The sequence below is a fragment of the Pistacia vera genome, unplaced genomic scaffold (assembly GCF_008641045.1).
Source record: "Pistacia vera cultivar Batoury unplaced genomic scaffold, PisVer_v2 Contig250, whole genome shotgun sequence".
NCBI classification, from domain to species: Eukaryota; Viridiplantae; Streptophyta; class Magnoliopsida; order Sapindales; family Anacardiaceae; genus Pistacia; species Pistacia vera.
Window position 1 is genome coordinate 694302 of NW_022196058.1, and position 71683 is coordinate 765984.

The 71683-nt window shown below is 35.8% G+C and overlaps 7 protein-coding genes and 1 pseudogene across 8 annotated transcripts in view; 3 read left to right on the forward strand and 5 right to left on the reverse strand.

The window, feature by feature from the left end:
• Nucleotides 1-11776: 11776 nt before the first annotated feature.
• On the forward strand, nt 11777-15190 carry LOC116132394. The gene is made up of 3 exons (XM_031418044.1): nt 11777-11809; nt 12533-12591; nt 13153-15190. Exon 3 carries the CDS (start codon nt 13163-13165, stop codon nt 15119-15121), a length of 1959 nt encoding a protein of 652 aa, XP_031273904.1. The 5' UTR covers nt 11777-11809; nt 12533-12591; nt 13153-13162; the 3' UTR covers nt 15122-15190.
• A 753-nt stretch (nt 15191-15943) lies between these two features.
• LOC116132387 (endo-1,3;1,4-beta-D-glucanase-like) lies at nt 15944-19270 on the reverse strand. The gene is made up of 7 exons (XM_031418040.1): nt 19071-19270; nt 18886-18907; nt 17443-17569; nt 16789-16879; nt 16592-16681; nt 16426-16526; nt 15944-16099 (listed from the first exon to the last, which is right to left on the reverse strand). Exons 1-7 carry the CDS (start codon nt 19216-19218, stop codon nt 15959-15961), a joined length of 720 nt encoding a protein of 239 aa, XP_031273900.1. The 5' UTR covers nt 19219-19270; the 3' UTR covers nt 15944-15958.
• A 2649-nt stretch (nt 19271-21919) lies between these two features.
• Nucleotides 21920-34149, reverse strand: LOC116132330 (annotated as a pseudogene).
• A 6404-nt stretch (nt 34150-40553) lies between these two features.
• LOC116132306 (endo-1,3;1,4-beta-D-glucanase-like) lies at nt 40554-43566 on the reverse strand. Its single transcript, XM_031417962.1, has 7 exons — nt 43419-43566; nt 43227-43248; nt 42126-42264; nt 41367-41457; nt 41140-41229; nt 40973-41073; nt 40554-40694 (listed from the first exon to the last, which is right to left on the reverse strand). Exons 1-7 carry the CDS (start codon nt 43564-43566, stop codon nt 40554-40556), a joined length of 732 nt encoding a protein of 243 aa, XP_031273822.1.
• A 3958-nt stretch (nt 43567-47524) lies between these two features.
• Nucleotides 47525-53146, forward strand: LOC116132358 (ribonucleoside-diphosphate reductase small chain A). Of its 2 annotated transcripts, none has more exons than XM_031417999.1 (9): nt 47525-47847; nt 49788-49948; nt 50306-50354; nt 50444-50570; nt 51205-51270; nt 51413-51529; nt 51728-51890; nt 51978-52048; nt 52705-53146. In XM_031417999.1, the coding sequence occupies exons 1-9, from the start codon at nt 47688-47690 to the stop codon at nt 52817-52819; spliced, it is 1029 nt and encodes a 342-aa protein (XP_031273859.1). In that variant the 5' UTR covers nt 47525-47687; the 3' UTR covers nt 52820-53146. The 2 variants fall into 2 exon arrangements, with proteins under 2 accessions (XP_031273859.1, XP_031273860.1); XM_031418000.1 differs by lacking the exon at nt 47525-47847 and adding an exon at nt 49612-49671 and having other exon boundaries at nt 52705-53145.
• A 2939-nt stretch (nt 53147-56085) lies between these two features.
• On the forward strand, nt 56086-65409 carry LOC116132332 (mediator of RNA polymerase II transcription subunit 33A). The gene is made up of 12 exons (XM_031417981.1): nt 56086-56402; nt 56983-57093; nt 57712-58059; nt 58406-58725; nt 58840-58931; nt 59419-59779; nt 60529-60739; nt 61313-61427; nt 61610-61771; nt 62439-63099; nt 63465-63671; nt 63976-65409. Exons 1-12 carry the CDS (start codon nt 56086-56088, stop codon nt 65085-65087), a joined length of 4017 nt encoding a protein of 1338 aa, XP_031273841.1. The 3' UTR covers nt 65088-65409.
• Nucleotides 65410-65615: 206 nt separating this feature from the next.
• On the reverse strand, nt 65616-67872 carry LOC116132378 (pentatricopeptide repeat-containing protein At5g19020, mitochondrial). The gene has a single exon (XM_031418031.1). It carries the CDS (start codon nt 67787-67789, stop codon nt 65705-65707), a length of 2085 nt encoding a protein of 694 aa, XP_031273891.1. The 5' UTR covers nt 67790-67872; the 3' UTR covers nt 65616-65704.
• A 2309-nt stretch (nt 67873-70181) lies between these two features.
• Nucleotides 70182-71683, reverse strand: part of LOC116132367 (uncharacterized protein At5g19025-like) — a 3722-nt gene continuing 2220 nt past the window's right edge. Inside the window, exon 2 of the mRNA XM_031418009.1 lies at nt 70182-70614. Coding sequence (XP_031273869.1) covers nt 70575-70614 — 40 coding nt within the window. The 3' untranslated portion in view covers nt 70182-70574. The remainder of the gene's footprint in view (nt 70615-71683) is intronic.

Consider the following 71683-nt stretch of genomic DNA (forward strand, 5'->3'; position numbering starts at 1 on the left):
AAACCGAAAACCGGACCGGTTTCGGTTAAAAACCGAATATAAACCGAACCGAATTTTCGGTTCGGTTTCCGGTTAACCGGTTTTCAAATTAACTTTTAATCCATAAAATTCTTCAATGTTTTATTCAAGCCCCTAAATTTAAATATTTATTATTTTATATATAATGTCATATTATGTTTCTCTTTTATTTTGTATTCTTTGTATGAAAAATACATTAACATATTAAATTACTTATTTGCAGATACTAAATCCAGAATATGAAATAAAAACATAAAGAATTCAATTACACATCATTGAATAGTCAATATTCATTAATAAACTCAAATACATAACATAAAATTACAAAGTAAAAAAACTTAATATAACATAAATAGCTGCATCCCACAATGTTGGTGTTAATGAAGTTTCTTGATTCCGCACTCCCCGGATTTGTTAATGGCACACGAAGAAGATCATCATCTGCAATTAACAGCTATAAATGAAATAATAAAACATATGAACATTTAACCATCCAAAATGTTCCACCGAAAGTCTAAAATCATAACACTCATAACACTCCAATACTCCACAAACAAAACCAAACAAACGCTTTCATGCACTCCATCCAAATACACTTAACACTCCATACTCCACAAACAAAACCAAAATAAATAAAGAAATCACCAACAATGATTCTAATAAACCCATAAACTACCTTAAAGCAACGGAAACAAAGAAACACAAAATTTCACATACAAAAATAAAATTTAAAGATAAAAACTAAAAATAGCAACTAATGTATAATTCAATTACTCAATAGCAAAATTCATAATAAGCTTATAGTTAGCAACTCTCCAAAAATTTAAAATAAAACATGTGTGATAACTTTAATGATAATATACCTCATAATTGGAAATTTGGAATACCCTTCAATCATCAAGAGGGTTATACTACTTTCCACCCCGAAGAGAATACCTTGCACAAAGTTGGACAAACAAATTGCTAGAATCATAATAATGAATAAAATATATAATTATAATTGAAAATTAAAAAAATGTCACCTGACTCAAGTCGAGATAATTCTCCATGCTTTCCTCAATGGTAATGGACCACGTGTATTCCTAATCCAATCCTGTGTACAGATAAGAGTCCTTACCGCTTAGTAGTAAGGGAGCTACGAAATGGATCTAATACACGACCTGTACTAAAAGCCGATTCAGATGCAACCGTTGAAACAGGCATAGCCAACACATCTGTGCTATCATAGAGAGTACAACATATTTGTTGAATTCGTCTTCCACCAATTCAAGATATCAAAAGTGTTGCCGTTGTCATCCTACAATCATTGCTAAATACTTATCCAACTCCGTTCTAGAAAGCTTTCTTGAGCCTTTTCTCCTTATACAAACCTTATGAAGTCTTCATAGCAACATTTACATTTGCACACCATGTAATGGGACTTGAGATTTCTCTTTTGACTGCTCATGTCATCCACTATAAGCAAACTATATTGCTCAAATAAGACAACAAAGTTTCTTTCACTTTTTTCACAACTTGTCAGCTACAACAACATCATAGGCCTCATTAATAATCCAGTCACATATCCAATTTGTGCCTAGGATCCAGTACCTCGCAATGAAAACATAATGTTGATATTATCAACATTTGACCAATACTTATAAATTTCATTTCATCCGTGTAGCCATATTGTAAGCCAAGATCAGAACTTTTACACCATGATGAAATCTTCAACCCAACGCCAAAAATCTCTCGCATATATGCATTACGTAATAAAGAGACCCAGAGACACGTAGAGTAGCATCGTAAAATACTTGCAAGAACGGTAACAATAATGAGCATACTCCCAATCAGTACTGTAGGCAAACCTCGAGACCTATCACCACTAGTAAGTTCATCTGCAATACTTGCTATCTTCCAATGCCAACAACTCAAAAGCTTTCTGAAATTTTAATGCCGCTTCCAACATCAAGTATGTAGAGTTCCACCGGGTTTCTACATCAAGAACCAAATGACTTTACTTGCAATTTTTTCTTTCTCCCACACGCCTTAAATCTCTGTAACCTTGCTGGAGAAGACCTTACATAACTTCAATGCTGAACGTATTCTAAATATGGAGTCATCCATTTCCTTTATCCTCTTTCACAATTAAACTCAAATATGTGCACAACATCTCATGTGTAGAAAATCACCGCCCAATACACTTCCCTTCCAACTTGCTAGTCTAGTCTTCAGATAGCTTACCCAACAATTCGAACTAGCATTATCTACTGTGATTGTGAATACCTTATAAATACCCCATCAAGCAAACATCTCTCAACTGCCTTGCAATCATTATACCTTTATGACTAGTGATTGGACAGAAATTTAAAATTCTTTGTAGTTGCCAGTGATCATCAATGAAATGCGCAGTAAGGCACATATAATTAAGGTTCTGAATGCTTGTCCATGTATCAGTTGTCAGACAAACTCTGTGCGAAAACTTGTGAAAAACTTCTTCAACTTTTGGCACTCTGCAATAATATTTCAAGCAATCTTTAGTCACAGTTCTCCGACAAGGTACTTGAAATCTAGGTTGTTTACCTTCATAAAGTTGCGGAACCCTCACGCTCCACAAAACTAAAAGGTAGTCATCACAATGATCATTTTTGTATAGCTTCTCTAATCAAATCTGGATCATATTTCCATGACACCAATGAAGATTGTGTGGAGGGAGCAATGCGCTTGAGAGATCACGTAATCCACTCCTTGCTGAAAAATTGGGTCTTCTGTTTCTGTCTACCACTTTGGAGGATACTTTTTGCATCTATTAAGTGGTTACGTAGACAACTCGTACCACTCTTAGTCGGACATGCTAGAACACTCCCACTAACTACATGTCGCAGTTAAATATCCTTATGCCACAATCACTCTTAACAAAGTGATCCCACACTTGAGAACTATTCTTCCTAGAACTTGTTGCCCTTGCACGTTTGGGGGCTAAAGGAGCTGGGGGTGCCATGGAATTTGGAGGTGGAGTTGGAGTTGGAGCTGGAGTTGGAGTTATACTTGTCGGGTCTCACCAGTATTGTCCGCGGCCGATGACATCTACAATTCATTAAGTAAATATACAGTAAGTAATAAGACATCCATATAAATCAATCTTTTATTTATGTACAGTAACTAAAAAGTAAAAATAAAAGAGAAAATTTAGGCAATTTCATATACATCATATTCTTTGTAAGTGTAATATACTTATATAAAATGTGGGCAAAAAATCACTTCTCATATTTGTTATGTCAGTAATCCAACCTTCCATATTGTGATCATATTTTTTCAATATTTCAATTCAAAAAAATAAAATAAAAATTACCCTTAATTTTTCCTTCATTTTTGAATCCTACACTTGCTCTTTTTATTTATTTATTATTATGTATAATATATTTGTTGTATTCTTCTTATGTTTAAAATTTGATTGTTTTGGGAGGAAGGGCCAACGGTGGATTACCCTTAACCACAAGTCCACAAGCCCATAAATCTTGAAAGTTCAAACAAAGCTAATCTCTACATCATTTTGCAATTCCGGTTATATAATTAAGGAACAAGGAGAATAAATTCATTTCCAATTTCTATAAATAATGTATTTTTACAACAGCATTTCTCATAAACCACATCATGTGCAAGACCAAACCACAATGGTAATTTTTAGCTTCAATCAAAATTAAAATTAGACTTTTCGCTTGAAACTTGAATGTTATGTCGTTCTCTAATGTAAACGAACCAAATAAGCTTCAAGGCAGCTTTCAAGGCGAGTGCAGTCCAAATAAACTAAATTGCAGAAGTAAACGAACAAAAAGCTTTCAAGGCAGCATTCAATTTTTTGTTTAAAAAGCAAGAATTAGAGATAATAATTGTGTAAAATCAAAGACATCATAATTCATATGAAGGAAGAAAGAGACTGTATACATATACTAAAACTTGCATCTTCTGTAGAATTTATTGTAGTCTTAATATTACATTATATTATGTTGAAAAGATACTATTTATATATAAATTATAGTTGACTTGCTATTAATTTTCATTTGTATGACGTACACAAGTCTAAGGAGTCAATTCTGACTTAGAAAAACCAAATGGAAGTATATATTAAAGCAAATAAAATGAAATAATTCAATAATTAATTAGACTAATTTTTAGTAAAAGCAGTTTCACTTTGAGAGGCCAGTGAAAACCGAGAAGAAAGATGCTCACAGTGGGTCTGCTCAGTGGCTCAGTGCTCACGTGGCGTCTCTTCAGGGGGGTCTGCAGCGTCTGCTCAGCTCACGATGGAGTTGCACGCCTCACGATGGCTTGACTGGAGAGTGATCTGTTCACGGTGGCGTCTCTTCAGGGTGGGTCTGCAGCGTCTGCTCAAGCCTGACGATGGAGTCTGCTCACGCCTCACGGTGGCTTGACTGGAGAGTGAGCTGTTCACGGGGCGTCTCTTCAGGTGGGTCTGCAGCGTCTGCTCAAGCCTCACGATGGAGTCTGCTCACGCCTCACGGTGGCTTGACGGAGAGTGATCTGTTCACGGGGGCTTGAGGCTTGACTGACTGAAGCTCGACAGATCGAAGCTTGGAGAGAAGACTCTGTTCACGGTGGGACAATGGCGTGACTCTGTGGAGTGCTGGGTGCTGGCGAACGAGAAAGAGCTCACAGTGTGGATGGTGATGGCGAACGACGATCGACGCAGACGAAGTGCAGAGATAAGCGATTTGAATCTGGAAAATTTCAGATTTGGTGATGGAGGTGAGAGAGTGAAAGTTGTAGCGTGACTGCGTGAGCGTGAGTGTCTGAGTGAAAAAAAAAATTTTTGCTTTTATATGTAGGGTAAAACCGGTTTTTAAACCGGTTTTCGGTTAACCGGTTTGCAATTTTTCAAACCGAACCGGTTTTTCGGTTTTTTGAATTTTACTAACCGAAAACCGAACCGGTTTGTAAAAAAACCTAATTTTCAGTTCGGTTTCGGTTCGGTTACCGGTTCGGTTCGGTTTTCGGATTTTTTATCCCACCCCTAAGGTATATCCCAATGCTATGTCATTGAATTAGGATTAAATGTTAGTTCAAATAATTCATCCTGGATACTAGATTCAACTACTGCTTCATACATTTGTGTTTGTTGGCAGGATCTACAGAATAGTTTTGCTCTAGCAAAAGATCAAGTCATGTTAAGAATGACGAATGGAGCAAATGTTGTTGGCAAAGCCATGGGAACATGCAGTTTGATGCTTCCATCATGACACTTTTTGTATTTGTACAATGTCCTATATTTTGCTAAAGCTACTAAAAATATAATTTCTGTTTCTGTATTATGTAAATATGGTTACAATGTACAGTTCAATAAAAATGAATGTCTAGTTTATTTTGGAAATAAACTTGTTGGCAAAGCTATCACTACAAATGGTTTGTATGTGCTAGAATTAAATGACCATAGCATAATGAATTCCAGAACTAATAAACGAACTCGAAATGAAATTAATCATAAATTACTTTGGCATCATAGATTAGGTCATATAGGAGATAGAAGAGTAATCCAGTTAGAAGAAAGTGGACTTTTAAGTTCATTGGGTTCAGAACCTTATCCGACCTATGAATCTTGTCTTCAAGGAAAAATGACCAAGTCACCCTTTAAGAGTAAAAGGGAAAGGGCCAAAGAATTGATGGAATTAATACATACAAATGTATGTGGACCATTTAATGAAATTGCCAGAGGAGGTTTTCACTACTTTATTATCTTTATTGATGATTATTCAAGGTATGGGTATTTGTATTTAATGAAATACAAATCAGAATCTTTTGAAAAGTTCAAAGAATTCAAGAATGAAGTAGAGAAACAAACTAGAAAGAGTATTAAAATTCTACGATCAGATCATGGAGGTGAATACTTAAGTACCGAATTTCAAGATTTTCTAAAAGAAAATGGGATTATATCACAATTAACTCCTCCATTTACACCACAACACAATGGTGTATCTGAAAGGAGAAATCATACTTTATTGGATATGGTACGATCGATGATGACTTTTATGGACATGTCAATTTACTTGTGGGGTTATGCCCTATAGACAGCAGTGCATATTTTAAATAGAGCACCATCTAAATCAGTCCAGAAAACACCATATGAAGTATATATGGTATGGCAAACCACCTAGTCTTAACTATTTAAAGGTCTGGGGTTGTCCAGCTTATGTCAAGACTGTCAAAACAGACAAGTTGGACAAAAGATCTAAAAAACGTCGGTTTATAGGGTATCCTAAAGAAAGTTTAGGATATTATTGTTACTTCCCTACTGATCAAAGAATCTCAATTAGTAGAAACACACATTTCCTTGAGAAAGAATTTTTAGAAGAAGGAGGTGCAGGAAGAAAAATTGAACTCAAGGAATATTTCGAAGAGTCTCAAATCGATAATACTTAGATAGGTGAACCAGATCAAGAACCTTCAACGCATGACACAACGGCTCTAGCTCATAAATCTTCTAAAATATCTCGACCTCCAGAGAGATATTATGGTTGTCTACATGAAAAAGTTTTTGAATCTTTTTTAGTGGGAGAAGTTGATCATGGAGATGATCCTAAAACTTATGAAGAAGCGATATTAGATATCGATTCTGGAAGATGGCTAGAAGCAATGAATTCTGAAATAGAATCCATGCACGCTAATCAAGTTTGGACACTTGTTAATCCTCTAGAAGGAAGAGTTCCTATTGGTTGTAAATGGGTCTTCAAGAGAAAGTTTGACAAAGATAGAAAGGTAGAGACCTATAAAGCTAGACTGGTAGCGAAAGGTTATACTAAAAAACAAGGGTTGGATTATGAGAAAACTTTTTCACCAGTTGCAATGCTTAAATCCATTAGAATCATGCTAGCCATAACAACATACTATGATTATGAAACTTGGCAGATGGATGTCAAGACCGAGTTCCTCAATGGATTTATTGAAGAAAACATATATATGCAACAACCTGAAGGTTTTGTATCCAATACTGAGAGACATAAAGTGTGCAAATTACGTAGATCCATTTATAGATTGAAGCAAGCTTCCAGAAGCTGGAATATTTTGTTTATTGAAACGATCAAAACTTTTGGTTTCATAAAGAATCTGGATGAACTGTATGTATACAAGTGGGTAAAAGATCATGTCATGATTTTCCTCATACTATATGTAGATGACATATTATTAATGGGAAATGATATTAGCATGATGATCAAAATTAAGATATGGTTGTCAAAGGCTTTCTCAATGAAAGATTTGGGAGAAGCAAATTACATCCTAGGAATTCGCATCTATAGAAATAGAGCGAAAGGACTGATTGGGTTATCTCAAAGCATGTATATAGAGAAAATGTTGAAAAAGTTCAACATGCAAGACTCAAAAAGAGGTTTTTTGCCTTGCGGTCATGGACTACATCTTTCTATGGATATGAGTCCTAAGACTAATCAGGAGCGAAAGCGGATGCGTAATATACCTAATGCTTCAGCCATAGGTAGTCTTATGTACGCAATACTATGTACAAGGCTTGATATAGCCCATGCTATAAGTGTTGCGAGCAGATATCAATCAAATTCAGGAGAGAAATATTGGTCAACAGTTAAAATAATCTTTAAGTACTTGAGAAGGACTAAAGATTTAATACTGAGTTATGGAGTTTAGAATTGAAAATCCAAGGATACTCAGATTCTGATTTTCAATCAGATGTGGATGAGAGAAAGTCTACATCCGGATTCATCTTTACATGTAATGGAGAAGCAGTTAGTTGGAAAATTTCTAAGCAGTCGACCATTGCCGACTCCACTACAGAAACTGAATATATTGCCGCTTCAGAAGCAACAAAAGAAGGTGTGTGAATATGCAAATTTGTAGCTGAACTTGATGTGGTTCCGAACATGAGTTATCCGATAACCTTGTTATGTGACAATAATGGTGCTATTGCACAAGCAAAGGAACCAAGAGCACACCAAAAATCAAAACATATTTAGCGTAAATATCATATTTTGAGAGAGCTTGTTGAAGCTGGAGAAATTTTGGTGCAAAAACACCTTCAGCGGATAACGTAGCTAACCCACCTACTATAGCAATGACACAGAAGCAATTAGATCATCATCTTGAGAAGATGTGTATTAGATACCACAACGATTGGCTCTAGTGCAAGTGGGAGTTTTGTTAGTGTATGCCCTAGGAACCAATCGTGTTGTCAGTTCCAAGGTATTATGTTTTGTATATATATGTTAATGTATATATTTTTGTATATACATTTTTATCTTATTAATAAAGAAAGTGTTCTTATTTCACATATGATTTACTGCTTCATTTATATATATGTATTACATGTAAAATGTCCAGATGATACAAATCTTTAGAAGACCAAAATCATCAAAGTATTCTTTACATAGGTAATATTAATTAGGCAATAATATTACATAGTAGGCATGTTGAATGCCTCAATTGAATATCATGTGATGGTATTAGTGTGGGTGATTATAGAAGTTATATCACTAGGGCATTAGTATGGATAAGCGTTTAGTGAACTGTTTATCGAATATGACCATTTATGATAAATTACATGGACATTTAGAATGCAATCAGTGATAAATCATAAGATCGTACTAGTATACTATTAATCTGTACATCTGAGATATCACAGTTGGATTCTGCATAAACACATATGGTTCATATGGTGTATAAACACGAGACTAATCATGTCATATGTAAAAAGCTGATTTGGCCATGTGTTATTTATGTCTAAAGACAAGTGATAGTCAAGATGGGATTCATTGACTTGATTTAGGATGATATCAAGTTCCTAGACAAATGTCAAGATAAATTAGAAGAGGGAAATCTTCGGCCAGGGTATATAAAATGTTACCTGAAAGGTTGTTTCATGGTGACATGTTCCGTATATAGTGATTGTCAATTTGATATAAGATTAAGACAAGGATTTTGACATACCATGAATCCATTATTCTTAATTGGGATTAGACAACGAAAGAATTTAATTACACAACGCATATGATTATAAAAGGGTTCATTGGAGTATATGATCTTCATTATGACCTAGGGGTTATGGAGCATTACTAGATGCCTACCATAATCGGTGGGAGTTTTGGTCATAAAAAGTTATGACGAAATATATCGGAATAGACTACAATATTAGGCCCACGGCTAGGCCACAGTGAACATAAGAGGTCACAAATAAAAACAAAGGAAAATGGAGAAATAGCCAAAGAGAGTTGATTATCCAAGGTTGGCTAGCATCTACTAAGGGTAATAAAGTTATTTATATTATTATCATTGAATTAGATTCAATGGAGAGTTATGTTAGTAATTATGAATAATTTAAGGGTTAAATTTCTAATTGGAATTAAATGGAATTCCAATTCATAATTAATCATTTTCTTTATATTAAATTGCATTTAATAATGGGTTGTAATTGTAAACATATAAACAATTTAAGGGTTTAATTGTTATGTAAACAATTTAAGAGTTAAATTGTCAATTATGATTAAATGTTAATTCACTGTTATTATCTAAAGAAGTTTAATAACTTCATAATAATTATGGAATTATTTACAACTCCAAAACAATTATGGAATTGTTTAAGGAAGTCCAAAACAATTATTGAATTGTTTACAAGGCTACATATATAAAGAAAATGAAATATCAAATTTAGTGTAGAGATCAAAAAAATTTCTAAGAACCTTAAATATCTCTCTTGGCCTTATTCTACTTTTACCTTAGTGTGGATACTCTTTTGTTTAATTTCTCTTAAAATTAAAAGTCTCCAAGGTTGCTAAGGACTTAAGGTAACAAGCTACACCTTGTTTTAAATTTGATTGAAAATTTTTGCAAAATACTAATATGTATTTTATAGTATTATATGCATCATTCTCCATGCATTCCAACCTTCAATTGTAGCTCGAAATCATGTTCACAACCATAAAATAGGAGTTGGACACTTTGTTTTGATAAGGTTGTTGTGTTGTCTACCTCCGTGGGGGTGATGAAGCTCGAATCACTAAAATTAATGGGGATTTTAAGGCAAAGACACTTGTGCATATTGTATGCATTGGACTGGACCAAGTGAAGTTTGTAATTCTGTGTAACTGTCGTAACAGAAAAACATAAACTTCATACCTTAGCACTTAGGCATATTTACCTTAATCCTTAGTGGGTAGTGTACATTTGATTTGTAGACTGCATTCTTTGATTAGAGTAGAAGGTGATATTTTGTTGTTTAACAGATCAATACCCTAGCTGATTGGGATTGTAGCTCTATGGGTCCGAGACACTATTCCATAGATACAGAATTCATAACTTTGAAAAGTTTAAGGGATACCGCCTTGTGGGTTTTACAGGGTCTTGAATGATGAGACTTGGCCAAACATTTGATGAAGTTTTCATTAAACATTTATCATTTAGTGGGAGTAAAATTAGTTGCAAGGAAAAGATGTAACTGGAAGGGCATATTGGTATAGTGACCTAGTTCTAGTTCTAGTTCTAGTTATCGATATTCCATGAGGGTATAGATGTAATTGTCACTAAATGGAAAGGTTTTAATGAGATAATTTAATCGGATTATATTATCAAAGTTTCTAGTATATAGAATGTTTAATTCAGGAGTGCAGCTTTGTCCCTATAGTGGAGTCGAACAACGCTAACGCATTTGGTACCTTACCTTTATGAGATAAAGGGCTACGAAACCAAATACGTTGAAGCCTATTATTAAACATTTCCTTATGGGTCCCCTAGGTAGCCGATAAAAGTTATCCTGGATGATATGTGTGAAAAAAATAATTTATTCTAATTTATTTGAACTATTTAAAATAGTTCGGAAAATTAAATTAGACAAGTTACGAAATGCATTCAGAGACATGATCAAATATATTAAATATATTTGTGGAGAAAGACTTATATGATTGTCATGTCAAGTATGAGATAATAGTGTGCCAAAAATAATATGATTGGTGGAGGAATACTTGCGTGAGTCTAATGTAAAGTTTTGGATTAAAATGATATTGTCCAAATTCCACTTTCTGAATAAATGTGTCCGGATCACTATTACATGCAAGAATTCATTTTGATAAAAATTGTGATCTCGAACTCTCTCCTCACATGGCCGAACCTTCCTCCTCCAATTCCTTTTGAATTTTTATGTTAAAATATAGTTTTAAACACAAATTAGTAAAGGGTTCACACATACAAGCTTAAAAAGTGTTCCGAAAGTGTCGACACCCACTCGTTCCGTCTAGAAAAATTCGGAACCTTAGGAAGGTCCATTGGTGTTGAAACTTCAATTAGAAGGTAATAAATATTCTCACAACTCGTTTTAGTTGATCCTGGGGTATAGGTTTGAGCTCGCTGGACTTTTGCATGTTGGAGGTTTTTCAGCGACTCCTCGTTTTCGACCCCATCATATATGAAAAGATGTCGTGTGAAATGGTATGTTCAACTGGGCAATTTTTATGACACCGAACAGTTGTGCCTTGCATGAGCACGGTCATACCACCTGAAAAATCTGTATTTGCATTTTGATTTGGTTATGACTTATATCATACCTTAGCATGTTTTGGTTAGTGATCAATCAACTTTTTGATTAGTTTTGATACATCAAAACACATGAGAGGCCAACAAAAAGTTACATATTCTTTACTTAAGAATAATTCATGCTACACTTTTTGTTAACTTCTCTTGGAGCTTTCTCTCTGCCTTTGTATATAAGTAAGATGGCCTCAAAGGTTAGAATTTAAAACAATCGACTTGACATCAAGTCCTTGACTGCATTTTCTTCTTCCAGGTTAGTGAGTTATTTTGTTATGAACATGATGCAAATAAAATTTATGATGCATTAACAAATGGCTTTCTATCTATATATATACATTTTCACGTGTGCATCAGACTATCATTTCTACGAACGTTCTGATTTGACCCCTTACAAGTACGTTTGCAAGCGAAAGTTTGTTTAGCTAATGTCTTTTAGCTCAGGTATGTAGAAATCAAATGGCAATTGTTAAAAGATAAAAACTTATTATTATCTTATTTTTTTACTCACTGGTTTACTTATAAACTTGCCCACTATTTCATTGTGTTTTATATTCTTTACTCAACTTTATAATCAAAATCTTTTATCTTTCATTTGTTATGTTTACTCCTTTTTTTTTTTTTTTTTTTCAAACACAAAACTTTTTAATTTACTACTATTTTTTTACTTTTGCTTTCACATGTCTTCTCCATTTCTCTGTTTTGGCATTTCAAAATAGAAAAAGAAAATGGAAGTAAATGCAGCTAGGGCAGAGCCGGAAAGACCCAAGTATTAACATGAATGAGTTAAATAGCATTTAAGGGAGTTAAATTGTAAGATTCATTGTATAAGGGGGTTGAAGGATAAATGAAATTTTAAGGGTGAAATTTTATATTTTTTTATTTGTATATAAATTTTATATTTGTTATTAAAAATGGTGTAGTTTTATCTGTTTCATTATTCTTATATTTTTAATTTTATTTTCATTGGCCTTTGTAGTTTTACTCCATTTGGAATTTATCAAGCCACAATCACTTGGCTGAAGAACTCGGTGACAGGTAACTATAAAGATTATCTCTTACACTAATTTATGGTGTATTTAAATTCATCAAATCTCTAAGATAGATGAAAATTAATTAAATAAAAATAGATGTCGAAACTTTAAACTTCTCTTAGTCTGCAAAAATAATATTGGAATACGAGAGTTATGTGATATATTATGATTAATATTTTTTTCCTTTTAAAATTAAACGTAAAAAATCACATTTCTATATGGTATGAGCAAAAGATTTTTAAACAATCATAAGGGATATCATCAAAATATGTTTAGTAGTATTGAAAGAACATAAAATTTTATCTATAGTCACATCATGTAGAAAAAAATATTTTCTACAACATTATTCAAATCAACACATGTATTTTTCGTTATTAGCAAAATTAGTTCCTCACTGTAAACGTATATATCTCATATCTCATATTCATCATTCATCTCATAACTATTAACTTAGTTTTATTTATCAAGTTCCAATTTACATTTATTCTCAAAAATGTTCTTTTGGTAAACACGTTTTAGTTGGTTGATACAGTTTCAAACTATGATTTGGTTGATCTGTGAAAAGGAGTACAACCATGCACATTTCTCTAGAAAAAGTACAACAGCTTTGGAATGGATGGGAAATTCGATTATTGGTTTTACTTAGTCTTCTTTTCCAAATGATCCTCATCCTATTTGGTTCTCGAAGAAAATACATAGTAAGAGGATGGATGTTAGTCCTCATTTGGTCATCATATCTAGCAGCAGATTGGATAGCAACTGTTGCTCTAGGCCACCTTGCCACCAGCCAAGAGGATATCGAAGAAAATAATTGTACAAAATCAAGTTACCAACTCCAGGCATTTTGGGCGCCATTCCTTCTTTTACACCTTGGTGGCCCAGACACTATCACGGCGTACTCTTTAGAAGATAATGAGTTGTGGCCAAGGCATTTTCTCGGACTTCTTGTGCAAGTTGGAGTAGCGTTTTATGTCTTGTTACGTTCGAGGAGCAATACGGGCCTCACATATTTGGCTATTCCAATGTTTATTTCTGGAATCATCAAATATGGAGAGCGAACTTTGGTACTTTGGTCTTCGAGTACCGAGAAATTTAGAGATAACTTGCTATTAACTCATGATCCTAGTCCAGATCTTGTTCAATTGACAAAAGAAGAAGAAATCAATGAAGAAGTTCGGAAGGATCCGCTGGTTGTAGCTTACTTTTTGTTCAAGAGATTTACACATTTATTTGCAGGTCTACCTCTCAACGAGGATGAATGGAAGCTAAGCGATAACATCTTTGAGAAAAAGACAGCAGAAGTGGCTTTTGATCTGGTGGCTATTGAGCTTGGATTCATGTATGATTTTCTCTACACAAAGGCAACCATCATTTATTCTCGGTTCGGAATCGTTCTTCGTATTACTAGTTTCCTTTCATCTGTTTGTGCGCTAGTTTTCTTCTCAATCATTGTTGACGTTCATGCTTACTCACCAATTGACTTATCCATAACTTATGTATTGCTCTTTGGAGCTGTTGTGCTAGAGGTTTATGCTTTTATCCTACATTTTTTCTCTGACTGGACAAAACTGATCAATTTGATCATGTTTAAAAAAGCAAACCATAATGTTTGTACATGTCCATCTCCATCAGTCGTGACCAGTCGGAAGAGGTGGTCGGGATACATGGGACAGTTCAACCTTCTGAGTTTTTGCCTCAGAGAAATTTCGACCAGTTATGTCGGAATTCATAAGCTCCTTGCCTTCAACGAATTGTTAGAGAAGTACCAGTATTTGAGCTGGGCAGAAATAGATTTGGTTTGGCACGAAAACATCTTCCAACATCTTTTAAAGAAAATGAATGAATTTGAATTGCTGGGCAAAAAAGCACGTAGTAGTTTGTTGGCTAAGAAAGGTGAGTATGTGTTTAAAAATTGGCCAGAACTGGAGGGTCTTGCAAATCTAGATCTTACTCTTGGATTCGGGGACAGCCTTATTGCGTGGCACTTTGTTACTGATATCTGCTACTGTGAAGATTTAGATAAAGATGAAGATTGGAAAATTAGCAGACGCTTAGCAGATTACATGCTGTATCTTCTAGTGTTTTGTCCATCTGTGATGCCCGAAGAGACTGGTGAAGTGATGTTCACAGCTACTTGTGCCAGGGCTATGCGTTTATTCAGGAATATGAACTCAAGTAGTAAAAATCTTAAAGTTGATGCTTGCAAGTTGCTTCGAGAAGTTCGAGAAAAGGTTAGTAGTAGTTCATCTTCATCATCTCCTGATGATGCATCTGTTGATTCTGCATCTCGTGATGATGCAATTATTAAACTTGCAATAATGATTGTTGAGAAGTTGGATGAGGTTGAAGAAAAGTGGAAGGTGATGAGCGAATATTGGCTGCAAACTTTAATATATGTTGCAGCTAATTCAGAATGGAAAGACCATGGGCAACAACTCAAGAATGGTGGAGAGCTACTTACTCATGTCAAACTTCTTATGGTACATCTTGGCTTGAGTAAAGATTATCTAGATCCTGAACCAAGCCTTCCCTAAATTATTTTTATTTTTCTTGCAAAATATGAATAGCATTTAATAGTTGTGTGACAGCTAGTCTGAAACTTAATTTATTATTTTTTTACATATATCTCTAAATAAAGTTTCATTGTCCTTGCAATTTGAGTATAACATTTTCCTTTTTTTAAGAGTTTGCAAAAGTTGAAACTTTAGTAATTCGAAGGTATTTGTCACGAAAAATTCATTCCAATTTAATTTCTAGATTCTTTCTTTTGGCATATATCTCTTCACAATTCCTATTTTTACTGTACTTTCTTACTTTGCTTCAATTAATTATATTTGCTTTATTCCGTCCAACTCGCTTTCACTTCTCAGAGTCAGAACACCCAAACTTTCACTAAATTCTCAATTCCTTTCACTGTTTACTCACCCTTTTACTGTTCAGAGGTTCAGATTTTCTGATTAACTTATTTTTTTGTCAATCCACCGGCATACTTCAATCATCTCGAATCTTAAATAAAGCTATGAGAATGTTCTCGTTATATTGCTACACAGTTAAAATTTTTATTTTTAGGTGGTAAATTAACGTCATAAATCCAACAGACAACCAAAAGAAGTCAGAACTGGTCAGGGATTATCCAGCAATTCCAACTCTTGCTTAAAAGAGTTTTTGCTCAAATATTTATACATATGAACTTATGCATTGTGACTGATTTCAGCAAGTTTTGATACAAAATGAAAAGGATGATATTCTGAATAGCCCAATATCCAGCAATGATTACACTAACACAGGAAAATTACAAGGATAATCAAAATAGTACTGAGCCAGTTACTTGACTCCTAGTGCAAGTACCCCACCAAGGCTAGCTGATTCTGTCACTTGACATGCTTAGTAAACCAGTTTAACATGTCCTCATGCGCCTCTTCTGCGCTCTTCACAGCAGATTCATCTTCAACTTTGTACTTAACTGTCCATCCATGTGAGACACCAGGGAATATTTTAACCAAGGAATCAATCTGCAATTAGCAATCATACATATAGAATGTAAGTTTGTATACACGAGCTTATGTTGGAAAACACACAACCACTGTTGCTAGAGAGAAAATAATCTTTCGTCTTTCAAACTCTTACAGAAAATTGGATTTTCTGTTTACTGTTGAAACATGATTCTTTCCACATTAAAGGCAAGCTCAAGTTTCACCAAATGCTCACAGATGCAAGAGGAAACCAATTAAATTTTGCAATAGTTTGTATTTGAAGCAGCATATTTTCATGGCCTAAATTTTGGATTTTGATGGAATGCATAATAATAAACAAATTTTCTCATTTGAGGATCTCTTACCTCAGATTTTGATGACAGTATTTCTCCAAAATGTTTCACTTGCTCTGCTGGGGTAATATGATCAATTTCAGCTCCCAAAATAGCAACTGGAATCTTTACCTCTGAAAAAAGTTATGATTCTTCAGTAACAAATACGTTCAGTGAGCTAGGGAAGTGGAAAACTTACCATTGATATCATCAACTGTGATCCGGCTAGGATGCAACAGAACGGCAGCCTGAATATAGTCAGTACTTGCCAATTTCACAGCCACCCTCCCTGATTCAGATGCAAGTAATGAAATTTCAGTGTCTAATGTTCAATATTATCAAGCTATGGGGCCATATTACTCCTTAAAATGACAAAAGAGAACGAAAAAAGCTCACCTCCCCAGCAAAAACCTGCAGCCCCTATGGCAGACACACCTTTACTTTTGAGAGCAGCAATCACTGGTTTGGCATCTTCGTATCCTTTGTCCTACCAAGGAATTATTTAAGTTAAGCAGTGCAGTTCAACAAAAGGCTATTAGATCAATTGTTGATTTGCAAAGTCTAATTCACCATATATTGGCATTAATAGGAGATTAGCCAGAGAGGACTTTACTGTTGTACAAGTTCAAGATGATGACAACTCTATCCAAAGAAGGTTAGCACAGCGGTTGATGCGGATTGTTTCAAATAATCCAAGGTAACAAAATGAAATTGAAATGGATCTATTTCACATTTTTTACATGGCCTTTTAAATGATTTCAACTCTTATGTTGAAAATGAAAACTATATCAAGTCTTTTCTAAGTATATCGAATATATCTGTTTCTCTAAATTATTTGTTACAATGAATTCAATATGAGGATATGACTATATCTATCATCATCTCGTTGACCTCCCAAAAGAGATGGTGGCTAAATTGTTATATAATGCGTATAACTGTAACAATATTCAAAAGAAATTTTGAAATCATTAAATTGGTAAGCAGTATACTTATGATTTGTCAATTTCAGCAGTGCATCCTACAAACACTTTAATGAAGCAATAAACTGACCGTGGTATGAACTTTTCTCCATGCATCTCGATCAAATTGTGGGTTGCTCAGATCAACAGGATCACCGTAAAAGAAATCAGGAGCCATGACTAAGAATCCAGCTGCTGCAACTTTGTCTGCTAGTTTCCTGTACAGTAAGACAATACAAATATCCAATCAACTGAAAAATATACATTAAATTTACTACCGAAAGAAATTAAAGGATAAAGAGGGGTTAACATATCAAATGCATTGTTCTAAGATCTCTATTTGTTTACCCAGGAAACTGTGTTATGCAGTGGATAGACTACCTCTGATGGCAATGATAGTAAAAGGAATAGTATTCTAAGTGCTAATTGTACATCAGACTGCTTCTTACAGTCTCCAGGACATGATTCAATGGCATTTGGCTCTTTACTTCCATTGTTGAACTTGAAAACAAGTTCAAAACATGAGAGAAAAATTCATCCTTTTTTAAATATTCAAAATGAATATATTATTTTGTCACAAAGTTAAACAATGACCATTACATCTCATAATCATTCTCTTCAATTTACATCACCAATTAGAAGTGAAAAAGATAAGGTGGGCTTGGGTAAAAGCCAAGCCCAAAATTAGTGAAGGGAGGAGGGTCCCTCTCAACCACATATAGCGCTATACCATGATAAAGTGGGCATGGATAGAACTCACTCCCAAAAAGTAACTCAAGGGAAGAGAGAGTTCAATCACATATATACACTATAACAGCTCACAAATTTAGCGATGTGGGACAAATCTAACATAATAGACCATGAAGATTGAACTTTTCATGTCCTTAGGCAACATTATGGGAAAAATCTCAACATGATACAACCAACCATTCAGCATCACCATAGAACAATCTCTTCGTTGCAGATGAGAGCTGGGCACACCTTAACTATATTACACATAATACAAGCGTGTTTATTTCTTTTCCCTTTCTCACAGGCATGCTTAAAACTTATTATGCTAAATATGAAATAGTAAAGGCATCAAATACATTATAGTGTACCATTCAACAAAGATATGGGGTTCATGGATGGGATACATTTTTCTATCTCCGGGCCACATGATACAAATTGGGCTAATTAGCTACTCTGATTAAGCTCAGTTGTACCAATTAATGCTATAACATAGGTACTTCCGGATCTTATAAATTGCAAAATTTGTAGCAAAAGAAACATGGAAAGCCTATTTCCAATAAGGTGTATTGCTAGTCTGAATGTAAGTCGTCTAATGTAACAAATGTTTATATAAGAACCCACCAAGTTAACATGCTATACCATATAAAAGAAAATTCTGCGTTTCTTCTTCACAAGATAAATAACATATTCAAATTAACATCAATAATTGTAACAAATAGTTACTGTATTCTTAACTTATTGACAACGTTAAAGCTTAAGAATCAATTAATGCAAAAGCTAAATCAATAATCAGTAACCATACCTAAAGAGGGGCGCTTCATAGCCTGCAAAATTTTCAAGAAGAAAAGCATATATCAGATAATATTAACTCAAAGAAAGCGTAACATTTACCAAAAAATGGGAACCCCACATCAAAATAAACCATATATGATCAATAAAGCTTATATAAATTAATGGAAATGAAAGAATGTGAAGATGGGTTGTTACCAAAAATATCAGAAACGAGAAGAATAGCGAGCTTAGAATCAGAAGGTCCAGTGACATAAGTGTTGAGGCCAGCAATTTCTTGGACAGTCCCTGCTCCACAAGTGGAGCTGAGGGTTGGTGGGTTTTCGAGGCACTGAGAGCTTGCCATATTTCTTCTTCAGACTTCACTCACTCTTTCAGGAGTAGAAAAGAAAAGTGGAGGGAATCAAAATCATTTTAATGCTTTATAGGGACAGGGAGACATATAAAATGATTTAAACCACGTCACTGCTTTCGTCAAGTAATCCAACGTTGTCGGTCGCCGTGTCACTTCTTCCCTTCTTGGGCAATCAATTTGCAGCTTTGACGGACTGACTCTCAACCACTTTTCAAAATGCCATTATACATGCCTTTCGCACTGCATTATGCATGCCTTCGTCGTTGTCGATTCTGTATGAATTTATCCAACATTTATAGTTGATGCTAATAAGTTTTATATTTATCCACAAACAGTTTTCAGAAAGTAAATTTAGTTGGAATGAAGGTGGCAGTGGGCCAGTGGCACTACTCTTTGGGTGTTTGGTTCAAGAATGTTAGATTACTGGGAATGTTGGATTACTAGAAAGATAGATTACCTTAGAAGATTACTGGGAATATTTAAGAAAATATCTTTGGTTAGTTGGTGGGTATGTTATATTAATATGTTTGGTTATGGGAATAAATTGGTGGGTATGTTATTTAAATTACTAAATTGACCCTCTTTTAAATATTATTTTTATTATTAATTTTTGAATAATTTCTTTTAACCCCCAATATTTCAGATTTAGCTAAAATACCCCCGCTTATAAAAAACTTTAATTTATGACGAAATCACCCCCACCTCCTGCTGCCACCGCGAACCACCGTCGAAAAATCCCCGGAGCCCCTAAAAAGAAGAAAATTCTGTGGGAGGCTCCGGAAGGCTTCCTTATGGCCATTTTCGGCCATATTGATGGCCTAAAACGGCCATATCAGGCCAGATCTGGCCGTTAACGGCCAGATCCCTGGCCATTATCGGTCAGGTCTGGACCAGATCTGGCCGTTAACGACCACAGATTTGGCCCAGACCTGGCCGATAATGGCCAGATTTTCCGGCCAGATCTGGCCTGATATGGCCGGAAACGGCCATAACGAAGCTCCCCGGAGCTTCCCACGGAATTTTCTTCTTCATTAGGGACTCCGGCGATTTTTCGGCGGTGGTCCGTGGTGGTTGGCCTGCTGTCGACGGTGGTGGCTGGGTGGCAGTGGTGGTGGTAGCTGGGTGGCTGTGGTGGTCCGTAAATAATTTTAAATATAAGGGTATTATTGTCTAAAATTTTAATTAAACAAGGGTAAAATTAAAATAGGATATTAATGTAAATTCGTTTTAAAGTAGGGGTATTATTGTCTAAAATTTTTATTAATAAGGGATAAAATTGTGACAAAAAAAGATAACCCTGGTAATCTCAGAATACTTAAGAAAATGGAGGTAATCAGATTACCTCTGATATTACCAATAGTAACCACTATTGGTATTTGAAGATTACCGGTATCTGATATTACTTGACAACCAAACAGGGTAATCAAGTAATATAAGATGACATTACCCTAGTAATCCTACTTAACCCCCAACCAAACGCCCCCTTTGTAGTTTGTCCGATGACCGATAAGATATTTTTGTTTTGGGTTGTGCTCCTGAGTCTCGGAAAGCCCAACTCAAAACAAGCCCATAACAAAATTGATGGTTATATAAAGCGGAAACAAACGAACTAACAAACAAAGGGCGAGGAAGAAAAAAGACAAAAAACCAAAAACCTGCCACATACTATTCGATATCCATCCGCAATTCACGGTCTGTCTGTTTCTCTCAGTGTGAGGGTTTTTCTTTGTTTATCACCACAGATAACAAAACCAAAACCTCAAACAGACTCAGAGAGAGAAGATAAATGGGGTCTCCGGTGAATGAAACAGAGCATAAAAGAGACCAACATAATGAAGAAGAAGAGCCAATACTAAAGGAACAAAACCAGAGAATTTTGTATGTCTCCCATTGCCATTAGGTACTCTTTACCGTGACTGTAGTTACTTTTTGTTTAATTGTTTATTTTTGTCTGTTTTATTGCTTGTTCTTTTCTTCTTCTTTTAAAATTGTTTAATGAAATGGAATTGTTAAATTCATATTTGAACTTTACACACAAAAATTGGTTTGCATTGTTCGGTATAATCTGTACAATGGATTAATGTGGTAGCCTTTCAAATAAAAATTTTTTTTTTTTCTTTTTTTTAATCACCAGGGCATCCGTCACAGCTTGCGTGCACTTGAATTAATCTCTGGGCTCTGGAATTGCTGGCTGAGTAATTGTTGGGTATACTCTAGATTAATGTGTTAGCCTTTCAAATATATATATTTTTTTATCATAGGGGTATCCATACCAGCTTGTGTGTACCTTAACTAATTTTTTTGTGGCCTTGGAATTATCAATCGGACAAGAACCCTAATAACCACTCCTATTAGTATCTAGAGGGACTTAAACTATGAACTCATAAAATCTCTTTTTATTCTTTTACCACTAGGTCATCCGTTAGTAGTTCCTTTCAAATATTGTTATTTCGTCTTGTGCTATGAAATGTTACTTTGGGATAAATTTTTTAAATCTTTCTCTCTTTTTATTTTTTATTTATTTTTAACTTAATATTTTTGTTGGATATTCTAGTCATTGGATCACTAAGCTTTGTATATGGGTAATAATCAGTAATAAAACTCTAGAACTAGGAAAACTTCAATTATTGATAAATAGAGACCTCGATGTCACACATTTGTTGAATAGAACTATCATGTCGCAGGCTTCTTCTCACTTGACATGCTTGGCAAACCAGTCCAGCATGTTCTGATGAGCTTCATGTGCACACTTCACAGCTTCTGCATCTTCTACATCGTATCGCACCGTCCATCCGTGTGAAACTTTAGGAAATATTTTCACTAAGGCATCAACCTGATAAAAATCATTGACCATAAGAACAAACATTCAATCAATGTCCTATATCAAATGGCTCACTGTCTTTTGTCTCTACAAACAAACATTATAGCCATGAAAGACAAGGGTATATGAACCACATTATGAAAATAGAAACATAACAGAGAAAGCCTAAGAGAATGATACAACATCACCAAAAATCTTATATGGTTAAGCTTACTCCCATTACCTAAATAAAAGAAAAGGTGCTTGCTTGCCGGTAATTAATTCACACATAAATTTTAGGTCAAAGCATCTTCCTACCTCAGATTTAGCAGTTAGGATCTCTTCAAACTGTTTTACGAGAGAGGGTGGAGAAAATTGATCAATTTCAGCTCCGAGTATAGCAATGGGGACCTCAACCCCTGAATCAGTATCATTAATTAAACCAAAAACAATTAACAGATTGTTTCCGGTGAAACTCACGACTAACACAAGAATATAGCTCTAGAAATCGAAGAACTCATACCGTTGATGTCGTCAGGAGTGAAAAATGAAGGATGACACATCACAGCAACTTGGATAAATTCACACCTTGCAAGTTGAATTACGACTTTAGCTGAGAAGAAAAGTAGACATTAGTCAGCCGAATCAATAAATGCACTAAATTTGATTTGTATCTAACGAAATATGGAATGCACAAATTCTTTGATTCCTGCTGGCTGTGATCAAGGAGCAATTCTGTCATTTAATCAATCCATAATTTATGTGATTGATTGAATAATTACATTTATTTGTATTCATTATTTTCCATTTTTACATTTACAAAAAGTGTATAAATTAGCATTGTATAGGTTTATACATAATAAGATATACAAAAATCTTTTTCCCTTCTCTCTTCTCTTAGCATACTTTGGCAGTATCAATATCCTGAACTGCTATTCTTTGCCTCTTCATATCAATTCCTGACATGGTATCAAAGCATAGTCTTTAAGCTTCCGCTCAAACAAGCCTCTCATTTCTGTCCCTAAAATCAAACAGAAAACTCGTTTTAGTGTGTTTTTTTCTCTTGCAAATGGCAGATAATCCAAACCCAACTCAAACTCAATCAAATATAGCAAACCAAACAAATGCAAACCCAATCAGCCCAGATCAAAACCAAACCAGTCCACTCATCTTATGTAGATACTTCTTAGTTCTTACTGCTTCAATTTAATTACTGCTGAAATGTGGATTATTGATTCTGGGGCTAGTGATCACATCATTTGTAACCCTAAATTTTTCAACACTATTTGCACTACCTCATCCACCTCTGTTCGCATGCCAAACGAAAACATAACCCCGGCCACTCACATAGGGACCTTCCAATTATCGGAAAATTTATTCCTTAAAAATGTACTATGTGTCCCTACTTTTCATTTTAACCTCATATCAGTATCCAAACTATGTGAAGACAATAATTGCACTGTAAAATTTTGTCCTAACACATGTGAATTTCAGGACCCTTCGACTGGGAAACTGATGGGCTTGGGTAAGGTTCATAGAGGTTTATACTACTGAGCACCTGCTAAGTCTTCTAGAATTTTTCATCCTTGTATTACAACCAATAAAATTACCAATTGTAATACAATAATTAATAAAGACTCTTTTATTCTTCATCAAAGACTAGGGCACAGTGCTATTATTCCTCAACCCCATTGTCCCATATGTCCATTAGCTAAGCAAGCCCGAATTACTTTTCCACATAGCACTTCCAGTATAACACAACCTTTTGCCCTAATCCATCTTGATATTTGGGGCCCTTATCACACTCCAAATCATGATGAATCGCAATTTTTCCTCACCATTGTTGATGACTTTTCCCAAGGTACATGGACTTTTCTCATGCAATCCAAAACCCAAACACTTACCCACATCAAATACTTTCTAGCTATGGTCAACACAAATTTCATACTTCTGTCCAAAGGATTAGAACAGACAATGTTAGAGAATTCTTTAATCATAATTGTTCCTCCCTTTTTTCATCCCTCGACATACTGCATGAAAGCTCTTGCACATATACTCCACAACAAAATGGGGTTGTCGAAAGAAAACACCGTCATCTCCTAGAAGTAGCCTGTGCCCTTAAACACTAAGCCCACTTACCTATCTCTTTTTGGGGTGAATGTGTGATCACTGCTACCTACCTGATCAGCCGCATGCCCACCAGAGTTCTTCATGGAAAGACCCCTTATGAGGTATTATTCAAGAAGCAACCATCTCTTGATCATCTTCAAGTATTTGGCTGCCTTTGTTATGCTGCTACTCTTGGATCACATGATAAGTTTGGTACTCGGGCTACCCGTTGTGTTTTTATGGGATATCCTATGCTTCAGAAAGGATACAAGCTATATGATCCAGTTACAAACAAGTTTTTGATCTCCCGAGATGTTGTATTTTATGAAGACATTTTTCCATTTGCCACAGAAGACACTGTTCCATCACCATCACCCCAAGTGCTCCCTGACAATGATACTTTTCAAGATCCTTTGTTCACTATGGTTCCTAATCAACCAGTTTCTCAGCCTCGTACTCCTACTATTGACTCTGACATAACAACCACTGATAACACTACAGCAGATTCACCGGATCAACTCCCTATTCCTCCACCCAGATCTATAGTTTAGGCTCCTAATGTTCCTACATGCCGCAACACTCGTCAGACAAAACCACCAATCTGGGCAGCAGATTATGAGTGTCCCACCATTTCAGATCCTTCAACTTCACTGTATCCCACATCAAATTATGTGACTTATGATCGTCTCTCTCCTATATATAGAGCTTGCACCAGTAACATCTCCGCCGAAAGAGAACCCACTAGTTACTCAGAGGCTGTTAAACACTCTCACTAGCGTCAAGCCATGGCTGCTGAGCTTACTGTTCTCTCTTAGAATCATACTTGGGATCTCGTGCCTCACCCCTCTCATAGAAAACCTATTGGCTATAAATGGGTCTACAAAATCAAGCATCGTGCTGATGGTTCCATTGAAAGGTACAAAGCTTGATCAGTGGCCAAAGGATACATTCAGCGGGAAGGTTTTGATTATCAGGACACTTTTTCACCCGTAGCCAAACATGTCACAGTTCGTACTTTTCTTACCGTAGCTTCTGTTTGTGACTGGCCTCTCCATCAAATGGACGTTCATAATGCCTTTCTTCATGGGGATCTTCATGAAGAAATATACATGGATCTTCCGCAGGGATTACGCAGACAGGGGGAGAACACATTATGTCGTCTGCAAAAATCCCTCTATGACCTAAAACAAGCATCCCGACAATGGAATGAGAAATTCAGTAAAGCTCTCACTGGCATAGGATTTATTCAGTCCAAACATGACTATGCATTATTTACCTGGAACAAAGGTCAAACTTTTATTGCTCTCATCATCTATGTCGATGACATTCTTATTACAGGAAATGATGAAACAGGCATCAAATCCTTAAAAGAGCATCTTAACAAACAATTTCGAATAAAAGATTTAGGAGAGCCAAAGTATTTCCTAGGCATTGAAATTGCAAGATCCCTAGCAGGAATATCTCTCTTAGCCAACATAAATATGTCTTGGAACTTATCTCTGATTCAGGATTATCATGATGCAAGCCAAGTATCATTCCAGTAGAACAGAATACAAAGCTGACTACTCAGGAATATGACAGTGGGATATCACCCTCCAAAAATGATCCACCTCTGGAAGATCCTACAAAGTATCAAAGACTTGTTGGGCGATTGATCTATCTCACCATGACTCGCCTAGACATTAGTTATGCAGTCCACATTCTTAGCCAGTTCATGTGTGGGCCTAAACAATCTCACATGGATGCAGTAATAAAAGTTCTAAAGTACTTAAAAGGATGTCCTAGATTAGGACTTCTCCTTCCTCGAGACAAAGAATTAGTTGTCATAGCTCATTATGACTCAGATTGGGCCACATGTCCAATGACAAGAAAATCACTTACAAGTTTCTGTATCAAGCTAGGGGGAGCTCTTATTTCTTGGAAGACCAAGAAACAATCAACAGTATATCTATCTTCAGCAGAAGCCGAATACAGAGCGATGGCCAAAACGACATGTGAGGTCATCTGGATTTTGGGGTTATTGGAAGTTCTAAAGGTACAAGTAAGAAAGCTTGTCCTTTTATGCTGTGACAACAAAGCTGCAAATGACATCGCAACAAATTCAGTATTCCATGAAAGAACGAAACATATAGAGATTGATTGCCACTTCGTCAGAAACAAGATACAAGAAGGGTCAAGACTTTGCACATTCGTACTTCAGAACAACCAGCAGACATTTTCACAAAGTCGTTGTGCAGCAGACAACATTCATATTTACTTAGCAAACTTGGAGTTTTTGACATTTACAAACCACAAGCTTGAGGAGGAGTGACGAAATATGGAATGCACAAATTCCTTGATTCCTACTGGCTGTGATCAAGGAGCAATTATGTCATTCAATCAATCCATAATTTATGTGATTGATTGAATAATTACATTTATTTGTATTCATTATTTTCCATTTTTACATTTACAAAAAGTGTATAAATTAGCATTGTATAGGTTTATACATAATAAGATATACATAAATCTTTTTCCCTTCTCTCTTCTCTTAGCATACTTTGGCAGTATCAATATCCTGAACTGCTACTCTTTGCCTCTTCATATCAATTCCTGATAGTATCGAGTCGAAAATGTATTATAGTGTTACAATGTTTTCTAATATGAAAGACTATGATATAAAGTTATCAAAGAAACTAAATAAGAATAGAACAGCAAGGCAAAATATCTATCTTACCGCCTTAATTGCAGATATGGCTTTACTCTTAAGGTCTTGAATTACTGGCTTTGCATCATCAAACCCCTTATCCTATTAAAAACAATAAATGGCTCAGCCACTTAAAAGCTGACATTGGTGTATTATTAACAACTCCACAGAGACGTCAGAACTACGAATTTAGGAATGATAGTGACCGGTGGAGTATAGCTAGGCAGTTTGAAGGCTTGGTACAAAAATAACAATTAATACAAATAAGGCAGCTGAATCCAATCTAGAGAGCTACATGTGAAATTCTAGACTAGACCTAAAAAATTAATCCCAAATTAGATAAATGAAGTCAAAACGACCCTTTGTGATAATAATTGATTAAATAAAAAAATTAACTCATGTATCAAAATTTCAAAACCAATCGTTCCATAATCTTTTATCCATGCTTGTAAAAGGTCTTTTAGGATTAACTACATATGGATCTCCATAAAAGAAGTCAGGAACTGCCACATAGAATATGGAGAGTTTTATTAATGGCACTACCACCTAACCACCCATCAACGACCACCTTCACCGCCATTGGAACAAATGTAATATGCTCGTCCGTGCTTGGATCGGCAATTGCATCTCATCAGAGGTGGCAACCCATTGATTTAGCAAGTGAAGTCTAGGCATACATCAAAGAGATGAATGCCCAAACTAGATCTCGCCCAAACCTTCACTCTTCGACGAAATCTCTCAGAGACCACACAAAATAATATGTCGATCATGACATCTTTCAACAAATTGAGTTCTCTTTGGAACGCCTTGGGTGATGTTGAAGAAACCCTCCTTAGGCCGCTAGAAACTCTCCGGCAAATCACTGGATCCGAGACCAAGAATGCCTAAGCAAATTCTTACTCGACCTCAACGATAGCTACTTGTCGTTTCACACTCAAATTCTTGCCTCTAAGCCACCACCATCTCTTCGTCGGACTTTCCAGTTAGTCGTCAAAAAGGAAAGCCAATGGCAAGTCACCGATGTTTCCTGGTGAGGAGACACCTTAGCACTCGCTAGTGCTCGCACTCAAGCCTACAGCCATCGCAAAATATCTCCACCGAGGCAGCTCTTCAGCGGCTAAGGTTACAAATGGTGGAAAGGTAATGCTTTATATGGGAAGATGGGTGGCCGAGATTCAATCCCTTCATCCAATGGCCCACATTCAATCCAAGAGTCAATCGGGTCAACAAATACAAATAGGACAAGTTTGATTTCTTCTGTAAATACTTATGCACGCCCAAATTCAACTTATGGCTCAAATGGGCTTAGGTCTTCCTCAAATGGACCAAATGGTTACCATAGGTCTGGATCTTCCAGACAAGGCAAGCCCAAATTTTATTGTGACTATTGCAAATGCCGAAATCATAATCGGGATCACTGTTTGAAGCTTCATGGGCACCCCACCAAGGACAAAAATGGCCACCCTTCAGTAAATCAAGTGTCCAACAATTCTTCAGGAAATATTGTCTCAGCGCCTTTGATTAGCCAAGAGCAATACACTCAACTCCTACAAATGCTGAACAACACACCTCAGACATCAAAATCCTCCTATGTAGGCATATCTTACTATCTTAATCTTATCACAAATGATGCTTGGATAATTGATTCAAGAGCTAGTGACCACATAATTTGCAATCCAAAATTTTTCCATACACATACCATAAATACCACTAGCACTTTCGTCTGTATGCCAAATGGCAACATTGCCTCTGCCACCCACATAGGCACTGTTTATTTAACCAACTTTTTAGTACTTAAAAATGTACTATGTGTCTCGGCGTTTCATTTCAATCTCATTTTTGTGTCTAAACTCTGTCAGGATAATAATTGTCGTTTACATTTTCCACCTACAAAATGTGAATTTCAAGACCCTTCGATTGGGAAACTGATGAGCTTGGGTAGGGTCAATAACGGTCTTTACTATTGGACTTATGATGTCCCTTCTACTTTTTTTTCTGATTGTATTACACCCAATAAAATTTCTTATAATACAAATATTAATAAAAGTTCTCTTATTTTACATCAAAGACTGGGTCACAGTGCTTCCATTCCACAGCCAAAATGTCCAATTTGCCCTCTAGCCAAACAATCCCAAAACACATTTCCTATTAGCACTGCTACAACCAAACCTCCTTTTGCACTCATCCACTTTGACATTTGGGGCCCATATCACACACCAAACCACGATGGGGCTAGGTACTTCCTTACTATTGTCGATGATTTTTCATGTGGTACATGGGTCTTTCTCATGCAAAACAAAGCACAATCCGCCACTCACATTAGGGACTTTCTAGCCATGGTCAAAACTCAATTTTGTACATCTGTTCAAAGGATTCGATCTGAAAATGGGAAAGAATTTTTTAATCATAATTGTTCGTCTCTCTTTTTATCCCTTGGCATTTTACATGAGAGTTCTTGTACCTATACTCCTTAACAAAATGGAGTAGTTGAACGCAAACACCGACACTTATTAGAAGTAGCTCGTGCCCTTAAACACCAAGCCAACCTACCCACTTCCTTTTGGGGTGGATGTGTGGTCACAACTACTTACATGATCAATCGTATGTCATCCAAGGTGTTTCATGGTAAGACACCCTTTGAGATTCTCTTTGGCAAAACATCGAACCTTAACCATCTCTGTGTGTTTGGCTACTTGTGTTACTCCAAAATTGTTGGGACTTCTAACAAATTTGGGGCTAGAGCCACTCCTTGCATCTTTATGGGATATCCTATGCTACAAAAAGGGTATTGTCTATATGATCCTACCACTCAAACATTCCTAGTCTCTCGGGATGTTATTTTTCATGAAGATATTTTTCCGTATAAAGATGCCATTCCCAGCTCTACCCAGACACATATACACAGATTCCTTGAAGATGATCTCCCTCCCACAAATCCAAACATTGTCCTCATTCCTACATCTACTAAAATCCTAATAGCTCTCGATTACCCTTTACCCACAGAATCTCCACAAATGGATACTCCTCCATCAGAACACCCTCTTGACAATACCACCATAGAACCCCCACAGACATCACCTCACCCAAACCTAGATCCTCCTGCACCACGATCTTCCCATCGTACAAGGCCACCAATTTGGATAGCAGATTATGAATGTCTCACCATATAGAGAACATGTACTCTTTATCCTACACGAATTATGTCAGTTATGATAGATTATCTCTTACACATAGAATTTGTGTCAATCACATTTCTGCAGACCGAGAACCATCATATTACTCTAAAGTTGTCTATCACACTCAGTGGCGCCAAGCTATGGCTAAGGAACTTAATGCCCTAGCTCACAATAATACTTGGGATCTGGTGCCCATGCCTTCACATAGAAAACCAATTAGGTGTAAATGGGTATACAAGGCTCAACTAGTTGCTAAGGGTTTTACTCAGCATGAAGGATTTGACTACCAAGAGACATTTTCTCATGTTGCCAAACATGTCACTGTTCTGGCTTTTCTTTCAATCGCCTTTACTCGCGACTGGTCTTTGTATCAGGTGGATGTCCATAAAGCTTTTCTTCATGGCAACCTTAATGAAGAAATTTATATGGATCTTCCTCCAGCACTTCAATGATAGCAGGGAATACTGTATGTCATCTACGGAAGTCCCTATATGGATTAAAATAGGCATTCGGACAGTGGAATGAAAAATTTACACAAGCACTTACAAGCATCGGTTTCCTCCAATCAAAACATGATTATGCATTCTTCTCAAGGCGTAGAGGTAATTCTTTCATTGCCCTCATTATATATGTTGATGACATCCTGATCACAGGAAATGATGAAGCTGCCATCAAAAACCTCAAGGAACATCTCAGTAAACATTTCTATATAAAAGATTTGGGGGAACCAAAATATTTCTGAAGGATTGAAATTGCAAGATCTTCAGCAGAAATATCTCTCAGCCAAAGGAAATATGCTCTTGAACTTGTATCAGATTCTGGATTGTCAGGGTGCAAGCCAAGTGTCATTCCTGTTGAACAAAATTCAAAACTCACCACTCAAGAGTATGATAAAGTGGTTTCATCGACAGAAATACACCTACCGTTAGAAGATGTTTCTCATTATCAGAGACTTGGGGGACATCTCATTTACCTCACTATGATGCGACCAGATATCAGCTACGCTATACATATCCTCAACCAATTCATGCATGGACCAAAACAATCTCACATGGATGCAGCAATAAAGGTAATAAAGTATGTAAGAGGTTGTCCCAACCTTGGACTTCTGTACCACGAATGCTAATTTAGATATCACAACCTATTGTGATTCTGATTAGGCCACATTTCCAATGACAAGAAAGTCTCTTACTGGTTTTTGCATAAAACTTAGGGGAGTTCTCATCTCCTAGAAGACAAAGAGACAGTCTACGATATCCCTTTCGTCAGCAGAAGCTGAGTACAGATCTATGGCTAAAACTACATGTGAGATCACTTGTATCCTTGGATTATTAGGAGATTTGGAGGTACAAGTCAAAAGACATGTTCAGTTGTATTATGATAATAAGGCGGCAAATGATATTGAGGCAAATCCAGTTTTCCACGAGAGAACAAAACATATAGAGATTGACTATCACTTCGTCAGAGAGAAAACACAAGAAAAGATTATCAAAACAATGCACATTCGAACTTCGAAACAGCCAGATGATATTTTTACAAAACCATTGTGCAGCAGGCAACATTCATATCTCTTACACAAGCTTGACGTTTATGACATATACAAACCACAGGCTTAAGGGGGAGTGTGAAGATATGAATATTGTTAATTAGGAAAACAAATATTTGTCATTATGACAAATATTATGTTATTATTACATAGCATAATTCATGCTAATCACATCTCTAATTATGTGAGATTATAGCATTTAGGCATGATATATGTTTGCCTTTTACAGATTCTTATACTTGTATAAATTGACCTTTTGTACATTATACGACATACAAAATACATAGAATTGTTATTCTATTTTTCTTCTTTCTCTAAGGCAATCTCTGGCAGATTATACTAGTTCTTTTGCCTCTTTCTTTTTCTTCTCCTTATTTACTGCTTCTTCTTTTTTAGATCTGACACTAAGGAAACAATCTACACCAACAGCTCACTATTTCTTTAGCGATTGGGTAAACGATGGAACCCATTTAATTCAAAACACAACATCTAGTTGTCAAAAACTTTCTTACCATTTCGAACAATCATTAGCCTATCAGACAATACAGTGCTGAAATACTTCACATACCATCTTGTACAGAGCATGAGCTACTACCATTTTCAAGTTTGAGGGCAAGTGGTAGCACTAACTGATTCCCCCATTACACACCAGAGCATTGACATATTGGGCACCATTGGCCCTTGACTTTAAAATGTCAATAAGTTAAGCCTTACGTACTAAATTGAGGATGATCAAACAACACTGTCATGATCATGAGTCTCTAAAGTCTACAACTTTACAAACACTAAGGCAATGAAAATAAAGACCTAATGGAACTCAACAAAATTACATTATAGAGATAGTATCTTGATTGTCCTATATAATGCAGGAAGATATAAACAATTTAACTATTTGTAAGCCTATTCTACAATTATTTTAAGACAATTGATTTAGGGGCCCATAATTTGATAGTATCTTGATTGTCCTATTGTCTGAAGTATAAAGGAAAGTTTGATAAGGAGGTTAGCTTAGCTCAACTTTGCGAAGTCATGATCAAGTTTTTCTAGCTATTGAAGAAGAACAATGCTTAAAAAAGCAGGAAACATATGTTATATGAACTTTGATGCATACTTGATATAACATGAACCAATTGAGCCATGAAAATGCAGCCTTACATCCATGTACTATCATTTTTCCCCTATGGTTGCCCGAAAGTGGTTTTCTTTATGTATGTACAATCATAACCATCCTAATTTCTTCTGGTAATATTAAAGAGATTAAATTTAAGCATTAAGAACATGTTACAATGGTTGAGGTAGGGTCTAGAGTTAACAAATCCATCACAATCTGCCAAAAGGAAGTAATAACAAACATAAATAAGAAAAAGGAACTATCTAGAGCAATTTATTATGTTAAATACTACAAACACAACCATTAGCTGCAGAAGAAAGAAATGAGAGTAAGCCACACCTCAAGTTCAGAGCTTCATATCCTGTAGGATCAAGTCAAGACACGTAATATTTAGAAGATTGTAGCAAACAGGGGGACAAAAAATGTAAACATAATAGTATATAATCGATAAGAAAGTAAAATATGATCAATATAAAAGCAAGACCCTGGCTCTATATAGATAACTCAATAAATATTTCAAACTAGAGAACAAACAACTACCAGAACCCACATCTAATAGTCAAATGCAAGCAACATAAATGATATATTGAAGTGAAAAAACACTAAGAGTGTCTAGATATCCCCAACCATTTTCTATGAAGCCCCCATTTTCAGTTTCAATAAGAAAAAAGTTGTAAAATTTTAAAATATATAATAGAAAAGATGTATATTTAGCAGTAACAATGCTAATACTCGACAGGGTAGAACTAGTTGCAGCTTTGACAAATATGTCTTCTGCAATTGCATCCATTTCTTCACAATTTTTAGTTCACGTATTAAAGGAGTTATTTTTAAGCTGTTAGTAATGCGAAACTACCTATTGAAGAGTCTATGCGCGAAAATTTTCTTCATCTCCCACTCTTCTTGAACTAATGGATCTAAGATGCTTTATAGTTTAAATCTCTACCATAAAATCATGTAACTCAACCTAATTACCCTTAATTATAAATGACAAAGACGAAAATAACTGCAATGCATTAGACTATGAAGTTTATCACCATCTAGGATGGTCTAGTTTGCTTTAATTAAGCTATCAAACTATGTTATTAAATGTTAGACTGTTTAACCTTGTATAGTCTAGCATTACAGATTAAGAATATATCATTTGTTGTTACATTTAAGGGTATAATTAATAAATTATTAGATTTTTTCTGGTTAGATTTGTCATTAAAAAAAATGAAGTGTTAATAGCATCATTCAAACACTAAACAAAGAGAACCGTTAAACCATACAAAAGAAAACCCATAAAAAGCAATCACACGAATACTAGAGACCAAAAAAAAAAAAGACAGTTTGAGGGTGAGTGCCAAAAATGTCAGAAACAAGAAGAACAGCAAGCTTAGAGTGGGTAGAGCGAGTGACATAAGTGTTGAGTCCACCAAGCTTCTCAACGAGGCCCACACCGATGCTTGGGTTTAATTTTGGAGGATTAACACAACATTGAGGACCTGCCATTTTTTGTTTTTTTCACTTTCACCTGGAACTGTAATCCGAGCCACAACCAGAAACTACTGGAGACGCTAACCAACATATAACTTGTCGTTAGTCAACTAGAATGAAGTTTTGCATCATCTCTGACAGCACCATCATTTGAACTTAATAAAATGTTACCCTTTAAACAAATAATGAAATAAATAATCTGAATAACAAGCATCTTTAATTACACTAAAATAATACTCAGATCAGATACTTAGGATTGTCTTGATGGACAAGGAATGGCTAATGGCTTAGTTTAGTCCTTGATGAAAGGGGATCAATTCTTGTCCTGTCCATGTCCATGCCACTATCTTATCGAATCTTCTATGTGAGTTTTTCATTTCATTTTCAAATTTTGTCGTGATACCTCTGATCTTTGACTGAAATTAAATTAATGGCTTCATCTAAGGAACTACACCCTAATTGCCCCATAAGGTGATTAAGGTCAATGTTTATTTCATTCTTGGGCATTGCCACATTGGTATCTTCACCATTAGTTTTTGGGATTAAATTATTTTAACGTATGAAGTCAATCTAATGGAATTCTTGACTAAATTTCATACGAAATTCTGGCTTATGCTTGAGCTCAATTGCTCTTTTAGATTCTATGGGAGATGCATTGATGTTTTTTATGTTGGCATGAGCTGTTATTGTAAACAATCAAGAGAAATTTTAGGCATTTGAAATATGTAACATCCTGTAAATAAGGGTGGTTAGCGTGAGTCTAGGAGACGGATTTGTATAGCAAAGATTTATTTAGATTTTATTCTTTGAAATGTATATAACCTATGGAAAAACATATGAGGAATAATATGAAAGACAGAATTTTTGGCATGGTATCACGAGCCAAACAAGATCTGGTTTCCTGTATTGCAACCTAACCATCCTCCAATGGCGGACTCTAATGACTTGAATACTTCTGGCAACACGTCCAACCTCTCTGATTCTATCCTTGAATTGACTACAAGGATGACTGAGGTTTTGAATAATGCTCGGACCCCGACCATCACCACTGAAACATCTGCTGCTCTGATCAGCATTAAGTTGGACGATACCAACTATGCACTGTGGTCCCAGGTTGCCGAGATGTATGTCTCTAGCAAGGACAAACTGGGGTACATTGATGATGACTTTCCCCAGCCGCCATCTACTGATCCTTCCTTTCGCAAGTGGCGCACTGATAATGCTATTGTTAAAGGTTGGTTAATTACTTACATGGATCCATCTTTAATTGACAATTTTATTCGCTTTCCTACGGCGAAAGCGGTTTGGATTCCATTGTAACTACCTTCTTCGATGGTAGTGATACATCACAAGTGTATGATCTTCAACGCCATGTGACTAGACTAAAACAATCTGCTAGCTCACTGGAAAAATATTATACGGAGTTGCAGGGTCTATGGCGTGAAATTGATTTCCGCTGACCGAATCCTATGGAATGTTCTATTGATATTCAGCACTATAACTGGATCATCCAAAAAGACCGTGTGTATGTTTTTCTGGATGGTCTTGATGATCGGCTAGACAATATACGTGCTGATGTTTTACAGATAAAACCATTTCCTATGGTTGAACAAGCATATGCGTATGTTAGATGGGAGGCTATTCGACAATAGGTTATGACTACCCATGACACCGATGGGCTCTAGGGGGTTATCTTGGCTTCGAAAGCTTTCACGTTAAGCACCTCTGCCCATGGTAAATCTGCCAAGAACTGAAATTCTGCTGATGGAAAAAAATGTTCTCATTGTGGCAACCAAAAACACACACGTGAAAACTGTTTTAAGTTGCATGGGTACCCTGATTGGTGGCATGATTTTCAAGCCATAAGCGTCCTCAGGATGGCACCGGCACCAGTGGAAGTTCAGGCACAATTGCTGTTGCTGGTGCAGAGCCTCATCTCTCTCTTATACAATCGGCTGCAATCTCCGCGGATACTTCTCCCAACTTGAACTCAGATATCTCTGGTCTTGCTCTTTTTACCTCTCATAGAGATGCGGATTATAGTGCATGGCTTCTCGACTCGGGGGCCACGGACCATATGACTTTTGCTACCTCAAACTTCTCTTCCGCGACGCACCAACATAGCTAATGCAAATGGTGTTATCTCACCAGTCACTAGAGCTGGCTCTGTGAATTTATCTCCATCCCTCCATTTATCCAATACGTTATTTGTTCTGTCTTTATCTCATAAACTGTTGTCTATAAGTCAGCTTACTACAGACCTTGGATGTGTTGTACTTATTTATCCAAAATTTTGTCTTATCTAGGATATTCTCACCAAGGAGATAATTGGACGTGGTACTAAGAGGGGGGGATTATATTATGTAGATGACATTAGTATCGGCCAGGCCAATAACATGAACAATCTGCCTTCCAATAAAGAGACAATACTGTGGTTATGGCATCGACGCTTGGGACACACATCTTTTCCTCATTTGAAGCATGTTTTACCTGATTTGTTTAAGCATTCACAGACTTCTGATTTGAAATGTGATACTTGTATTTTGGCTAAGAGCCATCGCACTACTTACCCATTGAGCATGAATAAAAGTGACACTCCATTTGCGTTAATTCACTCTAATGTATGGGGGCCCTCACCCGTTACTAATATATCTGGTTTTCGTTGGTTTGTTATTTTTGTGGATGAGTGTACCCGTATGATATGGCTCTACTTACTAAAACACAAAGATGAAGTTTTTGGTGCCTTTGAAACATTTCATGCTATGGTAGGTGCTCAGTATGGTGCCACCATGAAGGTTCTCCGCTCTGATAATGGTGGCGAATACATCCATAAGCAACTTCAAACTTATTTTTTGCAACATGGTTTAATTCATGAAACTTCATGCTCACAAACACCCTAACAGAACGGTGTCGCCGAGAGGAAGAATAGTCATCTTCTAGAGACTGCATGTGCTCTGCTTCTTGGTGCCAATATGCCCAAATGTTTTTGGACCGATGTCGTCTCAACCGCTATCCATCCTCTTAATCGAATGCCATCCAAGGTTTTATCATTTAAAACACCCCTCCAATCTCTTTCTAATCATGTGTCCCTACCTACGACGTTGATGCTTCCTCCTCGTACCTTTGGGTGTTTTGCCTACGTGTATCTCCACAAAAACCAACGCAGTAAACTTGATCTATGTGCATGTCGGTGTGTGTTTTTGGGCTATGGTATCCATCAAAAAGGGTATTGTTGCTATGATCCTACTAGCCAGAAACTCTATGTGACTATGGACATTCAATTCTTGGAGACCGATATGTTTTTTTCATCTTCGGCACCTCTTTCTCCTCGTCAGAGGGAGATACATAATGAAGAGTTGAATTGGTCCCAACATGAGATGCCGAATGAATGTGATTGGTTCATACTTGAAGGGTCGTGTGAGCATGAGGAGCAAAATCGGAGTGAGAAGCAGCACGAGCATGATGGGCCAAATGATAACTCAGGTGGTGTGAACCATGCAATGGAGATATTTCTGAATACAGAGCATGCAACATCTGAAATCGAGCCTATATTCTCCTCCTCTGAAGTGCCAGCCGAACCATCTCTTGAGAATAATCATAAGGTAAGTACTATCATTACACCCTTACATACCGATGACATAGATGCTTCTGTGGGATATATTTTACCTCTCAGGTACAATCGCGGCAAGCCACCTAATAGATATTCTCCAAATATTGAAAAACGAAGGTCGAGGTATCCAATTGCTAATTATGTATCCACCAAGGAACTTTCTGAACCTTTTAAGAAATTTGCACAGGAACTCTCCACATGTCAAATTCCTACTAATGTTCATGAGGCATTGGCAAATCCAAGATGAACCCGAGCTATAGAGGAAGAAATGGAGGCACTACTGCAAAATGATACATGGACTCTTGTTCCATTACTTGAAGGAAAACAGATCATGGGATGCAAATGGGTGTTCTCCATTAAACACAAAGTAGATGGATATATTGAGCGATACAAAGCAAGAGTGGTAGCGAAGGGATATACGCAGACGTATAGGGTTGATTATCAAGAGACTTTCTCACCTATAGCCAAGTTGAATACAGTTAGAGTGTTATTGTCTCTTACAACAAACCTTGATTGGCCTTTGCATCAATTTAATGTGAAAAACGCTTTTCTCAGCGATGACCTCCAAGAAGAGGTGTATATGGATGTTCCTCCAGGTTATACAACATTTTCAAATAATGGAGTAGTAAGTGTGTAAATTGCAGCAAGCATTATACGGACTAAAGTAATCACCACGAGCATGGTTAGGAAGGTTTAGCTTGGCAATGAAGAAATATGGCTTCCAACAAAGTAACTCAGATCACCCTTTATTCTTGAAGCACCAGTTGGGTAAGGTAACTGCTTTGATAGTCTATGTAGATGACATGATTATTACAGAAGATGATGAAGAAGAAATATCTCTGTTTCAAAAGCAATTAGCAATTGAATTTGAGATGAAAAATCTGGGAGAACTCAAGTATTTATTGGGAATTGAAGTTTCTAGGTCTAAGCAAGGTATATTTCTTGCTCAACGGAAATACATATTAGACTTGCTAACTAAAGTAGGGATGTTGGAGTGTAGACCTGCAAATACCCCCATGGTTCAAAATCACAAACTTGGAGAATACCCAGACCAAGTACCAACAGAGAAAGGTAGATACCAAAGGTTAGTTGGTAAACTCATTTATCTCTCCCATAATCGTCTAAATATTGCAAACGCTGTAAGTGTTGTAAGTCAGTTTATGCATAATCCAAGTCAAAGCCACATGGAAGCAGTGATTCGAATACTTAGATACTTGAAGTCATCTCCAGGCAAGGGACTTATGTTCTCAAAACATAACAGTAAGTTTATGATTCATGGATATACAGATGCGGATTGGGCAGGTAATATCACTGATAGAAAGTCCACCTCAAGATATTTTACATTTGTGGGAGGGAATCTTGTAACCTGGAGAAGCAAGAAGCAAAAAGTGGTAGCTTTGTCAAGTGCTGAAGCTAAGTTTAGGGGAATGGCTAAAGGTGTGTGTGAACTCCTTTGGCTAAGAAAGCTACTTACTGAAATCGGGTTTGCCCCTAATTCTGAGATGGATCTCTTGTGTGACAATAAAGCTGCAATTGCAATTTCCCATAATCCTATTCAACATGATCGTACTAAACATGTGGAGGTAGATCAACACTTCATCATGGAAAATCTTGAAGCAAAAACAATTAGGTTTCCATTTCTGAAATCCGAAGATGGGGGATATCCTTACAAAAGTTGTATCGAGCAAGGACCTCTACAACTCACTTGACAAGTTGGGCATGCGAGACTTCTATGCATCAACTTGAGGGGGAGTGTTGGCATGAGCTGTTATTGTAAACAATTAAGAGAAATTTTAGGCATTTGAAATATGTAACATCCCGTAAATAAGGGTGGTTAGCGTGAGTCTATGAGACGGATTAATATAGCAAAGATTTGTTTAGATTTTATTCTTTGAAATGTATATAACCAACGGAAAAACATATGAGGAATAATACGAAAGACAGAATTTTTGACATTTTATTAGTTAAACAATAATTTCAATTTGCTTATGTACTAGAAAGTAGAAACAAAACCTCATCTGGTATAAAAAGGTCAGCGATTCTTTTATCTTTAATGATATCGTTTTTTTTATATTGATTTCCCAAGACCATGAGATCCTACCCTTTTTTTTTGTAATTGATCATGAGTGTTCGAATCAGTTTACATGCACCTCAACTAATCCCTCAGCATCCTAAAACTACCGACTAGATAAAAACTTTAATGACTACACTTATTAACAACCAAGAAAAGACTCAAACTCAAAACCTTTTAAGTAATATACCCAAGAGTCACTAATAGTCTCTATTAGTGAGAGAATAACAATTAGATTACTGAAACAAGTTATTTTTTTTTTCTTTTAGCTCAAATAGTTGTAAAAGGAGATTTTGAATCCTTTATAAGAGAACATCTGGGTGGACAATAACTCTTTTTTTTTTTTTTTTTAATCCACTAGCATACTTCAATCATCTCGAATCTTAAAAAAGCTATGAAAATGTTCTGGTTATATTGCTTCACAGTTAAAATTTTATTTTTAGGTGGTAAAAGTCATAAATCCAACAAACAATCAAAAGAAGTTAGAACTGGTATGGGATTCTGCAGCAATCCCAACTCTTTCAGAGTTTAGCAGAATTTTTGCTCAAACGTTTATACATATGAACTTATGCTTTGTAAGTAAGTCCACCAGTATGATATAAAATGAAAAGGGTGATATTCTAAATAGTCCAATATCCAGCAATGACTATACTAACACCAAAAAACTTGAAGGATAATAGTAAATACTGAGCCAATCACCTGGCCACTAATGCAAATACCCTACCAAGGTTCATTTTGTCACTTGACATGCTTCGTAAACCAGTTTAACATGTCTTCATGCACCTCTTTTGCGCTCTTCACGGCAGATTCATCTTCAACATTGTACCTAACCGACCATCCATGTGAGACACCAGGGAATACTTTAACCAAGCAATCAAGCTGCAAACAGCAATCATATATACAAAATGTAAGGTTGGTGTAAAGCAGATGTTGGAAAACACACTATCGCGGTTGCTAGAGAGAGAAGAATCTCTTATGTCCTTCAAACTCTTTGGGAAAATTGGTTTTTCCGTCTACTGTTGAACGATAATTTTTTCCACATTAACGGCAAGCTCAACAGATGCATGAGGAAACCAATTAAATTTTGCAATAGCTTGTATCAGAGATTTGGAAGCAACATAGTTCATAGCCTAAATTTTTAGATTTTGATCTCTTACCTCAGATTTTGAAGACAATATCTCTCCAAAATGTTTCACTTGCTCCAGTGGGGTAGCATGATCAATTTCAACTCCCAAAATAGCAATCGGAATCCTAACCTCTGAAACAAGTTTTGATTTGTCAGTTACAAATGCTTAAGAGTGAGCTAGGGAAGTGTTAAACTTACCATTGATCTCGTCATCCGTGATCGGACCAGGATGCAACAGAACGGCAGCCTGAATGTCATCAGAACTTGCCAATTGCACAGCCACCTTCCCTGATTCAGATGCAAGTGATGAAATTTCAGTGTCTAAATTAATTAGTCTAGACCCCAGACATAGGAAATGTTCAAAATTTCAAACTATGGAGCCATATGGTTCCTTGAAATGATAAAAGAGAATGAAGAAAGCTTACCTCCCCAGCAAAAACTTGCAGCCCCTATGGCAGACACACCTTTACTTCTGAGAGCAGCAATAACTGGTTTTGCATCTTGATATCCTTTGTCCTGCAAAGGAATTATTCAAATTAAGTTGAGTGCAGTTCAACAAAAGGCTATTGGATCAATTGTTGATTTGAAAAGTCTAATTCACCATTTATTAGCATTCATAATAGATTAGCCAGAGAGGACTTTACTGTTGTACAAGTAAAAGATGATGACAACTCTATCCAAAGAAGGCCCAGCACAGAGGTTGGCGTGGATTGTTTCAAATAATTCAAAGGTAAAAAAATGAATTTGAAGTGGATCCATTTCACATTTCTACATGACCTTTTAAATGAGTTCAACTCTCATGTTGAAAATTTAAACTATATCAAGTCTTTCTTTCTTTCTTTCATTTTTTTTTTTTTCACTCTTAAGTATATTGTATATATTTGTTTCTCAAAATTACTTGTTACAACGAGTTCAATCAGAAGAAATGAGTATATCCTATGATAATCTTGTTGACCTCCCAATTATTAGGATGGTGGCTAAATTGCTATCTAATGCATATGATTGTAACAATATTCAAAAGAAGTTTTGAAATCAGTAAGGTCTTGAGTTTGAGTTGTACTAAGGGATGGCCAATTATCATACTTAATTTTTTTTCTTTTTTTAAATGGATAGCATTATACGTTTATCATTTGTCAATTTCAACACTGCATCCTCAATTCGCTTCAGTGAAGCAAGAAACTGACCGTGTTATGAGCTTTCATCCATGCATCTTGATCAAATTGAGGGTTGCTCAGATCAACAGGGTCACCATAAAAGAAATCAGGAGCCACGACTAAGAATCCAGCTGCTGCAACTTTGTCTGCAAGTATACAAATATTAGTTCTGCTGAAATTCAAATCAACTGAAAAATATACATCAACAATTGTTTAAAGATTTATATCCAAAAGAAATCATATCAAATGCATAGTTTGAGTATCTACAGTCTCCAGGACATGATTCAATGGCATTTGGTCGCCACTTCCTTAGTTGAACTTGAAAAGCAAGTTCAAAGCATGAGAGAAACATTCTTCCTTTTTCAAACATTCAAACTAAATATATTATTTTGCCACAAAGCTTAACAATGACCATTAAATATCATGATCATTCTCTTCAATTTACATCACCAATTAGAAGTAAAAAAGAAACAGTTCACATGAAATTTACGACAAAGTATAACTTAGGTATATTAGACTATCAAGGTTGAACTTTTTATATCCCTAAGTAACATTAGGGGAAAATTCTCAACATGATACAATCAACAATTCAACATCACCATACTATACATAATGCAAACGTGTTTCTTTCTTTTCCTTTCTCACACGCATGCTAAAATCTTGTTGCTAAATAAGAAATAGTAATGGCATCAAAAACATTATAGTGTATCATTCAACAAAGATATGAGATTCATGGATGGGTTGCATTTTCCATCCCTTGCCAAAATGATACAAATTAAGCTGTTCAGTTGTGCCAATTGGTGCTGTAACACAAATACTTTCAATAATTGATCTTATAAATGGCAAAATCTGTAGCAAAAGAAACATTAAAAGTCAATTTCCAACAAGGTGTATTACTAGTTAGTTCGATGTAAATCGACTAATGTAACAAATGTTCATATAAGAACCGACCAAGTTTAGATTCCATACCATATAAAAGAAAAACTCGGTTTCTTCCTCACAAGATTAATAATATATTCAAATTAACATCAATAATTGTAACAAATAATTATTGCATTCTAAACTTATTGACAAAGTTGAAGCTTAAGAATGAATTAACACAGAAGCTAAGTCAATCAGCAATAATCGTACCTAAAAAGGGGTGCTTCATAGCCTGCAAAATATTCAAGAACAAAAGTATATATCACATAATATTAACTCAAAGAAAGGGTACCCATTTACCAAAAAATGGGAACCCCACTTCAAAAAAAAAAAAAAAAAAAACCATGTATGATCCGCAAAGCTAATATAAATCAATGAAAGATTGAAGAGATGGGTTGTTACCGAAAACATCAGAAATGAGAAGAATAGCGAGCTTAGAATCCGAAGGGCCAGTGACATAAGTGTTGAGACCACCAAATACTTGGACAGTCCCTGCTCCACAAGTGGGTGTGAGGGTTGGTGGGTTCTCAAGGCACTGAGAGCTTGCCATGTTTCTTGTTCTTAACTCAACTTTTCCAGTTTCAAGAAAAGTGGAGGGAATCAATTAATGTTTTATAGGGAGACAAATACAATGATCGAAACAATGTCATTACTTTCGTCATCGTGGTCGGTCGCCTTGACACTTCTTCCCTTATCGGTCAATCAATTTGCGGCTTTGACGGACACTCAGCCATTTTTTCACGTATTATATTATAGGTGCCTTCTTAGTTGGATTTATTATATTTATTCAGAAACAGTTCTTAGAGAGTGAGTTTATTTAGAATAAAGATGGGATCAAGAAAGATTATTCTTTGTACGATGATTGGCAAGATATTTTTGGAAAAATGTTACGGACACCGATGCTTGACACCGAATTTTCACATCGAACAACGTGTCCACTGAATCAGACGAGCCACGTATCACGTTAACAAATATTTCGCGAATGAACGATCGTCTATCAAATATGGACGACCGTCCATTGTTATTGGACAGTCATTCATTTGAAATTGACTCCCATCCATATTATATGGACGGCCATCCACCTAGAATGGACGTCCGTTCATAGTTTAAACTAAAAAAATTTAGCCTAAATTGTTTATGGACGATCGTTCTCGTAAGTGGATGGGCATCCATCTTTTAATATTAACAAATTTTAAATTTTAAATTTATTTAATACATTAATTGTGAATCCTAATTGAGTTAGTGCCTTATTCTTATGACACTTAGTTCAACTACTTTGAATATAGACAAAAGTTTAATGAAGATTGTGAATCCTAATTGAGTTAGAGCCTTATTCTTATAACACTTGTCCAATTACTTTGAATATAGACAAAAATTAAACGAAGATAACGACATTTACTTTTTGGATTGAGACTCAAATTGGCGGAAATTTTTTTAAATCAAACAATGGACAAGCGTCAATCTAAAAGGGACGCCTGTCCATTGAATATGGACGTCCGTAATTTTTGTTTTAATTTTTTTTTATTTTAAATAATGGACGGGCGTCCATTCTAGGTGAACATTCATCCATTGTTATTTTCTCATGGACAGATGTCCATTATAGGTGAATGGTCGTCCAATAATCACGGACGCCCATTATTTTGCTTTTAAAATTTTTTGAACGCCCATCCATAGTAAATGGACACCCGTCCATATAATATGAACAGGGGTCCATTAAATATGGGTGGGCGTCCATAAATGTTGGATGGTCGTTCATTCACGAAAGACTGCCGACGGCTGCACGGCATGGAAAAAGCACGATACGATAAGATATGACACAAAAAAAAGCATGACACGATATAGCAAGAAAATATGCGGGTCATGCTGTGAGCCTTAAAAAAGGCACGCGGGCTAACACGACATGGCACGAAAATAATAAAAATTAAAAATTAAAAAAATAAAATTATAAGAATTTAGAAATTAATGAAAATGAAGATGTATAATAATTCTTAATCCTAATTTCTAAGTTTATATTTGTAATTTATAATTATAACTTATAAGTAATAAAAAGTGTTGAAATTCAATTAATATTTCAATGTCTCATTATTTTATTATATTTTATAGTAATCATATATTTTTTTAATTAATATAAATACAAAATGTCACTAAATATAACATATAAAATATCTTTATAATATTTATTAATAATAAATCAAAATTACCATAATTTATAAATATTAAAATTAAATATTTTTACAAAGCACGTGGGTCGGCCAATGGCACGGCACTACAGGGCACGAATTTTTGTTGGCCTTGGCACGGCCCACAGCACGATGGGCTTTGAATTTTTAGGCACGGCATAGCCCACCGCCGCCTCTAGCCTGAACCTATATTCTAAAAATGGTGTTAGAGTAAATGACATGTCCCCACCCAAGGTTTAGTGAAAACCAAAGTTACCACCCCTCGTCTCATAAATTTCATATTCTCACCCTCAAATTAACAGAAAAAACGTTTAATTTAACGAACAAATGGTAAAATGGTCGTTTATACTATAATAAATCTAAAATAAAAATTTCAAAACAACCCTTCATAACTTAAATTTCTCCCGCAAGCACCCTCTCTCTAACATTTCTCTCATGGTGACCAGACTTGGCCTTTGCGTGGGCCAAAAAGCAGTGGCCAAATGGCTGCTTCTTGGCCCTCGCAGTGGCTAGAATTTGGCCCCTGCATGAGGGCTGTGTCGCCACAAAATCCAACCGCCACGAGGCCCTCAGGTGGCAACCAAAATCTGGCCACTATGAGGGCCAAGACGCAGCAGCCAAATGGCTGCTTCTTGGCTTACACGGTGGCTAGATATTGGCTACCACGCATGTGGTGGGTTGTGTGCGCTTTGAAGCAATGCACAGGGGGAGATGTTCTTGGATGTTGGTTGGGGGTGGGGGGCGTGGTCAAAGGTAGGTGGTTTTTGTGGCTGGCGACGGGAAAACAGTAAAAAAAACAAAAAAACAAAATCAACAACAACAACAACAAGAAACGCTTCCATAAACAATCAATTTCCCTTCAACCAAGCTTCAAAACCAACTCCAATTGAAAACTCAATTTCAACTATTGACAAGTTGTTGGGGAAGTGGTGGGTGACAACCAACTAGCAATCACAGCTTAGGGTGGTGGGGGTTTTAAAGAGAGGATGCCAGTGGATCAAAAGGTGGCGTCAGGGTAGGTTTTTTTTGTCAAAATCAGGCTAATTTGGTCAGAAAATGGCAATTACAAGGTGGAGGAGGTCATAAGTGGCGTCGCAAATCCAGTGGAATTAGGCCAAATTTTGGTCAAAAGGGGGCTAGAGGAGTTTGAACGATGCTGGGGGAGTGATTCCTGCCGGGTTTGGTAGATTTTCCATCGAGGAAGCAACCAAAATGGCCGTCGGAATTTACAAATCCATGGGTGGGTTTTGTTAAGGGCAATTGGGTAATAGCACTCAACAGTCACTCACAATGTTCATTTAAGGGTGGGTATATGAGATTTATGAAACTAGGGGTGGTAACCTGCAATTTGGCTGAACCTTGGGTGGGAACAGGCATTTACTCATGGTGTTATTTTTAAGTTATTATTATTGAGAAAAAGAAAGAGATTTTTAGGGTAATTTTGGGAAGAATTATAATATCTTTACAAATCAACTTTTTAAAATTCTTTTAGTTATTATTGAGGGCTTAAAAAAAAGTTTAATGGGGCTTCAATACCATCACTGTAACCCAAAAGATTGCGGATGCATCCCACTAATGTCCTAAAGAACCCTACTTTTACTGTACCTCACTTTTTAATTAATTTTATAATAACAAATTTCTCCCTCTTTTAAATTGTTAAAAATAACTTTAATATCCTATTCATTACAAATACTTTTAAGGCAATACTACACTTACAACTTAATCTTACAAACTTTCTCTTATAACTCCGATATAATAGCTCCAATTAGTCAATTTGTAATAGTTTCCGTCTACTCAATTGCGAGCTGACTAATTACGAACTGTCACATTGGGGTTATGAGAAAAAGTTTATAAGATTGGATTATAAGTCCATCTTTATCTATACTTTTAACACTCCACTATGATCCATAAACCTTATTTTTGTTTTTTGTGTTTTTTAAATCATTTCGACCAAAAAAAAGAGAGTTTAATGGAGAGAAAAGACTTGTAATAGGATATGTCAGGTGGATAAAGAGGACACATGAGAATAAAATATTAAATCTTTTCAAATATATATAAAAAAAAAAAAAAAAAAAAAAAGGTATGAATGGCCTTTATAGAATTCACGAGGCGTCGTAAGAAAAAAAAATTAAATCTTTGAAATAGGGTTTCTTTGGTCTATCGGAGCTGTCAATACGAATCGCTCTACCCAACTCATCAAAAGCCCACTTCACATATAAAGCCTAACTCATCAAAAGCCCATAACAAACCATTTTAGTTTCGATGGTTATATAAACCGGGAAACAAACGAACTAACAAACAAACCGACAAAAAGGGTGAAGGAACAAAAAAACAAAATAAAAACCTGTCGCTTAATATTTGATATCCATCCGCAATTCACAATCTGTCCGTTTCTCTCTTTAAGCCTGAGGGTTTTTGTAGGGTTTTTCTTTTGTTTATCACTACAGATAACAAAACTAAAACCTCAAAGAGACTCAGTGAGAGAAGAGAAATGGGGTCTCTGGTGAATGAAACAGAGCATGAAAGAGACCAACATAATGAAGAAGAAGAGCCAATACTAAAGGAGCAAAACCAGAGGTTTTGTATGTTCCCCATTAGGTACCAGCAACTTTGGGAGATGTACAAGAAGGCTCAAGCCAGTTTTTGGACCGGTAGTTTTTCTTTTCTCTTTTATTTTAACTCTCCTTTTTTAGTCATTCTTTTTCGGTTATAGTTTGATAGTTTCTGTTTTGACTATTGGCCTTTTTTTTTTTTTTTTTTTCGGTTATAGTTTGATAGTTTCTGTTTTGACTATTGGCCTTTTTTTTTTTTTTTTTTGGTGTGTGTGTTTTTATTTTTGGATTTTTAACGGTCTAGTTTGTTCATGTTTTGACGTGAATGTAGTTACTCTATATTTAATTGTTGATTTTCGGCCTCTTTTTTTTTTTTGGTCTGTTTTATTGCTTGTTCTTTTCGTTTTATTTTTAAATTATTTAATGAAATGGAATTGTTAAATTCGTGTTTGAACTTTAGACAAAAATTGGTTTGAACTGTTGGGTATGTATGTATATTTTGTAAACTGACTTAATGTGTTAGCCTTCAAATATTGTTATTCGAATGTCTACGCTATGAGATGCTACTAAATTTTGAGATAAATTTTTAATTTTATATCTCTTTTTATTTTTATTTTTAACTTACAATTTTGGTTGGATATTTTTTCCAGTAATTGGATAATTAAGCTTTAAATGTGTGGGCAATATTCGGTAACATGCTTATTACTTATAACTTTTGAGATTGAATCATATTTGGGTAAGAGCTATTGACTGTTGATTGATTTTCATTCTTTTAAATGTTTAGTTTGGAATTGGTTGAATATCCTGAGGCATGGCTATGCTAGTTGAGGTTGAAGTAATGTATACTTCCAAAGTTTTAAACAATCTACTGGTCAAATGCTGTAGGGACATATTACTCTATTTTTGGCTATGCCACCATAACTAGTTTGCGGTTTGGAATCCTATTTTAATTTGCGTACATGTAATTTTGAGCTTAGGAAGTCTGCAATTCACCTTTATCGTCATATATTATTTTTTGTAACGTTATAATGGTATTGGTAACATGAAGTGCAATCAATTGGCATATCCTGAATCACTCCAGAATCTAGATATTTGAGGATTGTGTTTAACGCACGATGGTGCAGTTTATTGGTGCAAAGTCGCAAAATACACATGTGCTATCAAGTTATGCAAGTTTCCTACAATTCATGCAGGGTAAAATGATAATTTCTCTGATGGATAAGGTGAAAATAATTTAGGCCTCCAGGTCATTGTTGGAGATATTATCAACATCAATGGTATATCTTTTTTTATATTTGAAGCTATATAGGTGCCTTTGGGCCATTTCCATGTTCTCATCACTGAGCATCAGACTAGAATGTAATGCCATTTGTAACACATCTCTGGGTCAACAATCCTTTGGTCTTCTGCCTTAGCCTTTATGAGGAATGACTGAATTTGTGCATAGTCAATTTGATGCTAAATATATTGTCTTATAGGCCATGCATAGCATTTTGTTAAATGCCTAACCAGAAATTATACAATATAAACGCGGTACTCTATTAAATTTATTGACGTGTTCTTGATGGTAATAGTAATAGGTTGGTAGAAGTTGCGGTGGTATCAATTGTTTAGTGGTGTGTAGTTGTTGCATGAAAAGTTTGTGGTACCAATACTGATGTAAAATTGTGTGACTAGTGATAGATTGGTAATTATGTTGATGATAGTATGTAAATTTCGTTCTTTCCTCTTCTTCTTTTTGAACTCCATTAAATAAATAAATATAAGAAAAAGAAAAGTTGTCATCTTTCTTTCAGTTTTTAAATTAGACATTCATTTTTTGATCTTCTGGTTGGACACATTTTATTTTTCATCTACTTAAATAGCTGATAAAGTGAAAAGAGGGATTGCCTTGATGGCAAGCCCGACTGCAGCATTATTAGAGTGAGGCTTCTAGCTTTCCTCTCACTGACAGGGGGTTCCTACCTATCTATACCGTGTTTTTACCTGTTTGCTTTTTTCCCATTGTATATTCTATTAACTTGTTATTGGGATTACAGCTGAGGAGGTTGATCTCTCCCAGGATATGCGGCATTGGGAAAACCTACCTGATTCTGAGAAGCACTTTATAAGTCACGTATTGGCATTTTTTGCTGCTTCTGATGGGATTGTTCTGGAGAACTTGGCTGCAAGGTTTCTAAATGATGTTCAAGTACCAGAGGTGAAATTATAGTCTAATTTCCTTTTTTATTTTTTCAAATACTTCAGATATAATATCTTTTAATTGTTTTGTTTTTATGTTCTTTTTATTTAATCTTGTTCATTACTAGTTGAATTCTATAGCACTGCTTCTTTGTAATTCTATTTTAGTTCTTTGTAATTTTATTTTTTTCCTATAACTGCTTCAAGTCATATCTGCTGTTTCATATGATATAGGTGTGGAATAAGAAATGAAGTTTCTTATTTTGACTAATTTTAGTTTTTGAATTTTAGAGGATTCGTCATTTATGCACGTCAGGGTCCAATCTCTTTCTTTCTTTAAGTTGATTATCTAACTGCAACGCTTATCATCTCTCAGGCCCGGGCATTTTATGGATTTCAAATTGCAATGGAGAATATTCATTCTGGTAGAGCTTCATTAGTGATGTTTGTTGACCTTCCTCTACAACTAATAGCTGCTACTTGGACTGATGCTATTTCTGCTGCTTATTGTCAGAGATGTACAGCTTGCTTTTGGAGACATATATTAAGGACCCAAAAGATAAGCATAGATTGTTTAACGCAGTTGAAAGCATTCCCTGTGTGGCTAGTAAGGCTAAATGGGCTTTGGAGTGGATTCATAGGTACTACTGCAGATTTTTGCTTTTATTTTTTGAGATTATTATATGTAACAACTTTTTAAGCAAAAAGTTCCATACATAATTTTATGACGATTACTAGTAATCTCAAGCATTTTATTCTGATTGCAATAAACATAACCTGGCTTGAGGTGCTTCAGGGATTAAATATCATTCTCTTATCTCCTCTACAAACATGATGACAAATAATTTTAGGTTCAGGATGTAGACTTATATATTCTTCTTTTGTTCTTGATTTACTGAGTACACTGTTTGAGTGCGATTTTCTCGTTTCTAAGTGGATGGGTGTGCACATCTTCCCGTTGTTTTAGTATACCACCACAATTCAGTTTCTTGGAAACATGCCTAGATTTTTTAGAGGCAATGTCTGGGAGGGGAAGAAATAACATACACGACTAGATCTTCATGAATAAGAGTTTATCCTGTGTTCTTAATGCCTTCTTCTGTATTCTTTCTTGCTTTCTATGGTTATCAAATTCAATAATCAGTGTTGTAGCTTCCTCTTACATTCTCTACTGTATCGTACCAATTTCATTGTATCATTTGTATTCTGCACTTAACTCTGCATAAGTTGAAGCAAGGGAACTCATCACATTATCTCATTGTGGGCTGTGTGCAGTGCAAATACTTTTGGAGAGAGACTTGTAGGTTTTGCTTGTGTTGAAGGAATCTTTTTCTCAGGAAGGTATTGTTCTTTAAACATCATGGCATCAGGCTCTTCTATATTATAATTTCATGGTGAAATTGTATATTATGATTTTTTTTAATGAGGTTTATATTAAATATTTTATTGAATTTCCCTGTTGCTGACATTTATATCTGTCCAGCTTCTGTGCTATATTTTGGCTGAAAAAGAGGGGACTGATGCCAGGTTTGACATACTCAAACGAGCTTATATCTAGAGATGAGGGTTTACACTGTGACTTTGCTTGCCTTCTGTACAGGTGATATTTTCTGTTTTAATATTATTATTTTATTTATTAAGTGTTTGACGCTTAGCTGTTGTTAAGAATCATTTCTTGACTAGGTGCCATGATATGCTTCTTGTGGCTGAATACATTGATCAAATTTCAATTTTCTGAAGAAGAAAAAAGAAGACATAGAAAAGTCTTGAAAAAGAGTAATTGTCTGATTTCTTACAGTTTGCTACGAAAGCAACTAGATTGGAAAAAAGTTCATCACATTATTCATGAAGCTGTGGAAATTGAAACTCAGTTTGTCTGTGAGGCCCTTCCTTGTGCACTAATCGGCATGAACTCAGTTTTGATGAGCCAGTACATTAAGTTTGTTGCTGATCGTCTTTTGGTACATCTCATTTCATATTACTTCTTTTAACAATTGCTTGTGCAAAAGGATGCACAAATTGTCTAACTCTTCCCTCTCTGTTTTCAGGTTGCCTTAGGGTACCAGAGGAAGTACAACGTGGAAAATCCCTTTGACTGGATGGAATTTATATCTTTGCAGTAAGTATGATGAACACTTGTGTGCCAAAAAAAAAAAAATTATGATTTTATGCCTCTTCTTGAAGGTGCTGATGATTGAATTTTCTTCTGCAAGCTAATTACCTTAGTGTCAAAATTTGTATGTGTAATATAAACCTTTAGGTAGATATAAACCTTATAACCCCTCTAAGTGCCTCTAAGGAGGTATCTCTTGCAATAAATTAGACGTGAATCTTTTGATTCTAATACTTTTTTCCATCCTACGCAAAATAATAAATTAAGATTTATTGATTCTATACCTCAAGTTTATATAGAGACCATGGGAGGGACCCATTTAAATTGGTCCCAGACTTCCAATCTTCTGCTAGTAGACTTAAGATCCTTGAGATTGCTTCACCATGTTTGAATATTTGTGGGGTATGACTTGGTGGAGAATGGGATGAGAAATTGAATGATGGTCATTACAAGGCTCATTCCCATGTGAGTTGGATAGCTTTTCAGAAATGAGTTAAAAGTCAAATTTACTACGACTTATCACAATTACACTTTAGAGCCCGTGAATTTTTTAATTGTCCTTAAGCTGTCTTGGCTCTGAAACTAAGATAGGGTTCTAGTAATATATGTTATTGATTATGATGTCTTCTACTCAGTATTTATGTTTTATTTTGACTTTGCAGGGGAAAAGCTAATTTCTTTGAGAGAAGGGTTGGTGATTATCAGAAGGCATCGATCATGTCAAGCCTTCAAAATGGAGGGAGAAACTATGACTTCAAGTTGGATGAAGATTTTTAGTCGAAATTTTGTTGCCTTCCCTCAAGTATTATTCTTGTGCTGGATGTAGGCATCTAAATTTTTGTACTATCCGTTGTATTAGTATGGTCTTGTCTGTATCAAACTCTATTCACAGGCAATGCCAAAGGCATCATTAGTTCATTGTCCCAACTGGTTGTTCTTAAATCCGATAACCAGCCGCCTTGAAACTTGGATTCATTCGTCTGATGTTTACTGCTATATTTTACTATTAATTGTAGTGATTATCATGGCACTGTTACAATATTTTCTAACATACTAAATGGTGGAATGTCTGTATCATCATTACTTGTACTTCACTCTTTGCTTATACAAACTTCTGCACTAAGTAAATATATTATTAGCAGAAACAGCATCTGGGGTCGCTTTAGTTTTTAAGATAATCCTTTTTTAGTGGCAACTGTTCTGAACATGACATGGAGTTGGACTGTGAATTCTGACTTGCAACAAGTTGCTGCACCCACAATTGGTAGAAAGTTGGCCCAGATAACTACATGTCATTTGTTTATCAGATAAGTCTGTGTTCTATATAAGATTGCTGAGAACAAAAGTCAGTATGATTATTAATGATCAAATTTCTACTGTTTAAAACTTTAAGAGTTAGCAAAGGGGTCCATGGGGAGTTGTCTTGTCTACGTGGGCATACCCGGAACTGACAAAAGTTCCTCCCCTTTTTTTCCCACTGAAATTGATTAATGATGCTCTCCACTGCGGACTTTACTCTTCTTTCCATGTGCAAACTCTATCCCAAAAATTACAACCTCAGTTCTTTAAATAATCATTTTTGCTCCCACGATTAAAGATACTTTTTTGCCAGGCCCCATATTCCTCTTACCTATCCAATACACTGAAAATGTAAATATAAAAAGGTGAAAAAGCTGGCATGGATAGCACCAATTAATGCATGCAAGCAAAGCAGCTTGAAATTTAGTGCAGAGCTGATAATCTTGAATCTTCTTAGCATTAAAAAAACACATGTTGGTATTTGCTTCCAGACAAGTCGGGCTATATGATCCTTCTGTAACCCACCAACTCCATTTTATATTTGTTGTCACAACATGGGCCACCAACTCCTCCTGTCAAGTATCAGTTTGGTGTCTGCCCATTCTCAATCTCTAACTTACATCTCAAAACTCTTTTTTTGGTAACCTATCAAGATTTAACGTCCTCTCAATCCCAAATAAAAAAAGGAAAAACATGGGTTCATCAAACTTTCTATTTGCTTATTCTAAAGTATCTTAAATGGATTAAAGACTTTGAAATTGAATGTATCAAAATTTTCTTCAAATCTTTATCCAACTTAACCACCTTATTAATTATGATTATTACCAATTCAAATGCAGTAGTTACTTATTTGACGCAACCATCTCACCAAACTCACCCTTTTGTTAATAATATGACCCTGTACTCCTTGAAAACCATTGGCTCTTAAATCATAATTAACTAAATGTTATCATTCCAAACACAGTATTTTACAATTATTATTCACCAACTTAATTGACGGCTATCATTGACTGTTATATTGTGGGGGTGTTGAACAATGCTTGATATTTCAATGTTTTGTTGGGAGGAAGGAAAAACAGATAATAAAAAATTGGGTCAAAAAATCACTTTCAGGAATGAGGGGATCTTTAACTAATTAAGCCACTAATTGTTATACCTACCGACCAAAATTGGAAGGTGCTTTACAATTCTGCCAAATGTTGGTCTCAATTGGAAAAAGACTTGGCCAAAATCAAAACCTATAGCTTTTATAAGAATATAATAGAGTAAACGACTTTTTCCCACCCAAGGTTTGTCTTAATGCCCCTTCTCACCCAAAAAGTTTTAAAATATCATCTTCCCACCCAATATTTATATTCCGTTAATACCTAAAATATACTTTACTTTCATAGTCGGCGTTCGACAAGTTACCAGAAGTGAGGGTAAGAGGGATTTTGTACAGTAGAGGTCGATAGACCAAATGATAGTGACTGATTGAATATTTGTCACTAGAAATTAGATAAAAATAGGAAACTCTTGCAGTGGCAGGCAATCGACAAGAAATCATATGCCGGAGTAAGAAAGGTTTTGTAGAGAGGATACCGGAGGTTCAAATGGTGGTGTTGGAGAAAAAATTTTCGCCTTCAAAATCGAATTTCGGTAGTATCGAAATATTAACTTTAGGTGGAAAAGTGACATTTTAAAACTTCTTGCGTGGGAAAGTGACATTAAGGCAAACCTTGGGTGGGAAAACGTCGTTTACTCAATAAAATATTCCAAGCCCATCTTCTTCCTGTTGATGGCGACTGTGCATCATCTGTCTGTCATCATCTTCACCTAACCTTAACCACTATCTCCTCTTCAACACTCTGTCCATTTTCAATCTTTCTTTTCTAACAATGGTAGAACAGAGATTAGTTTAAATAATTTAAAGCATGCAAGAATGATTAAAAATGGTAATTATAGGAGTAATATGTATGTATAGAATAGTAATATTGAAGCAAAGGTATAAGGGAATTTTAGACTTAACTGAGAAGGTTGGTGGGGCCTCTAATGATTCTCAGAATTTACTCTTTTTTTTATCTGAAAACGAAAAAAGTTAGGCCGTTGGTTGCCATCAGATTCTGATCTTGATGGATTTGTGATTCCTTTTTTCTTCATCTTAATCACCGAATCCACCAACCCAGTTTCTTTTTTAAATACCATTTTCTTAAAAAATAAACAAATTCAATGGGTGTTAATCCAAATGTTGCTGATTATTCATAAAGTAAAGAGATTCAATGATAATTGTTGAATTGGTAATCAAAATAAGGCGATATATATCATGATATTGGTCAACAATGGTACCTCATTTTTATACTAATATTTTAGTTTATCTTATAAATATAAATGACACTAACCAAAAAATTATATGATAATAAGTTAAATATCCAATAAAAACGACAAACTTTGATGTTGAGATATTATCGGATTTAACCCAAATTTCATCAAACTAATTATATATTGTTCCTTAACGTCAACATAATTATATTAAATAATTAACAATAATAAGACCATAGTATTTTATTATACCACCTCTACCCCTCATCCTGTTGACTTTTCTTTATTACTAACGGCCAATCCACGCCTTCTATAAAATAAGCCAAAAATATTAAAAATTACAAAAAAAAAAAAAAAGAGACAGCTCAAGCGTTACATAACTGAAAACACACGAAAGAACAGAAAGTTCAGTTGGTCTGAAACTGAAACTGAGTACTGGGCCCAGGATGGTGGTTACAGTAGCCGAAGGCGGAGGCGGAGGTGTCGGTGGTGGTGGTGGTGGTGGTGGTGGAGTGTGGGGTAGCGTAGTGGAAATAACTAAGGTGGCGCAATCAAAAGGAAGTGATCCGTTATTGTGGGCTGTACAGTTGTCTTCGAATTTGAACTCGGCGGGAGTGAATTTGCCTTCAGTTGAGGTAGCCCACGTGTTGGTTTCGTACATTTGTTGGGATAACAATGTTCCCATTCTATGGAAGTTTCTAGAAAAGGCTCTCATGCTCAGGATCGTCCCTCCTTTGCTAGTCCTCGCTCTACTTTCTGAAAGGTTCATTTTTTTATTTTTTTCTATGTACGAATTTGTTTCTGTTTTTTTGTGAGCTTGATTCGTTATTTTTGTGTTGTCAATGTAAAAGCTGATGAAAAGTAGAAAAACTTTTGTCAAAATCGAGAGAAAAAAGTCAACTTCTGATTGAACCAGCTGGTCAAGTAGTTACTTTAGAACTAGCTGATTTCTTTTCGTTGGATTTTGTTCAACTCATTTTAAATGAAACATTAATGTATATGTTGTTTCTCTTTTTTAAATTTAAAAAAAAAAAAATTCTTTTTCAAATCCAATGTGGAAAATGTGATTGGAGAGCCCCAATGTTCATTTGCAGTATTGGTTCTCTAAGTCTGCGATTATAAATCCATCTTTTCTTTGATTAGTTCTTTTTATGTTCTTGTTTTTTGGCTGGGATATTGTTTATTCTTCGAGAAACTGAAAAATTTCTACTGTTTAGTGTGTTACAAAGTGGCATATTGTGAGTTGATGTATGGAGTAAATTGACTTATGGATAATTTTTGTCTAGTTGGGGGTTCTCTGTTATATTTTTATGCCACATTCATGGTGTTTGTTCTTGATACAGAGTCATTCCAAGTCGACGTTTGCAGCCAGCAGCGTATAGGCTCTACATGGAGCTTCTCAAGAGATACGCTTTTACACTAAAATGCCAAATTCATGGCCCAGATTATCAAAAGTAAGTTGTAGTTCTTGCTGTGTTTTTTGTATGAGAAGGGAAGAACTGTTGTTGCATTGCCTACTTTATATTGTAAATTCAATACAGGAGAAACGGCTATTGCCTCTATTTGATGTCTTTTGATTGATTCTTGGAGTAACGTATTTGAAGACATTTGCAGATTGTAGTGTTTCTTAGGCAATAACTATATCACTGCTTTGCTGTGATAGGCTTTTCAGCCCTCCATTATTATTAGTTTTTTTAATAATATGAAACAGAAATCTCATCCCCAGTAATTTCATCGGTAACTTTAGATATCATTCTTTTATTTATAATATTTTTCAATTTCAGCCATTGCAAACTTTTAGAAGCTTTATTAACTGTGTTGCTATGGCTATTCACTGAAATGAAACTTAGGTTTTAATTTCATAGTTTAACACCAAGGAATACCCTCATTGTTACCAGTTCATATGTGAACAGGTCGTAAGTGGATGATAGTCATTTTTCTTTTTCCATTTATGTTTCTAGTGCTTGATAATAAATTCAAGCAGGTTATTGTAGAAATGACTATTGCTTACCCTAAATAGGTGAGAGCTGATTATTATCACTTTTTCTTTTTTAAATATCTTCTTTATACAGGGTTATGAAATCAATAGATGCTGTTCTTCATCTTTTCGAAAATTTTGGTCTGCCAGCAACTGAGCCCGGTATTCTTGTGGTTGAGTTTATCTTTTCAATAGTGTGGCAATTGCTGGATGCATCACTAGATGATGAAGGGTTGCTGGAACTTACCCCAGAAATGAAGTCTAGGTGGCCAACAAAACCTCTGGAAATGGAAATAGATGGTTGCAATGGTTTTGATGAGGAGAGGACTGAATATCACCAGAGATTGCAGAATATGAATACTGTGATGGCAGTTGAGATAATTGGGCAATTTCTACAAAATAAAGTGACTTCTAGAATTATTTACTTGGCAAGACGAAACTTGTATGTATTGGTTCCCTTGAAAAGTTGCTTCTCAAATCTTATATTCTAACCAAAAAAAAATTTTGATTTTCTTTTATTGGTTCTGCAAAGGATGGACAGAGTAACAGTTGAAAAGTTCTTTTTATATTGGATCAAAAATTTTAAAACCCACCTTCAATAAAGTATTGTATATATGTTTGGGAAAGTTACATGAATACTTCTTTGCCATTGTGGTCTGTTTAGATTTACCCCAATTTAAAAGACTGTAGCCGTCATGTCTTTTTAACCAGTTCTGTAATTAGTTTTCTACTTATCCTTTGTTTTGGATGCAAATACATTGCTTAATGCTTTCCTGCCACTTCATCAGGCCCACACATTGGGTAGGTTTCACCCAGAGGATACAGCTGCTAGGAGCAAATTCATCAGCATTGAGAAATTCAAAAATTTTAACTTCTGAGGCTCTTCTACAGTTGGTATCTGATACTCGTATTGTCTTGTCTCAAGAATGTAAAACAAGTTCACCGAAAAATTTCCATGCAGTTATAACCTTTGGATCTCTAGCTTGTTCTGCTGGTCTGTGCCATGGTGCTAGTCGTTCTGCTCTTTGGCTACCACTTGACCTGTTCTTAGAGAATGTTATGGATGGATATCAAGTTAACCCAACAAGTGCCATTGAAGTAATAACTGGTAAATGTAGCTTTAGTGCTTGCTTCCAAATGTATTATTTTGGTTGAATTGGTATAAAATTCATTTGCTAAAAAAATTGTAAGAATGAAAACTTGAGGTTTCATATTTGTGCAGGTTTGATTAAAACACTTCAAGCAATTAATGGCACCTCCTGGCATGACACCTTCTTGGGCCTTTGGATTGCTGCTCTCCGTCTTGTTCAAAGGGTTAGCATTGTCATGGATGATTGAAAAAAATCTTTCTTTTGAAAATCTTTCTCATTTAAGTTTTTGGTGCATAAAACATAATGTTTCCATAAAGCCTTACCTTGAGGCTTGAACCACATATTTCCAGCTCCAGAATAAACTGAACCTTTTATGTGTCCCAAGGTTTCAGTCTTCTTCTGATATTCTGTGCCTTCATCATAGTTAACAAGTTTTCTGATAAATATAACCAATTATTTATGCCTACTGCTGAATTAGATCTTCAGGGAAAAATTTTAGATCTGTACTAAAGTCAAATGCCTTGTTTGTTATCCTGATTTTATGTTCATATAAGTTACTTGTCTTTGGCTTATTTTAAATTAAGAGGCATCCGCTCAGACATAGACCAAAAAGAGGTTTATTTTCTATGTTTCATTTGGTATTGCATATATTCCTTTCAAGATTATACTTTTATTGATTTGTCTTATATATAATTCTCTGTTGCTAGTAGGAGAGGGATCCAATTGAGGGTCCCATGCCTCGCCTAGATCCTCGTTTGTGCATATTGTTGTCAATCACACCTCTTGTTATTGCGGATCTTATTGATGAAGAGGAGGCGGCACCAATTGATGAAACAGAATGTGGGTCCACCAATCACTGGAAAGAAAATAAGGGTCCAGGAGAGCGTCAAAATGATTTGGTCTCCAGCTTACAGGTACTGGGAGACTATCAGGGTTTGCTGACTCCACCACAATCTGTTGTTTCTGCAGCCAATCAGGCTGCTGCAAAAGCTATGTTGTTTCTCTCAGGCATCAGTGTTGGGAGTGCATACTTTGAGTGCATCAATATGAAAGACATGCCAATCAATTGTTGTAAGTAATATGTTGTTCTCATTAATCATGATAAGCACAAAAGACATGACATTTTCTTTGCTTTGTGATGCTCTTGACAGTGTGACCCTAGAACATCAGGTTCATGAAGGCCAAAAAGCCTCTCGGTATTTGTACTTTAAACAACTCTGCATCTAAGTGCCTATGTATCACCCAACAGAAAAAAAGATAGTAAAACAGAATGTTAAATCTTGAAACTTTTGCAATATATGAAAATTCTAGTCATAGGTGAAAAGTACAAGAGTGTTGATTTACCATGCTTTGTGCCAGTCTGTCTGTTTGCCATGATCAAAGTTTTGCATGCATTGATTATCTATGAAAAACCAATAACAAAATACATTTGACCCTTCTCTGAAGAAATTTCTTTGCGTTTTTGGAAGAATTTTTTTGAAATATATCTGTAAATGCAGAGATGAGAAAGATAAATACAAGAAGCAAGAGGCACCAGTTAAGATCAGTTACACTTCTCATTTTGCTAGAGTATGCAAGCTTGTGAATCAGTTGCACTAAATGAGCAAACTTAATCTAAGGGTAACTAGAAAAAAATAGTATAAATATAACTGTTGACTTTAGTGGAGTTAAGTTTGACAAAGTTGTTGTGTGTATTAATCTGTATTTTCAGTCTTTATGTGGTACTTTAAAGTTGGTGATTTTTTCTATCAGTCCACTGGTGCCAGCATTACTCCTTAGCATATAAGGCTTTCTAATCTTAATTTTATGCCCTTGTTCAGCTGGAAATTTACGCCACCTGATTGTAGAGGCCTGCATTGCCAGAAATCTTCTGGACACATCAGCATATTTCTGGCTTGGCTATGTGAATGGACGCATTGACCAAATACCTCATAGTGTGCCAACGCAATTGCCTGGTTGGTCATCATTCATGAAGGGAGCTGCATTCACACCTATAATGATTAAAGCTCTAGTTTCCAGTCCTGCTTCAAGGTATACTTATATCCATTTTCCTGAGTTGATATGAATGATCAAGCCTTAAGATTTAAGGTTGTTGGAAATTTATCCCCACAAAACTATGGTTCTACCAACTGTTGCTCTTATCAAATTTAACTTCATGAGGCAGTTGTGGAAATTTTGGATTCTTCAATTTGATTGACTAATAATACCTAAAGGTTGAGAGCATGGGACTGTTTGACCAGATCACCCTGCATTGAATGTTGTCAAACTTCTAAGTGCAGGAAAAACATTCTCAGTGCAATAATTAGCCAGGAGGTTGGCATAGCAGTTTGCAAAATCATTTAAACCACAATAATGTTATGAGAATAAATTGGATTATTGCTTCAGCAGTTAATCTTACACATCATTGATGGTTACTCCAATGTGCGAATGCTCAAGGGTGCTCTCTATGCAAATAACTTTTAAATTATCTTCTAGTTGTTTGGATTTTGGCCTGGTCTTCAGTTACTCCTTTTTCTTTCCTGAAGCCAGGTATATCAGATGCTCTTTTTTGTAAATTTACCAAGGGTAAAGCAACTGAATTTAAGCTCATGGATTTGATGGAAGCCTAGCAGAGCTCGAGAAAGTTTTTGAGATTGCTGTCAAAGGATCTGAAGATGAGAAGATATCTGCTGCTACCATTCTTTGTGGAGCCTCACTAATTCGAGGTTGGAATGTACAGGTAATGTGATAGTTCTAACATATTTTGAATTCTGTCTCTGTTCTGTTTGATACTTTTACCCATGTGTTCTTCATTAAAATGAAGGGAGGGAGAGGGGGAAGCAATTTCTTTTTCCTTTTGTTCAAATTTGTTTGCTGATTAAGTAAAGGTTCTGATTATGTTCATGTCTATTTTTAATGCAGGAACACGCCATTCAATTCATTACTAGATTATTGTCTCCTCCAGCCCCTGCTGATTGTGATGGGAGTTACAGTCATTTGATAGGTTATGCTCCGATGCTGAATGTACTAATTGTTGGGATTGCCACTGTTGATTGTGTACAGATATTCTCTCTACATGGCCTGGTAAGTTTCTTTCACTGCCCTAATATCCATGGACATGTATAAAATACAAGATATTGCTTTTTGAGGTATCTTTATTCTTCTGTGTCATTATAGGTTGCCTATCCAATGCTTAGTTATCTTCTACTGTTAGACCCGATAGACACACCAGCAATGGTGGTGATATGGTTCAAGTTAAAGGTTCTATAGGGGTAAGGGGAAAGGCAAGAATGATAATCTAAAACTGGGTTGCAAGAGTTAAGGTTCTCAATAAAGCTGGATGCAAACAGCATTTCTTTTAATCCACACAGTTGGTGAAAATAAGACTTCATTTTGTTGATTTGAGAATCTTCTTAGCTTTGACAAAGGAGCGTAATTGCAAGATTTAAGAAATGAAAAGGGGTCAAAATCCTCAAGGAATAAGATGACAGTGAGCAAAATGGTTACCATATCTTTCACTGCATGATCAATATTTTTGAGTAGTTAAGCTTTTTAGGGAATGTCCCAACAATAATTTTTAAAATTATTTTGTGCCTGACCAAATTTGATAACAGGCTGTTATGTGGAGCCAAATGTAACAAACACACGTGGATCCAAATTTTTGTCTAACTTGCCCTATGTTATTTAGTGGCTGAAACTTTCATGGGAATAAATGTTTCTTTTTTGGTGCTTTGCTTTCTTCTCTCTCCAGGTTCCTCAACTTGCATGCTCATTGACGCCTATTTGTGAGGTTTTCGGATCATGTGTGCCCAATGTCTCTTGGACACTCCCCACAGGCGAAGAAATCTCTGCTCATGCTGTTTTCTCAAATGCTTTTGCTCTTCTTTTAAAGCTATGGAGGTTTAATCATCCACCCATTGAACATGGGGTGGGAGATGTGCCAACAGTTGGCTCCCAGCTAACTCCTGAATACCTCCTCTCAGTAAGAAATTCCCATCTAGTGTCTGCTGAAAGCATCCACAAAGATCGAAACAAAAGGAGACTCTCGGCAGTTGCAAGTTCATCATATCCAAAACCTATATTTGTGGACTCATTTCCAAAATTAAAAGTATGGTATCGACAGCATCTAAGGTGTATAGCTGCAACTCTCTCTGGTCTTATTCATGGATCTCAAGTTCATCAGACTGTAGAAGAACTTCTTCATATGATGTTCAGAAAGATCAATAGAGGAAGCCAGTCTTTAACTTCTGTTGGCTCTGGAAGTAGTGGTTCATCTGGAGTTGTAAATGAAGATAACTCTCTAAGACCTGAATTGCCCGCCTGGGATATTCTGGAAGCTGTTCCTTTTGTCGTTGATGCTGCTTTAACAGCATGTGCTCATGGAAGACTTTCTCCACGTGAACTTGCCACAGGTTTGCCTTTTATTACTTGTTTTTAGCTTTTAAGACAGACACATATTAGCAGGATAAATCTTAAGACTGCTATTCAAAGTTCCTATTGACAAATAAACAATTTAGTTATTTTTGGTCTAGGAAACAAAGATAAAGTTGTAAAGAAAAGAGGAAATACAAAAGATGTTGATGAAAATTTCTTGATGTCTATCGAACAGATTGTCTTATTTTTTTCCCAATGGTAGCTATTTGTTTGACCTGGGTACTCAAAACAATAAAAACTTGTTGTTTTAGTCGGTGCAGCTGCCAGTTATTATAGAAACTTTATGATTCACTATAGGCGTGTTTGTATGTGCGACTATAACCTATATCATTTAATAATTCAGGGCTTAAAGACTTGGCTGATTTTGTTCCTGCATCTTTGGCAACAATTGTGAGCTACTTCTCAGCTGAAGTAAGTCGAGGTGTTTGGAAACCAGCTTTTATGAATGGTATGGATTGGCCCAGCCCAGCTGCAAATTTGTTAAATGTTGAGGAACATATCAAGAGAATCCTTGCTACCACCGGTGTTGATATCCCAAGCCTTGCTGCAGGTATTTTTGTGGACTTTAAGTTAGACTGCTTATACAGTTAATATCATTTTTTAAGAAGTATGCATGCTCTTGCAAGAACAAGAAAAGAGGGGATGTTGAAAACCATCTTGCCTTACTTCAGTGGATATTTTTGGCTTATCTTCCTTCCCTTCCTCTCTCTCTCTCTCTCTCTCTCTCTGTGCATATATTTAGTCTGACTTGTTTTACAACCATTAGCAGTTGCTCTTGTGCTGGAATTTGGTTTCTCATTACCAATCGAGAAGCCATTTTTCAATATTATGACTAATACTTGGTATTCCAGCAGGGGGAAGCTCTCCAGCTACACTTCCACTACCTTTGGCTGCCTTTGTAAGCCTCACTATTACCTATAAAATCGATAAAGCCTCAGAAAGATTTCTCAATTTGGCTGGCCCAGCCTTGGAGACCCTTGCGGCAGGCTGTCCGTGGCCTTGCATGCCTATTGTTGCTTCCCTCTGGACCCAAAAGGCAAAACGATGGTTTGACTTCCTTGTCTTTTCCGCATCTCGAACTGTCTTTCTTCACAACAGTGATGCAGTGGTTCAGCTTCTTAAAAGCTGCTTCACTGCCACACTTGGCTTGAACACCAATTCTATCTCAAGCAATGGCGGTGTTGGACCTCTTCTGGGCCATGGATTTGGATCCCATATCTGTGGCGGGATTTCCCCTGTTGCTCCAGGAATTCTCTATCTCCGTGTTTATCGATCCATCAGAGATATTGTGTTCATAACCGAGGAGATTCTATCTCTCTTGATGCATTCTGTGAGAGAAATAGCATCTAGTGGACTTCCTAGAGAGAAATTGGAGAAGTTGAAGACAACCAAAAACGGAATGAGATATGGGCAGGTTTCACTTGCAGCAGGAATGACTAAAGTGAAACTTGCAGCTTCACTTGGGGCTTCATTAGTGTGGTTATCTGGGGGTTTAGGCTTAGTGCTGTCAGTGATAAAAGAAACTTTGCCTTCTTGGTTTATATCGGTTCACAGGTCTGAACGAGAAGGATCAGATGGGCTAGTTGCAATGCTTGGAGGATATGCACTTGCATATTTTGCGGTGCTTTGCGGAGCTTTTGCTTGGGGAGTTGACTCATCATCTTCAGCATCAAAGCGGCGTCCTAAAGTCCTGGGAACCCATCTGGAATTCCTTGCAAGTGCGCTTGATGGAAAGATATCACTTGGTTGTGACTGGGCCACTTGGCGTGCCTACGTCTCGGGTTTTGTGAGCCTGATGGTAGGTTGCACGCCGACTTGGGTGCTAGAGATGGATGTAGAAGTATTGAAGAGACTAAGTAAGGGGCTAACACAATGGAATGAAGAGGAGCTTGCCATGGCACTGCTTGGGATTGGTGGAATTGGCGCGATGGGTGCAGCTGCTGAACTGATAATTGAGCAGGATTAATGACTTTATTTTCTCAATTTTATCCCCATCGTTGGCGATTTCTTATAGGACAGTATGTAGTTGTATAGTTCATAAATTATCTTCTTTTGTGTAATTGAATGTTCATGTACAGGAAGGCCCAAAATTTTCAACTCAGGGTCATTAGCCATAAATAATTGTTATGTCAGCCAAATTTTGCCTGTTTATGCTTTGTAATAACTTAGTTTCATCCACTGACAAGATAAAAGATTAGCAAGAGGCAGGGCAATTTTGTAAGACTAGTTACAAAATTTAAAGTACCCGAAACTTATGGCGAATTAGCTGCACCTCCAGTAGTCCGAGTCTAGCTTCTTAATAACTGCCATTCAAGAATATTTGTGATAAATAATTTGCTATAACTGGTTGAATGCAGATTGACAGTAGATGCAACAAGCCAAATGGTGTAGAAAGGAACTGATAAACAGAAGACTAAAATAAAAGCTTTATTAATGATAAAGATGTAAAATTTTCCAAAATTTTGTGAGTAATCTATATATATATATAGCTGAAGATGAAATTAAAAAGCTATCTTCACCGACTGGCAGTCTTCATCCTCATGTTAGCTGAAACTATTAGGTTTATTAAAACCTGATCAAGAATTATACAACGCCACTGCATCCAGGTAATCTCTTCATTCCATTACTGCGCATAACTTTCCTGACTAAAAATGCATCCTCCCACCTCCCTGCATCGGCATATATGTTAGATAAAAGAACTCTACTCGCCCCATGAGATGGTTCCAAACCTGCCAAACTCTTTGCAGCCCTTTCTCCGATTTCCACATTTCCATGTGTTCTGGATGCAGCCAACAATGTGCCCCAAATAACAACATCAGCCTTCATGGGCATGCTCATAATCATTTCCTCAGCTTTTTCTAATCGCCCTGCCCTGCCTAAGAGATCTACCATACAACCATAATGCTTGATGTCAGGATCTATATTATACACACTCTTCATGCTCTTGAAGTATCTCTCCCCTAAATCTACCAACCCAGCATGGCAGCATGCACTCAGGACTCCGATGAATGTAATAGAGTTAAGCTTAATATTTCGCCTTTCCAATTCATTATATATTCTGAGAGACAAGTTTGCATGTCCATGCATTGCTGACCCACATATGATTGCATTCCAAGGTGAGACAGTTAATGCCTTCTCTTTGACTTGATTAAACACTTCTACGGCAGAATTAATGCTGCCACATTTAGCGTACATGTCGATAATAGCAGCACTTAAATTGTCGTTAAGAGGGATGGAATTGTTACAAACATATTCATGAGCCCATCTTCCTTCTTTTAACGTGCCTAAAGAGGCAATTGCAGAGAAAACACTCACCATAGTGATTTGATTTGGTTTCACTCCAGAAGCTACCATTCTATGGAAGAGTTCTAGAGCCATGATAGGCTGATCACTTTGAGCATCACCAGAAATCATGGTGCTCCATGAAAAAACATCTCTTTCAGGCATGTTATTGAATAATTGTCTTGCTTCTTCAATCATTCCATTTCTTATAAATCCTGCGAGGAGGGCATTCGAAGATGCAATATGTTCCTTCATTCCTATCTCAAATTGCAAACAAGCCAGGTTGATCCTCCCAGAGGCTGCATAGAAATGAATAATTGTAGCCTGTATAAAATCATAACAATCAAAACCAGCCTTCACTATTGTACTGTGAATTTGTAAACCCTCACTGATTGCCATGGCTCGAGCACATGCTGAAATCAAATCCACAATCATGATATCATTTGGTGCTACTCCATCGTGTAGCATTGCACGATACATCGTCAAAGCTTCACTTAACCATTCCACTTGCACGTACCCATCAATTATTGTACCCCATGAAACCACATCCTTCGTAGGAATACTGTCGAACAACTCTCTTGCGGAATCAATTAGCCCCGCTTTCGCACACCCATTCAACATCACATTCCATGTAACAATATTCTTTTCCTTCATCTCATCAAACAAAGTTCTTGCATCCCCCAAACTCGAACAAACACAATACATGTGTAACAAATTAGTTGAGACCAAAACAAACCCATCAATCATCAATTTAATAACTAACCCATGCAACATTCTACACCCCCGAATCCCACCTACATGCACACAACTCGAAATCACGCTGGCTAAAGTTACCTCATTCGGTATAACCCCCACGTTACTCATATCCTTAAAAACATCAATTGCTTCACTCCAATGATCGCTTTGAGCAAACCCCATTATCATAGTAGTATACGAAACACAACCTTTATTGGGCATTACATCGAACAGCTGGCGTGCGTCATTTAATCTACCGTTTCTTATATACCCAGATATCATAATGTTACAAGATACTGGGTCCAACCTAGAACAAGAATCAAAGATAAATTTGGCATGAGAAATGAACCCGCATTTCGCATACATGTTAATCAAGCTGTTCTGGATGAAATTGTTTGATTCAAGGCCTGATTTCAAGATTAGGGAGTGGATTTGGAGGCCTTGAGAGATGGCCGTATTTGTTGCAGAATACTTGAGAGCTGAAACTAAGGCTTTCTCGTAGTTTGAGTTTTGAAGAGAGGTTGTGGTGGAGTTGAAGAGAGTACGAAGATGGTGGAGTGGGGATTTTGGGTTTGGGGAGGTGGTGGAGAGGCATTTGAGATGTGGAAATGAGAGTAAAAGAGAAGGTTTGTGAGTGAGAGATTTGATCATGAGACGAGATCATGGGAAGGAGTTTGGATTATACAGAGAGAGGGGGGCAGTTTTTGGAGGGAAAAGATGTCTGCTATTTTGGGTGTGTTTGGACTTTGGATGGGGGTAACAAAGATTTACGACGTATTGTGTATTATATTTACATGATTGTAATGTTTAGTATTTTAGTGATTTAAGATTTCGATAATCTTTTAAAATCAATTGTAATTATATTATTTATAATTTTATTTTTTATTAATAATTTTTTTAGATAATAATACCTTTATTTTAAAATTAATTTACATGAGTTTGTCATTATAATTTTACCCATATTTAATTAAGTTTTTGGATAATATTGTCTTTATATTTAAAACAAATTATAGGTTATCCAAGACCACCATCATCCATCAGTCACCACTATCGGCAGTTGGTCAATCATTGTCGACTGCCACTAGAAGTCGTCAGAAATGGTCACTATGCGTAAATATGGCCGAAAATGACCAGACAATGGATCTAGCGATTAACAGTCAGATCTATTCTGGCTGAAATAGATCTGATCGTTAACAACCAGATCCATAGTCGTGGACGTCAGAATAGATTTGGTTGTTAACGACCAGATCCATGGCGTACAACGGTCACAGATTTGGCCAAAAATGGCTATAATAGAAACGGTCAAATTCACGACCATATGGTCGTTTTCGACCAATGATATGGCCAAAAATGTTTTCAAGTTTTATAGTTGCCAGAGGCAGTTGGCAATGGTGGCTAGCAGTGGCTTGAGGTGGATGATGGTGATTTTGTTACAAATTAAAGTTTTATATGAACTGGAGTGTTTTAGCAAAATTTCAAATGTAGGGAATTATAAAAATTATTCAAAAAATAATATTATATTAATATTTAAAAAGGGAGACAATTTAGTAATATTTATAACACGTCTATCAATTTATCCTCATAACTAAACATATTAATATAACATACCCATCAATTTATTTTAACCTAACATATTTCCTTAAACATTTTCAATAATCTTTCATTAATAGAATATAATATTCTCAATAACACAATATTCTTTAAATCAAAGACACCAGTGTTGGAGACAAGTTTGATGGTTTCCTCTAAATTAAACAAAGATTTTAAACTGCCATAAACTACTTCAGATTATAATTTATAGGAAAAAAAAATATTAATTGTTTAATGAACCAAATATGACAACTTTTTAATCTTAAATTACTAAAAAGAATGTTTATATATATATCCCCAAAATGACATTAATATCTCGTCCTTTCAGGCGTTAATTTCCTAATAGGCCAATATTATAAGATAAAGACCTTAACGCACGCCGTTAATTTCTCAATATTATAAGTTAAGAGTTCTTAAAAGCAGTAATTCCCCAATAGGCCAATATTACGAGATAATATCCTCAAAATGGTATTAATTTTTTGATATTATAACATTAATTTTAAAATTGGTGTGACACGACTATTTTATCGTCAAATCATTCGTCCATATCAATCCAATAGTAATAATGTTGACTTAAATACAAATTCATCCACAATTTGATATTGCATCAATTTGTATGTATACCTAATATTATTTATATAAAATAACTTGATTAAAATTTTATAAACATTTTTGAGACACATCAAACATATCTGAAAATATATATTATATTTAAAAAGGTATCTATAACTTTAGATAAACATTTTGGGCAAAAAAAAAAAAAAAAGTTTTTTTACAACCCAATCCCATAATTTTTAATTAATTAAACTCGAACGGTCATTCATTTATAAGGATTGACCGTTCGCTATGAAAGAATGGTCGTTCCTCTCTAGAAACAACTATTCCTTCCTTATATGAAGGTATGATCATACCTTATGAATGTATGACGATTCCATAACGATATGATCATTCCTTAGAGAGAAACGATCATTCCTTCCGTGAGAAACGACCATCCTTTTATAATAACAATCGTTCCCTATAAAGGAACGACTGCTTCCCTATAAAAGAATGATCGTTTCTTAGGTGTGCCTTTGGGTGTGATGAAACTGACGTGATAATATCAACTCAGTTGCCATATTTGAGATTGTAAGAGAAGTTTGTGAATTTATCATTGTTGATCAAAATTAGAATTTTAAATTTAGAATTAAGGTAAGGTTTGGTAGAAAATGCAGGTCATTACAACCATGAAAAACACAAGAATTTGTGTGAACCATCATATTGACGCATATGCAGTAGAAGTTTATTAAGCAACTGCAAGGCTGAGAAAGGAGATCAACCACAAACCTCATCACAGACATTAACTCATCAATTCTCCTATATTTGAGGTAAGATTCCCAACACATTGCAAAACTGCTATAAAATTTCTGAAACCAAACCAAGAAATCAAGAATGCAATAGGGGTGAATACACATCACTAGTCCCAAACCCATCCTTAAATTGTTTCTGCAAAATACCTAAAAACCCATTCCAGTAATCAACTAGTACAGCTTGAGACACTTTTGACTCCAAAAGTTCAACCGCATGGCGAGGCTCATAATACAACAACATGGCTAATAATACAACAACATTATTGAAGTGAACAAAGAATCTATCTTGCATTTCATATATTTATTCTCATTAAATTTGGTATATATTTCCAGAAATGAGAGACAATTATCCAGACAGTGAATTGAATTAGATAATTGTTCTGATTCAAAGTGAAGTCTTCTAAAACTTGAGAAAATATTTTCAAATCTGAAAGGTGAATAAATAGTAAAAGACTTGAAATATATAATGGGAAGCCCACCAAGAAATCCTCCACCAATAGTCAGCGACTATCTCCATTTGAAGCCAGATTAGCCATAGCCCTGCATTGCCAGCAATAAATATAATATAATCAATACCAACAAACCAAAATATGTGAGGTTTTGGATACAATTCAGTCAGTCTTAGATGTCATAGACAGCATATAACTGTATCAACTCTGTTTGATTGCCTGAGTGAAAGCTTTATAATATTTTTTAAGGTTCTACCAAAATAACCTTATGGACTCTGTTGTTAATCGAGTTACTCCAGAAATCCAAAATTTCAGCAGTGAGTTAACTTTTAGACTATCAAATGGCTAGAAGCAAAAATTTATAACTAATTAATTCCTTCAATTTATATAATAATGCAGGGAAGAACAACAAAATCTACATGAAAAATTGATTATTTCAAGTCAGAACAAATAGGCATGAGCAAGAAGTGAGCCAGTGAGGTAAGAGGTATTTCTCAGTTACACAACACATAATCTTTTCTAGGAAGATGACTAGTGCCAAGATTTTCAACAAATTGAACATTCTTGGATAACCTAGACAAAATTGGGATGGGCATCTTCTTTAGATTGTTCACTACTGTCAAACCATTGTGTAACTGATCCGATAATGACACTCAGAAAGCTCAACAATTTCTCAGACATAGCCTAACCTTATAGCTCCACTCCAGAAAGACAACCTTATACATATCTGCATGATGGTTTAAAAGGACACAAGTAACTATACTATATTATCATCACTTTGCCAAATTAAACCTTGAGAAGCAAATCCAGATATGTATTTATCACTCATTGGGAAGTTTAAAAGTGCCCAACCTAATTCCAACAATTAGTCTGCTTGAAGATTTTGGCTCTTACTGATTCAAAAGACTGAGAAAAGTCAGTACAGGACCATCAGTATGTTAGAATTATCTAGAAGTTTGAATTTCTTACGTCTAAATCTTGTGCTCTGCGGTATCAAAAGAGACTGCCATTTACACAAGCCATAAGTATAAACCCAGATTTTAGCAAAATATTTAAGTTAATGACAGAACGAACAAAAGTGTTATAGACACTACAAGAATTCCCTCTGCTATATCATATTAAATAACTTCTGACATGCACAAATAGACATTCTCTAGAAG

What these genes read in the sequence shown, in the direction of transcription:
- LOC116132394 (XM_031418044.1), top strand. Translation starts at nt 13,163, where the DNA reads ATGCACATTTCTCTAGAAAAAGTACAACAGCTTTGGAATGGATGGGAA.
- LOC116132387 (XM_031418040.1), bottom strand. Translation starts at nt 19,218, where the DNA reads ATGGCAAGCTCTCAGTGCCTCGAAAACCCACCAACCCTCAGCTCCACT. An exon ending in CACAGTTGATGATATCAATG is followed by an intron (nt 16,527 to 16,591) that starts GTAAGTTTTCCA and finishes AACTTTTTTCAG; the next exon opens with AGGTAAAGATTCCAGTTGCT. An exon ending in TACTGTCATCAAAATCTGAG is followed by an intron (nt 16,100 to 16,425) that starts GTAAGAGATCCT and finishes TGCTAATTGCAG; the next exon opens with ATTGATTCCTTGGTTAAAAT.
- LOC116132306 (XM_031417962.1), bottom strand. Translation starts at nt 43,566, where the DNA reads ATGGCAAGCTCTCAGTGCCTTGAGAACCCACCAACCCTCACACCCACT. An exon ending in TATGAAGCACCCCTTTTTAG is followed by an intron (nt 42,265 to 43,226) that starts GTACGATTATTG and finishes GAATTTCAGCAG; the next exon opens with AACTAATATTTGTATACTTG. An exon ending in TATTGTCTTCAAAATCTGAG is followed by an intron (nt 40,695 to 40,972) that starts GTAAGAGATCAA and finishes TGCTGTTTGCAG; the next exon opens with CTTGATTGCTTGGTTAAAGT.
- LOC116132358 (XM_031417999.1), top strand. Translation starts at nt 47,688, where the DNA reads ATGGGGTCTCTGGTGAATGAAACAGAGCATGAAAGAGACCAACATAAT. An exon ending in GGAATCTTTTTCTCAGGAAG is followed by an intron (nt 51,271 to 51,412) that starts GTATTGTTCTTT and finishes ATATCTGTCCAG; the next exon opens with CTTCTGTGCTATATTTTGGC. An exon ending in TTGTTGCTGATCGTCTTTTG is followed by an intron (nt 51,891 to 51,977) that starts GTACATCTCATT and finishes CTCTGTTTTCAG; the next exon opens with GTTGCCTTAGGGTACCAGAG.
- LOC116132332 (XM_031417981.1), top strand. Translation starts at nt 56,086, where the DNA reads ATGGTGGTTACAGTAGCCGAAGGCGGAGGCGGAGGTGTCGGTGGTGGT. An exon ending in CTCGCTCTACTTTCTGAAAG is followed by an intron (nt 56,403 to 56,982) that starts GTTCATTTTTTT and finishes TTCTTGATACAG; the next exon opens with AGTCATTCCAAGTCGACGTT. An exon ending in TATTCTCTCTACATGGCCTG is followed by an intron (nt 61,772 to 62,438) that starts GTAAGTTTCTTT and finishes TTCTCTCTCCAG; the next exon opens with GTTCCTCAACTTGCATGCTC.
- LOC116132378 (XM_031418031.1), bottom strand. Translation starts at nt 67,789, where the DNA reads ATGATCAAATCTCTCACTCACAAACCTTCTCTTTTACTCTCATTTCCA.